This window comes from Cucumis melo, chromosome 1, assembly GCF_025177605.1.
Source record: "Cucumis melo cultivar AY chromosome 1, USDA_Cmelo_AY_1.0, whole genome shotgun sequence".
NCBI lineage: Eukaryota > Viridiplantae > Streptophyta > Magnoliopsida > Cucurbitales > Cucurbitaceae > Cucumis > Cucumis melo.
The window spans coordinates 7,432,103-7,504,191 of NC_066857.1; the positions used below are offsets into that span (position 1 = coordinate 7,432,103).

At 33.2% G+C, this 72,089-nt stretch overlaps 3 protein-coding genes across 11 annotated transcripts; 1 reads left to right on the forward strand and 2 right to left on the reverse strand.

The window, feature by feature from the left end:
• The first annotated feature begins 9,451 nt into the window (after positions 1-9,451).
• LOC103500065 (protein-tyrosine-phosphatase PTP1-like) lies at positions 9,452-22,668 on the forward strand. 6 transcript variants are annotated; one of them, XM_017047214.2, is made up of 9 exons: positions 9,452-9,870; positions 10,713-10,809; positions 10,943-11,025; positions 11,174-11,314; positions 13,110-13,244; positions 20,775-20,920; positions 20,995-21,136; positions 22,069-22,149; positions 22,262-22,668. In XM_017047214.2, the coding sequence occupies exons 1-8, from the start codon at positions 9,517-9,519 to the stop codon at positions 22,135-22,137; spliced, it is 1,167 nt and encodes a 388-aa protein (XP_016902703.2). In that variant the 5' UTR covers positions 9,452-9,516; the 3' UTR covers positions 22,138-22,149; positions 22,262-22,668. The 6 variants fall into 6 exon arrangements, 4 of the variants coding, with proteins under 4 accessions (XP_016902703.2, XP_016902705.2, XP_050945055.1 ...); XM_017047216.2 differs by having other exon boundaries at positions 22,270-22,668; XR_007823216.1 differs by lacking the exon at positions 22,262-22,668 and having other exon boundaries at positions 21,000-21,136.
• Positions 22,669-23,488: 820 nt separating this feature from the next.
• On the reverse strand, positions 23,489-30,034 carry LOC103500063 (probable ribonuclease P/MRP protein subunit POP5). Of its 4 annotated transcripts, none has more exons than XM_008463254.3 (6): positions 29,780-30,019; positions 29,555-29,634; positions 26,789-26,883; positions 24,772-24,985; positions 24,531-24,668; positions 23,489-23,773 (listed from the first exon to the last, which is right to left on the reverse strand). In XM_008463254.3, the coding sequence occupies exons 4-6, from the start codon at positions 24,947-24,949 to the stop codon at positions 23,625-23,627; spliced, it is 465 nt and encodes a 154-aa protein (XP_008461476.2). In that variant the 5' UTR covers positions 24,950-24,985; positions 26,789-26,883; positions 29,555-29,634; positions 29,780-30,019; the 3' UTR covers positions 23,489-23,624. The 4 variants fall into 4 exon arrangements, with proteins under 4 accessions (XP_008461476.2, XP_050945132.1, XP_008461474.2 ...); XM_051089175.1 differs by lacking the exon at positions 26,789-26,883 and adding an exon at positions 25,266-25,393 and having other exon boundaries at positions 29,780-30,018; XM_008463252.3 differs by lacking the exon at positions 26,789-26,883 and having other exon boundaries at positions 29,780-30,034.
• An 8,735-nt stretch (positions 30,035-38,769) lies between these two features.
• On the reverse strand, positions 38,770-50,464 carry LOC103500062 (protein PSK SIMULATOR 1). Its single transcript, XM_008463251.3, has 13 exons — positions 50,035-50,464; positions 49,138-49,753; positions 48,229-48,554; positions 48,025-48,117; positions 47,837-47,927; positions 46,030-46,123; positions 45,534-45,631; positions 45,204-45,273; positions 41,434-41,537; positions 40,322-40,438; positions 40,142-40,218; positions 39,713-39,757; positions 38,770-39,624 (listed from the first exon to the last, which is right to left on the reverse strand). The coding sequence occupies exons 2-13, from the start codon at positions 49,459-49,461 to the stop codon at positions 39,105-39,107; spliced, it is 1,959 nt and encodes a 652-aa protein (XP_008461473.1). The 5' UTR covers positions 49,462-49,753; positions 50,035-50,464; the 3' UTR covers positions 38,770-39,104.
• Between the last annotated feature and the right edge of the window lie 21,625 nt (positions 50,465-72,089).

A 72,089-nucleotide genomic window follows, 5' to 3' on the forward strand; every position in this document is an offset into this window, starting at 1 on the left:
CGAGGTTGTCAAGGGCGACCTACAGGTACATCCAATACACAATTCTGTTTTCATTTGAAACATATTTAAGTTAACTAAGCTAATGTGTTGTTTTCTTTAATTTGTAGCGCTTTTTCGTGCTTGATTTCAATGATCAAGCAATGAATAGATTCATTAAGCATCAAATGCTCACTAGTTTCAAAGAGTTCAGAGGCGACTGTCACAGGCACTTCAAAAAATACAGCGACTCTGAAGAGGCACGTGCCAACCCACCGCACATATTGGTAAGATGTATGAAAGATTGACATTTCCTCTGCGATCATTACATAAGTCGTGCATTCTAGGTGAGCAACGATCTATTTTGTAATGTTATTTCAATTCAATTTTTAATATGTATAAGAAATAAACAATATAATTATTTTCATGCATGAGCAATAATGGACAAACAAAACTGCTAGACAGAAGCAGTCTTACAATCATAGCAACAGGTTGAAGTCATTTCTACAACGACAGCACGAGCTCGTTGAGCAACGAGGTGAGTTGATCGATTGTGTGGAGTTATTCAGGCAAACACATGTTCGAACAGACACGTTTATATCGTAAGCCACAAAGGATGCACATGTAAGTTATTCAAGCAATATTTATGTCTTTATTTGTCCTTTTTATTTGTCGTACTAACTTAATTTTGAAATTTGTTGCAGAATCAAATATTGGAACTCCAGTTCCAACCTACTCCAGAAGGTTTTCAGCCATGAGTCAAGGCAACCATGGGGTCTGCAAACACATGGTGGTGAGAAGTTGACTAATGTGTTTGTGTTAACAACATGAGCAATGGAAAATTAATCAAAAAATTCTCCAGAGGATGCTAATAATGACGTGGTCATTATAGTAGTCTATGATGAGAATGGTTCATGTTCTTAATGAAATAAATAAGAAAGCCTAATGTGTGTTTTATGTCTTGAGTGAGGTATTGTGAGCCTTTTTATGAAAATAAATATATGTGATCGAATTGTATGTAAGCTCTCTTTCCATTCTCCTTTTAGTTACTTAATATTTTCCAAGTTTGAAAAACAAGTTTAAATCTAATTTCCAATTTTTTAAGGTTGAATCTTTGTGATAAGGAAAGGGAATAATTTTAATTTGGATCAAGACTTGGAATTAAGTGTTGAAATTATGGAAAATCTAAGAAATGACCAAAGTATAAGTTAAATGAGTAAGTAGGGCATTATGGTCATTTCTCAATATCATCTTCTTCTTCTTTCCTTTTAGTGGGTATTTTCTTAAAAAAAAAAAAAAGAAAGAAAAGAAAAGAAGTTTCTTCTTCTTCTCTTGAAGGTGGAACGATCTTCTCCTCTCCCTCTCTTGAAATCTCTCTCAATGCCAACCGTCTCTCCATCTCTTCCTCTCCTTCATGTTGACGCCACCACCAAAGTCAAAACCCTCCTCCTTTGACGCGGGTCGATGACTGTATGCCGATGTCTTCCTCTTCTTGCATCAGCCACAACGCCTTCAGTCACGACATGGCTCACCGATGCCAAATCAACCACCTTCACTCAACCTATTTGGCCGAACGACAACCACCCCATGTCGAACCCTTCACAGGTCACATAAATTTAAAGTCTTTGGGCTCAATCGAAGTCGTTCTATAAGTCGAACCGCTGTCAACTTCGTTCTTTTCCAACTCTTTATCATCAAAACTAAGTTTTGGCGTAGATCTTCTTTATTTTAGTTGGATTTCTTGATGAGTTTCAATTACCCATTATGTTTCGACTTGGTTTTCACATTACTCATTACTTTTCCTTGCTAGATTTGAGTTTGAGCCATTGTTTAGCCATTCGAAAGCTTGAAATTTGAGTTTTGGTACAACTTGGGTAAGTTTTTAAGCGTCTTTAAGTGGGGGTCTTGAATACCCATTTATTTATAGTGTTAAAATTGAATAACCCATGATGTTGAAAGCTAGGTTTCAAAGTTAGAAGGTAGAATTGGTGTTGTCCATTGAAGTTTAGGTTACTTGGTTGACTTCTTAATAAGTTTTAGAGTAATTTTGTTGAGTTTTTCTAGAATTCTTGAATTCTCATTAAGCTAAAACATTAAAATTGAATAACCAATGATGGTGGATGATTGTTTTCGAAGTAGAAAGTCGTTAGGGTGCTGTCCATTAGGATTAAGGCTACTTTGTGTTTGGTAAGATTTTGGGTATTTTGGTAAGTTTCATGAATACCCATTTAGTCTAGCATGAACTTGATATTACCCATATTGTTATGTATGAAGATTGAAGATTTGGAGGACTTAGAAACATTGATCAACACGTTTAAGGTCGTTTTAGACAAGTTCGGGTAAGTTCCTAAGTTTTGACTCGTTAGATGGATATTGAGTTGTTAATGGATGTAAACCTCTAAGGTCCATATTAAGTATAAGAATATATGGTTTTAAAAGACGACTTAAGCTTGTTTGCTTGTGGCGTTAGGAGTCTAAGTTGAGGTTTAAGGGTCTAAAAGTGAATTTTTTTTTAGCTTAAATTAAAGAATGCAATGAATGATACAAGTTAATAAGAAAAGTGGAGTTCGACCCATTGAACCATAAATAGTTTGAGTTGCCATTATGAAGTATTTTAGAGATAGTTGTGATACATTGATATGCGAAGATAACTGAGGGTCATTGGTCGTTGTTTCAGACCAAATTGAAGTGGGGAAAACATATAACCCCGAGGGATCGAGTTACTGACTGTGAGTGACTCATTTTTAAGCTTTCTTTATACTTATACATGTTATCTCATGATATTGCTTGAAAACTACCATGATTTACACTTTTTATGACCACGTTTTCGTTTATGTTTAAATAATGTGTTTACGCATCATGATTTTAAGAATATTTATGACTCAGATTTTATAAAAGCGAGTTTCAAGTTCTTGTTTTCATTTCAACTTAAACAATGTGTTTGTTGATCACAATTTTAAGAATGTGCATGACTTGAACTCTATAAATTTGTGTTTCAAGTTTTGATTATACTTGCTTTGAAATATGTTTAACCGATGTTTATGGTAAACAAGAAGGTGATTTTCCTAAGGCTACGTGAATGTGTTTTCGTAGCGCCACTTATGGTTGTCAGGGGGTTCCGAGGCTGAAAGAGTTTGTGACTGGAGATCCGAGAACCTAAGCCTAGGTGAAGATGTGAATGGAGGATTGTGATATGGCTTCAGGCTTAGCTTAACCCATGGTGGGTGGCTCTATGTGCACATAACTATGGTAGGTGCTAAGTAAGCGTGAGCTCTGTTTGGTCATATGTTTCCTTGTGGATATGGATCACATGTGAGTTAATTTCAGGTCATATATTTAGTATGCTATCATGGTTGGAGGTTGCTATCGTGGTGGGTACTAAATATGCGTGGGCTAGTTTTGGCCACATGATTCTTTGTCATGTGTGAGCTATCTTTAGTCATATATTTAGACGTTTTGCCATGATTGGATTGACTATAGGTTAGTTGGTTAACTAGTGGCTTTGAGTTAATGACATTTTTAACTAATATTTCATTACTAATGCATATTTACAAAATTTCTATTTAAGCATGTTTTACGAGTTTTACTTCTAAGAAACTTGCCACTCATTGAGTTTTCGACTTACTTTTTCAATGTTTTCTCCCTCCCCCCTCAGGTAGTGATCAAGGGACAAGCATTGGTTGAACTCCCGTCATCGATTGTAGATCTCCATTATTTTTTGTATGTATATAGTTATCTTTTATATTGCATCTTGGGGAGGTTAAATGTAGAAAGAAAGCGCTAAGGACTCGTGATTTGAGAAATCCTTCATTTGGTTGTAACCTTTTGTATGTGATATCTAGTTAAATCTTAATCCTGCCTGAAACTCTGAAATTGTCTAGATAAGTGTGTGGTGAGACACACTTGATGTGTTGTGGAATTCTGAAGTTACATATACATATATAGAAGTAAAAATTTTCTCCCATTTACAGGTTTGGCTAACCCATATTTTAAGGGAGGTGCTGTCGAAATTTTTATAAAATTTTGTAAAAGCATTTTATCAATCTTACGTTTGAAAAGGATTGTTTTAAGGAGTAGATTCACACCATGACCTAGGTTAGAGGGGAAAACCTAGAACGGGGTGTGATAGTATTCCCAAAAAGAGTTTCTAAAACCTCACTCACTAACTATTTGACTTATGTGTTAAGTTTTTATTCCTCAAATAACAAGGTGTTGAGGCCAAGTTAAAAAGGGTAATGTGAGCTGCTATGTGTTGAGGCGTTAGCCAGGCATTCCAAGTTTGGATTTGGAGGAGTTCTGCTAGGCATTAGAGGCCTTAAGTTTTGTAGTAAAGAAATCCTGTAATATGTATCTTTGGAACGCATGTTGTGAAGTTTATAAAGACGTTTGTTTATTCTAACCTGTATTATGATAGTTGTTTAATGCCTAGTAGTTTATTGGTGCAAAAGATAAGTTAAGACTAAAGATTTGAAGTTTAAATTCGAGCATTCTGGCGTTTCATTTTGAGGCATTAAGTGGTTATATGCATCTTTCAGGTGGGTTGGCAAAGGCTTAAGCTCTAATTCTAGTGGCTCTTCAACTGATGGTTGATTCTTCCCATCGCCTTTGATTTTCAAATTTAAAGGGTCGAACTTCCTCATGTCAGACATGACATTAACTTCTTAACCAGAATGCTTTTAGAGTCTTCTTCAATGAATTGACAGGGTTGAATAGCTCGGTGAATACTTCTTCTTTCCAATAAACCCACCTAAGGCGAATTCAATTGCATTGCAGTTTTTAGCATATGTGGGGAATTTCAACTTGTTAACAATGTTTAATTTTACTTCTTGGTCATTAACATGCATAGTTAACTCCCCTTGGTGAGCATCTATGAGGGTTTGACGTATTGACAGAAATGGCTGCCTCAAGATAATTGGTACCTTCCGATTAGCCTCGTAACCAAGAATAATGAAGTCTGCGAGGAATATGAATTTTCTCACCTTAACTAAAACATCTTCCATCTTACATGCCCTCAATACGCACAATGGATCTGTCCGCCAACTGGAGCACTATTTTGGTTTGTTGAGCCTTCCCTATCCCTAATTTCTTAAAGATAGAGAGAGACATCAAGTTGATACTTGCTCTAAGGTAGCATAATGGGTGACCAAGATCCATGCCCCCAATTGAGTAGGGGATTGTGAAGCTTTTAAGGTCTCTCATCTTCTCTATAACTCCGTTCTCGAAGACATCGCATGTTGCCTGCGTTAGAGCTACAGTCTCATACTCAGTCATCATTTATTTCTTTAGCAATATATTTTTCAAGAATTTCACGTACAAAGGCATCTGATAAGATGTTGAGCAACAAAGCAGAAAATGAGACTCAACAAGCTCACCCAACTCAAATGAAGCACATGCTGGAAATTCATGGTAGAACTTTCAAAGTCAAACCAATCAAGAGGCAATCATTATGGCTCAAGGCTCAATGACAAAAGTAGAGTTAAAAGACTTCAAGATGGATTAAATGCTTGTTTACAAGCTAGATTTTCGGTTTTTAATAAAGAGTTGGAACTTCAAGAGTCACTTAGACACCCAAGGGTCATAATGAATCTTGAAATTCAGATTCATTCACATCTTTAATGCATTTTTAGATTCATTCACATCTTTAATATGTACTTATTTAATGATATGTACTTTCATTTATTAGGGTAGTTGAAAGGGCATAAAATTAAATGTTGTGTCCTTTCACATAAATTTTTTTTAACTAGTATAAATAAGATTGTAGTTTCCACATTTTGAACACAACTTGAATTTGAATGAAATTTCTCATAGAGTGGTATCTCTCAAGCTCTATGCTTTCTTTTGTATTATTGTGTTAGAATGCATGCTTAGGACTTTCAATCTAGTTTGATCAATTAGATTGTGGAGAGTTTGAAATCTTGAAGTTAGGAATAAGTCCACCCTTCTTCTTTAGGCGACTAGGAAATGGAGGAGGCGACAATTGATCAAAAGAACACGTCTGTGTTGGACGCCTCTCTACATGCTTCATATCGCCTGGAAGTCTCCACTTCCTTGTTTTTATGTAAGTCATTATTCTGCAAGGAAGAAGTATTGTTAGTTAAAGGAATAACGAAGGGATAGAAAATATTACTTGAAGAGTCATTCATGGTGTTAGCACTAGTAGTAGAAGTTCTATGTTCAAAGCCTGTGATACGAACCAAGAAATCAAAATTGAATCAAATGAAGAAGTTAAAGAGATAATGCAATGCTTGGAAGTTGAAAAGTTATTTGAACAACAAAAAAGTCATAAAATTAAATGTTTAAGGAATTATGTATTTATTTAATGTTGTGTGTTTTCATTTATTATAGTAATTGAAATGGCATATAATTAAATGTTGTGACCTTTTATTTAATATTTTAATTAGTATAAATAGAGTTGTAACTTCCACATTTAAAATAAGAATTTGGATGAATGAAATTTGAAAATTCTAAGATGTAGAATTTTATTCTTGTGTGTTCTTGTGATAGAATGTATGAATATTTGGAGCATTCAAATGAGAATTAATCTACCTTATTTGTGGAGTGCTTTGAAGATCAAGGGTTGATGGGAGTTTCTAACTTTGTCCAATCCTTGGTTTATTAGATCACCTAAGTAACTTGGATCTAGCCTTTCTTAGAGGTTGAAATCAAATTGATTTTAGCGCCGTTGGGGTTGAGTTTTCTTTGAATCTTGTTATTTAAAATGGTACTTAGATCTGACGCCCATGGGTTTCTTATTAGATACGAATCAAAAATCAAAATTGAATCAAATGAAGAAGTTAAAGAGATGCAATGTTTTGAAGTTAAAAAGTTTTTCTGGACAACCCAAAAGTCATAAAATTAAATGTCTAAGGAATTATGTATTTATTTAAGGGTTCTTTTTAAAAAATATAACAAACCGAAAAAATATTTACACTGTATAGTACAATTTTGAAAACGAAAGGAGCCCACAAGCTCACAATAGGAAATAACAAAAATGTCACAGTCAACACGCAATTAATCAACTATACGCGCGTGTAATTCTTCTTCTAAACGATTATGATACGCGCTTGTGTAGGAAATGATACACGATAATGTAAGTAGTATCAAAACAATTGTGTAGTTCTTTTTAACGATGGAAAAAATGCTTCAAATTTAAATAATCGTGTTGACCACGCTAAACGAGAAAGTTGACTATGATATGCTATTGTTTACATCATATCTACACGATCGTATAGTTCTTTTTAAATGATGGAAAAATGGCTTTAAATTTAAATGATCGTGTTGACCATGCTAAACAATCGTGTTGACTAGATAAGTGATCGTTTATATCACATCCAAATGATTGTGTAGTTCTTTTTAAACGATGGGAAAATGACTTTAAATCTAAACAATAGTGTGGTAGAAATAATATACATATATATACATACATCTATATATATAGTGATAGAAAGAATAAAATAATAAAAAACATCTATCATAATGGTGATAGAAAGAAATAGATAAACATAGATATATATTTATCACGGAATGAAATAATGAAATGTACAAAACGATAATAATAAACACAATGCAAGAATAGATGATTGTGCAGTAAAATAATATACCTTAAATGATCGTTGGACCATGGTAAATGATCGTATTGAATGCAGTAAAAGGTCATGTTGACTTAGTTACACGATCGTTTGGCCATTATAATCATATTAAATATAGTAAATGATCGTGTTGATATTGGTAAACGATCGTGTTGATAGTGGTAAACAATCATGTTAATAGTTGTAAACGAACGTGTACTTCAACGTAAATGATCGTGAAAAACTTAAAACTAACGATCTTTGTAATGAAATATAGAATTCTTATAGTAATACTTAAATCTTCTAAACATTTGAAATAAAAACGAAATTTATAATTCTTACCACAAACAAAAACAAAAACGATCCTCATAATGAGATAAAAAAAATTCTTAGGTCAATGTAAATGATCTTGAAAAACTTTAAACTAACGATCTTCATAGTAAAATACAAAATTTTTACAATATTACTTAAATTTTCTAAACATTTGAAACGGAAACGAAATTTATAATTCTTACCACAAACAAAAGCAAGTGGTAATAGTGGTAGTGGGTGGAGAAAGTATTTGGTAGTGAATTTAAAGGTAGAGTACTTTGTGATCATATTGCTAGTCAATTAGATCCCAAAGTAACATTTGATCCTACAATTAGATTCCAAAGTAATAATTGATCCTACTCTTGTATCATTACTTCTAGGAGAACTAAATCTTCGTGTGTGTGGATTGGAAAACAAAAAGTCCATGACCTGAAAAAAACAATAGAAATATATGAAGGTAAAAAGCATGTGAATCATATTTACTCTATCGATGAAAACAAGAGAAATACCCAAAATGTAAACTTAAGGTTAATAAAACAATTTGTTTCTAACAAATGAACTTCATCGAAGTTTGTTTACCTTTCTTTTTGAATTTTTGTAGGATGTTAAAGTGACTTTGAAGCAAAATTCAAAGGACAAATATTCTTTTCAAAATAAACGCAACCCAAAATAGTATCGACCTTTAATATTTAATGACTACAAGGTTGCATTATAAACAAAGAGAAATCATCTACAAAAAGTGATAGGAAATTGACATCATTTTTTTCTCATGACTTCAAAACTATTATAGAAGACTTTAACTTAAATTTGAGGGTGAATCTTTCAAAAGAAAGAAATGATGATATTAACTTTCTAGACATCAATTATTAAGTAAATTTTATTTAAAAATTTTAATGTAATTTTAATATTTTTTTCTCCAAATTTTATCCTTTTTATGACATTTAGGTGGAAGGTAGAAAACAAATATTTTTATTGGATTAGTTTTTTATTAGGTTTTTTTTCAACAAGTGATAAAATATTTAATATAGAACAGTTCTAAAAATGAAAAAAATCTACATGCCTACAATGAAAAATATAAAAAAATGTCATAGTCAAAACACGATTGATCAGCCACCTATGTACACGAATGTATTACAATCACGATACACGGTTGTGTAGTTCTTTTTTAAACGATGGGAAAGAAGACTTCAAATTTAACAACCATGGCAAAGGATCGTGTTGATCATGCTAAACGATCATGTAGTCCAATGTAAATGATCAAATCCAATGATCGTGTTGATTATGTTAAACGATCGTATTGACTATGATAAGTAATCATTTAGATTATATCAACATGATCATTATGTAGTTTTTTTTAAAAGATGAAAAAAAATATTCAAATTTAAACGATTGTATTGATCGTGGTAAACTATTAAGTTCTTTTTAAACGATGGGAAACAGCTTTAAATTTTATCAATCATTTAGATCAAGTATTCTTTAATATAAAAAAGAGGAAATAGCTTCGGATAATGTTGGTGTAATGAAACAATAGATTTAAACATGAGAATAAATTTAAAATTTCCTTTTTATCATTTTATTTTAACTCAAAGAAAGAATTCCATTGGAGAAACAGAGAAAAAAGAGCATCAGATGCTCATGAAATGAGGAATGAGGAAATGAAATGATAAAGCAAGCGCACTCATCGATTCAAATTCCCAACGAAATCCAGTTTATCGGATTCGGAACCATTACCAAACTTACATTTTTTTCCTCCATCCTTCATCCCTCTTCCGCCTTACAAGTCAGACCGCTGGGGAACCTCACTTCCACACGTTCCCGGAGCCATCATCGCCGGCATCCCATGGCCGCCGCCACCTCTTCATCCTCCTCCAACACTTCTATTTTCTCCCCCGATTCTCCCCCCACACTTGCTCTCACACCCCATCAGATTAAGCTTTGTTCCCAAGCTCTTGAGGCCTTCACGGACAAGCTCCAGAAGCCTGATGTCATCAACCAGGAGTTCGCTCGATTGCAGGTTCGGCTTTTCTTTTTATGCTACATTTGTTTCTCTTCTCCCGAACACTTGACAAAAACAGGGAGATTGATCTGGATTTTGGTTATTTCTCTTTGATCTAAGTTATCTCTATAAGAAGTTGGAAAATGATGGATGTTTGTATTAAGATTTAGATAGTGATATTCCTGAGTCTCTTTATTCATTCTACTTTCTTGCTATTTGAATTTTTAAGCTTTGCTCGGGAAGTTTCTAATTGAGGTTCTAGTGTTGTGGAATAGATTAAATGAATTTTATGGATTGATCACTTTTGTGTATCGATGACTTGGATTTTGTCTACGAAGCACGTACGTTTTGTTTGAGTAACCTGTCCATGTCCAACACATGTTTCGGACACTTGACATTTCAACAATAGTATAGAAATATGTCGGGCCCTGGTTGTTCAAAGTGAATACAAGCATGACATTTGTTCGGTACATATGAAATACTTACGAGGCATGATCAATGGAAAAAATAGCAATATACAATGAAAGTAATAAGTCTTAAGAGCAAAATATATCACACTCGCTTTGTTAAGCATGCAGTATATAGACTTATTATCGATTTTGAATTTCATTCCTATGTAAAATTGGTATACATTTTAAAACGGTATATTTTAATTAAAATATCAATGTCATGTCTATGTCCTAGATAAAAAAAAAAAAAAAAAAGAATGTGTTGCCATGTTCATTTCTAGTCGTTTCAGTCTCTTGTGTTAGTAATTAGGATTTTATATTACCTTTTTAAGTTGATAAATGTCTTGAATGTTGACAGATCATTTTTCTATGTTCTAATTCTCATACACTGTTGTGTCATTGTTGATTCAGGCCAAGAGAATAACTGCATCTGATATGAGGAGAAGTTGCTCTGTGGCACTTGACAACGTCAACGTAAATAAAAATCGTTACATGGATGTATTACCCTGTATGTTTGGAGATAGCTTTCTAATCTCTATGCTAGAATTTTTGTTATACTGAATTCTCTATTTAAAAACTAAAAGTTTTGCTTTAGTCGTTAATCCAAATTGATTGTTGGAATATTGTATAAATAATTTCAGTTGATGAGACTAGAGTTGTACTTGACTCATGTAAGGATTACAGACCTTCTGTAAGGGGTTATATCAATGCTAGCTTTATTTCGGTAAGTACAACAATTTTTCTTTATTTTCTTTTTTTGGCCAAGTACAATAATTGATATGCTTCTACTTGGATAATATTTTGGTACAAGTATCCCTTTTGAGTTTCCTTCCCAGCCTATTTGAACGTTGGTAATGACTGTTAATATGCAGACTTCCTCCTCAAAAAGCCTTTCTAAGTTTATTGCCACACAAGGTCCGTTACCACACACTTATGAGGATTTCTGGGAGATGGTATTTCAGTATAAATGCCCTGCAATCTTGATGCTTACTCGTCTTGTTGATAATTACAAGGTACTATTCTGTATGGACCACATGGTGATTTTAATTTCCACAAGATTTCATTACGATTTTATACGTTTTCTAAAAGCTATTGCTAAATATTTCTTGTTTATTTGAATGTGAGAGTTGGATGTTGCGATTGAATTTTAAGTGTAGTGAAAGTTTTTAGACATAGCCACTCTGAGTTGTTTCCTTAACTCCTTATCTCAAATTTCAGTAATAAGAAAGTGTAGAAAACTTTAGAAGCATCACGAGTAGAGTGCAACGGTGAACATAGTGAGTAGTTTGATATCGTGCATATTTACTGTTTTCTACCCCTTGTGAACTTGTCATATGAGGACTATAGGTGATATAGGTTATATTAATGAATCAATTGGAGAAGGAAATCAAGTCAATTTCCAATATTGCCGGTATACAATGAGGTAAAATGTTAGAGAAATAAATCTTTTATCAAATAAATTGGGTATTTTATCAGATACGTCTTTGAGAATACAGAGAAGGTTGATGGTCAAGAGAGTGAGATGGTCTCAAAGAAGGAAGAATCATCTGAATGCTGAAGAGAGGAAAAAAGATAGAAAGAAAACGAAGTCATTAACAAAAAAAGAATAGACAAAGGGGAGGACTGATAAACTATCAATATTTGAGGACCTTTTGAGGGGGCTGAAAAAACGTTGAAGGTGGTGGAGTCGGAATTTCAACGGAAAAATTGTTGACAATTGCTGCTAGAAATGAAAATTTGAAGGACGCATGACACAAGTGTCTTGAAGAGGTGGTGAAGGGATTGGAAAGGGGCAGTCGTGAAAAAAATGGAAAGAAAAGGAAGGAAATCATCAACGGTGGCCATGACCCAGGATGAATGCATGTGGAACTGGAGAAGAAGCCCCAAGGGAGATGCTGATGCAAATCTCGTGCATTAGTGCATATCTGTAAGGAAAAAGGCAGAAAATCGATTGGGTGAGAAACTCTTTATCACGGGAATGGTAATGGCAGGACATTAATGTGGAGGAAGGGTATATTTGAAGTTGCGCTCTCATCAGCTGGGGACTTCCTGAAGTGTGCAATGCTCCTGGGTTCATGCGACCTTTTCGAGTACTTTCTCATATTGGGAAGTTGGCTAATCATTTGACAAAATCTGACTCTGATTCTATTTACCTTGTGTTTCACGTATCTCTACTCCAGATAGTTGTTGGACAAATGATGCTGTTGATTCTATTTCCTCCTAAAATTGACAACTTGATGGTACTTGTAAACCCCATTGAGCTACTAGAGATACTTGCTTAACTAATGAGAACATGTTGGAGGTCCTCATTTGATGAGAAGGCAGTCCATCTACTCCTACTTGGGAAGGCATCACAACCGTGGCTTCACAGTTTCTAAACTTTCACCTTGAGGAATAACTCCCAATCATGAAAGTTCACTCGAGGAAGGAAAAGGGAGAATATCAAGGACTGGGGAATAAGAAAAGTGAGGATCAAGAAATGGGGAATTGAATCAAGAGATAATGAATTGGGTAGGGGGAATGTGGAGAACATGAAAGGGTGGGTATAATTTATTATAAATATCAGTAGAAATTATGTTAAAGGCATGTTTTATTTTTTCTGGTATTGACGTATTGTAACCATAGTCTTATTGTAAGGAGATAAGGGACTCAAAGTTTCCTAATTTATTTCACATTATTGAATTCTACCACTATTTCGTTATTCCTGCTTAACGTTCTTGATTGTTTTATATTGTGATTTAGAACTTTTTTTCATGAGGAAATTGTGAGTTATAACTATAGGTGCCTAACTTCTAATAACTTTTGCAGATGGTAAAGTGTGGAGATTATTTTCAGGCAGAAGATGGTCCTAGAGATTTTGGTAATCTAATTGTTGTCTCTAAATGGATAAAATCTTCCAACTCCTCTCTTATATTGCGCCATTTGGAGGTGAACCATAAAGAGGTAATTTCTTACATGCTATATCCACATGTGTGTATAACTTCTATACGCCAATCAAAAGACAAATACTTATGATACATGCCCCCAATATGGTTAACTGTAAGTAGGGATCAGAAAATTAGGGGCAAGATGCCAATGTGAATGGACTATTTTAGTGTCATATAGTTAGGGGGTCAGCTGGGTATATCTCGAAGGTGGTGAGCTGAGTTAGAATTAGCATGTGTGTGTGTGAGAGAGAGAGACATACTGAGGACAAATAAAGAGCAGATAAAGTTGAGCATAGTCGCATAGAGAATAAAGTGTTAGGGTAAGGATTTAAATCATAGGAAAAATAACACTAACTATAATGCAATCTCAAAGAAAAATGACAATATCAATAATCTTTCGAGAGGGCTCTCTCTCACTGGAAATCCGGTCGATTCATCAAAACTGTGCATTTCCATCTCTTCCTCTATAGTACGAAGCTAGTGGTTTTTTTTTTTTTTTTTTTATAATTAATCAATCTGTTTTTACTCTTACACACAAATATAGAGGAATGGGTGCTAGTGCTAACAATTATTGAAAAGATCAATTAGACCTTTGGTACAAAACCGAAAGAAAACAATATCAAATTGAAATCAGCTTAAGGTGAGAGATGGATGTAACCACCTTATGGTCAAGTCCAAGAAAAAAGTTGTTCTTACCTCGAGGTTGAAACACTCTACATGGTTGGTTATTTCAATCATGTAAGACTGAAGCAAGGCTTACAAAATGACATGCTTGAACTCTCAATTTCTATTTGTTAGAATTAGTGGGCTTGGCCCATAGGGTATTTTTGGAAAGATTTACCCTAATTCCTAAATCGTTTTCTTTTCCATTCCATTGTGTATTCTATTTATTCTCCCTCATTGTACCTATTATTTATCGGAAAATAATAAAAGAACAACAATATTGTGGTTTTTCTCCCTGTACTCAGGTTTCCACGTAAGCGTTGGTTTCGTATTTATTGTTTTGAATATGGTATCTGAGCAAAACAACAACGAAACCCTAGAAATCAATTTAGGAGAAACCTAGACCAAACCAGAAGCTGCCAATGTCGCTGTTGCCGTTGTGAAAAAATTAGTCCACTAGATTTAGAAGCCACCAATCTACACAATGGGCCAACCTTCGCCATTGTTTGTGCAGCCCTCCAACTAGAATCAACCTCATGTGCAGCTCCTATTAGGTGCATGGGCCCAGTGCCGTCGCTTGCTCATCTTACCGCCCTGTCCAGCCTCCTTTACGCGTCGTCTGTCCAATCGTCCTACCCTTTCGGTCATCCACAGCCCCACGCACCACCCATGCGCTCCAGACCACAACCCTTCTGCAAATCTGTCAAATCTGTAAATCTATCAAATCTTACAAATATGTTAAATCTGTTCGTTCACGTGCCACTATTCGTCGACCCTTTACAACAACCTTTTTTCTGTGGTAACGAGACTAACCAACTCCATAATAGATTAGGGTTGAAGCGGATGAGTCTTTGGCACATTCCAAACCAATCGAGTTGTCAATTTTTCCAAGATCCCGGTAATTTAGCTCCCTAATTTGCCTTCGGATTATATAACTAACTTTGCTGCTGCCTTTAGTGCTCGATCCTCGACCCCATGATAATGAGAAAAATAGTGGGAAGCTAATCTCGGTATGTGAGCCCTAGAAGAAATAGTGGCACACCAAGGATCAGTATTGGAAACTCTACGGTCGTTTCCCAAGATGTAAGAAACATTCCTCCAGTGACAAATTAAACTCGGACGTGCCTATGTTAGTGAGACTGCTAGCACCTCTCATTTAATTGGTCCTACTGCAAGCTAGACTAGCCCCCCTACTCTGGGCGCCATTGCTTAGTCAGGTGTGCCTCAGTCCCTTGGCCTTATCAATGTTGACGGAAAAAATCCCTAGATTTTAGACTCGGGGGCTATAAATCACTTGATAGGTTCTTCGGAGCACTTTGTCTCTTATATCCCTTTTGCCGTTAATGAAAAAATCTCGATAGCCTATGGCTCTTTATTTGCTGGCAAAGGACAAATAGTTCTTTTTTACGGTCTCTCTCTCCAGAATGTTTTGCATGTGTCTAAGCTTTCTTACAACTTGTTATCTATTAGTAAGATCACCCGTGAGCTGCTTGTAAAGCTACTTTCTTACCCGAATTTGTTTATTTTCAGGACTTGGGCTCAGAGAGGACGATTCGCACTACTCGGGATGGTAGGAGACTTTACATCCTTGATGATGATACCTCCGCTAGTAGTATCTCTAGGACTAGTTTACTGTCTTCCTATTTTAGCACTTCTAAACATGACTTTATGTTGTGACATTTTCGGTTGGGTCACCCAAACTTTATTATATGAAATATTTGTTTCCCCATCTATTTTCTAAAATTGACGTCTCCTCTCTATCTTGTGATGTGTGTATTCGGGCAAAACAACATTGGGTTTCATTTCCATCACAACCATATAAATCCATACAACCGTTTACTCTTACCCACAGTGATGTTTGGGGTCCTTCCAAGGTCATCGAGGATCTGGGAAATGGTGGTTTATAACTTTCATTGATGATCATACCCGTCTTACCTGGGTCTACCTTATCGTTGATAAATATGAGGTTTCCTCTATTTTCTAAAACTTCTATCACACCATTGAAACACAATTCCACACAAAAGTTGCAATTCTTCAAAGTGATAATAGTCGAGAATTCCAAAATCATAACCTTAGTGAATCCCTAGCCTCCAAGGGGGATTGTTCACCAAAACTCGTGTGCCTACACTCCTTAACAAAATGGGTGGCCGAGCGAAAAAACTATCTTCTGGAAGTAGCCCATTCCCTTATGCTATCTACTTCCCATATTCTCCACCTTTAGACTCCCTTAGATTGTCTTAAGAAATCCTACCCTTCTACTTGTCTAATTTATGAGGTTCCTATTCGCGTGTCTGGGTGTATCGCTTATGTCCATAATTTCAACCCTAATTAGGCCAAATTTACCCCTCGAGCTCACACATGTGTGTTTGTTGGGTATCCCCTTCATCGGTGCGGTTATAAATGTTTTCATCCTCCGTCCAGGAAATACTTCATCACTATGGATGTTACTTTCTGCAAGGACCGACCATACTTTCTCGTTAGCCATCTTCATGGGGAGAGTGTGAGTGAATAGTCTAACTGTACCTTAGAGTTTATCGAACTTCTATTACTATGTTTGACTTCGATCTTCATCTCATTGTCCTACCCACAACTAAGTTCCTTGAAAAACGTATTATAGAAAGAATCTAAAAAAGGAAGTTGGGCCCCCTACTAGTCAGCTGTTGGCTCCAATCCAAGACTCAGAACCTCCTCGAGATCAAGGTATGGAAAATCCTACTGAACCTTGTATTAATAATAAGATGAGTGAGAATGATAGGTCTGATGTTGCTGTTCTTGTAAATGTGGAAGAAGAAAACAATGATAATGAGACTATGGTTAGAGCAGAAACTAGTAATAATGAAGTTGAACAAAGTCATACAGGGAAACTTGATGTGTATGATCCCTCTCTTGACATTCTCATTGCTATGAGAAAAGGTATCAGGTCCTATACTGAACATCCCATTTGCAAGCCTTGGCTCTACCATTATATTGAAAAATATCTACACTGCTTTAGAGTGTTCGGAAGAATGTTGTCATGGAAGAGATGAAGGCTCTTGAAAAGAATAAAACTTGGGAGATTTGTGCTCTACCCAAGGGACACAAAATTGTGGGATACAAATGAGTGTTCTCTCTCAAATACAAAATAGATGAAACACTTGACAGACACAAGGCAAGGTTAGTTGCAAAGAGATTTACTCAAACCTATGGTGTGGATTATTCAGAAACTTTTTCCTCAGTTGCTAAGTCAAATACTAGTTGGATGTTAAGAATGCTTTTCTGAATGGAGACCCAGTGGAGGAAGTCTACATGGCCCTCTGCCTGGATTTGAAGCCTAGTTTGTTTAGCAGGTATGTAACTCCATAAATCCTTACATGATCTGAAACAGTCACCTAGAGTATGGTTTAATAGGTTCACTACTTTTGTCAAGTCCCAAGAGTACAGTCAGGATCATACTTTATTTACAAAGGTTTTCAAGACGGGGAATGTTGCAGTTCTGATAGTTTATGTGGATGACATTGTTTTGTCTGCAGATGATCAGACATATATCATTCAACTAAAGCAAAGAATGAGTGATGAAAAGTCAAGGATTTGGGAAATTTGAAATGTTTCCTTAGAATGGAGATGACCAGATCTAAAGAAGACATCTTTATGTCTAAGAGAAAATACACCATTGATTTGCTAACCAAGATAGGTATGTTTGGATGTCGTCCTGCTGATACTCCTTTTTTAATTCAATTGTAAGCTAAGAAACTTCGATGATCAAGTTCCAGTTGATAAATAACAATATCAGTGCCTTGTGAGTAAATTGATTTACTTATCCCGTACTTGTCCTGATATTTCCTTTGCTGTGATATTTCCTTTCCTATGAGGAACACATGGAAGTTGTCAACAAAATTCTGAGATACTTGAAAACGATACCTGGTAAAGGGTTGATGTTTAGAAAGACAAACAAAAGGACTATTGAGGCATATACTGATTTGGTCTGGGCAGGATCTATTGTTGACAGAAAGTCTATCTTTGGTTATTGTATCTTCGTTTGGGGCAATCTTGTAACTTGGAGGAGTAAGAAGCAAAGTGTTGTGGCCAGGAGCAGCGTTGAGGCCGAATACCAAGCTATGAGTTTAGGGATATGTGAGCAAATTTGGCTTAAGAAAGTCCTGTCTGATCTTTATCAAGAGTGTGAGACACCATTGAAGCTTTTTTGTAATAATAAAATTGCTATTAGTATTGCTAACAACCCAGTTCAACATGATAGAACTAAATATGTTGAGATTGATCGGCATTTCATGAAAGAAAGACTTGACAGTGAGAGCATATGCATTTCTTACGTCCCTTCGAGCCAACAAGTCTCTAATGTTCACATCAAGGGGCTTCTCAGACCAAATTTCATCTTTTGTGTTAGTAAGTTGCGCCTCATTGATATTTTCGTACCAACTTGAGGGGAGTGTTAGAATTAGTGGGCTTGGCCTAGGGTATTTAGGAAAAGATTTACCCTAATTCCTAAATTTTTTCCTTTTTTATTCCATTGTGTATTCTATTTATTCTCCCTCATTGTACCTATTATTTATCAGAAAATAATAAAAGAATGACAATATCGTAGTTTTTCTTCTGGTACTCGAATTTCCACGTAAGCCTTGGTTTCGTGTTTATTGCTTTCAATAGTATTCATCAAACTGAACCAATGCTTGAAACAATTAAAGGAAATTATTGCCTTGAGACAAAATATGGAAAATAAGATCTTTAAAACAATTAAGAGATTAAAATTTTTTCCAAAGCTAAAAGCCAATAAAATTCCCTAACAAATGATAATCAACGATCTGACAGATCTCCTTAATGCTCAAGTATATTCCTAAAATGATAGAAGGAAAATAATCAAATACCACAACTTCTAAAAAGAGGAGGGTTGTTTAGGTTGGGAAATTGAAGTGTTTGCAGGTAGTTGGGTGACAAACCAGGTTAGAAGCACCGTGGCCAACAAATGATGTGCTCAAGGTTGGCATGCACATAGATCTGTTCACAGGGCTGGGGGGATAGGAACCCCCCAACCCACATTTTCGATCCCCATCCCAACAAAATTTCCCTGTCTAGTTTTGTGAGAATTGGGGTGGGGATTCCCCGGGGGTAATTTTCGGGGATCAAGGTTACCCACATGGGAAATTCCCCATTGTAAAGGGAGGAGAAATGCTGGCCACAACTGGATATCTTGAAATTAGTGACTAAAACAAAGAAGTGAAGGTCGAGGGTGTGAAATTGATGGGTGTGTATTCTCAAATTGGCGACAGCATGAGTGTTGAAGAACTTGTTGAAGGTCAAGATGGATATTGTTTTGAAATATTGAGGGTGAAGGAATGAAATTGAGAGAATTTGATATTGAAGAAGCTGAAATTTGGGTCTGTAATTATTATGAATGTGAAGCAATGAAGGGTGTTGGACTATGAGCATTTTATGGGTATTTCATGGGGTCATGATAGTGATTAAATTTATTTCATTTAATTTGTTGTTTAATGTCAAAAGTTTCAAAGCGATTGAAACATCAACATGGATGGATATTTCATTGGCAAATTTAACATATGGAAGTTAAATTTGTTGAATTTGTAGTTACTTTTATTTTTGGTTTAATTTTGCAAGTAACTACTCAATTGAGTTATGTTTGGCATTTGTTTCAATATGCTGTCTATTTTTATTTTATTTTATTTTATTTTTGGGGAGTAGCTATATTACTAGCCTATGAGAACAATTTTTTATTTTTTTGATATACGTGAGTGTCTGGGCTCGCTTGTGCGCACCTTGGCTAATCTTACGTGACAACCCGTCTAACCCTACAATATTTATGTGTCAAGAAAACTCGTACGAAATTAATTCTTAGGTAGGTGGTCATCATGGATTGAATCTATGAGCTCTTAGTTAGTTATGAGATCATGTCTCCTTCTTTTACCACTAGGCCAGCTCACAGTGATTCCTATGAATAACAATTTATCTCTTCATTTCCCATTTCATTTTGATGGTCTCTCTTCTCTTTCTTCTTTTGATCTTGAGTTGAGTTAAGAGTAAGTATCCAAGAGTTCTATTAGATTTAGGTAGTTTGAGATTGTTTTACTATAATTAGTTGTTTTATCTTGATGAGACAATCACTTCTGTGCTTACAACCTCTGCAAAGTAAAAATTGTCTTTAGGACCAGCTTCGTAAGCGGGCCTCATGTAATATGAACTTTTCTCAAGATCTTGATGGTTTGGTTATTGTAATTTATAAGCACTGTTTTTCCATTTAGTTTATTTCTTTTAGTTTGGAAATTATTGTTATATGGTTTGTAGATGTTAGGACTCTTCCTCTGCACTCAGAAAAATCCAACAACAATACGGAAACAGATACAGTACTCTGTGGATATTTATATATATATATCAACCAGAAAGTGTTCCCGATGAAAGATCAAAACAGAAATAAAAGACTATATAATAGCAAGATGAGTAATATGGAAATAGTAGTAATGAAACCCCAACAATTCGAGAAGCTGGCTCTCTCCCTAAAAGCCTTCACAGTAGCTTTTCATACAAAATAAAGACTGTCTCACCAATCCCTAAAAACATTCCTTAAATACCTCCATTCCCTTGGTGGGACCCACCCCCAAAATATTCTTTTCATTTATTTCTATGGGCCGAGCTGTCTTCTTGGGCGTTCCCTTTTTTTTTTTTTTTTCCTTGTGCTTGTAGGTATGTATGATAGGAGGTCTAATAGTAGATGTTTATTTACATTGTAATTGCTAGTAGTGTTAGTTGAGTTATACTTAGTTTGCTAGTGTTACTCTATATTTCGGATTTCACCAACACTATTTATTGATCCTTCTGTTGTCCTCTTCTGTGCTTTCACTGAGCTCTAATCACGTTTGTCTCTCCATCGACTTTGTAGTCGGAAGAATCTGTGGCTGTTCTACATATTCAGTACCCAGAATGGCCTGACCATGGAGTTCCTAATGACACACTTGCTGTTCGTGAAATGTTGAAGAGGCTGTATCATTTACCTCCCGATCTTGGTCCAATAGTGGTGCATTGCAGGTATATCCTATGCTCATCATGGTACATTCAAATAGTGCTCGTTCACTTTATCTGGGGTTATTTCACTTCTTCAGTGCAGGTATTGGAAGAACCGGAACATATTGCGCATTTCATAACACAATTCAGAGAATTCTTATTGGAGACATGTCTGCTTTAGATCTTGTCAGTACCATTTCTTCATTTAGGTCCCAGCGAATTGGAATGGTTCAAACCCTGGTAAACTAACTAACCTTTTATCCTTCTCTATATCTGAGTAGTACATGCATAATGCCACACTATTCTTGCGCTGGTATAACCATGAAGGCCATTCTCCTTTCCTTCTTTTTCTTCAGAAACAGAGAGAACAAACAAATAAGCAAGGCTTATGTGGAATGTAAAAATGTTAAATATTTTGAACTGGTTTTCCTCTTTAAACCACCACCTAATAAGCACGAATGAGCACTTTGGTTTAGCTACGTGTCAATGTTCTACACATGCTAGAGACTTGAACACTTTGATAGTTCTTTGACATGTTTGGAACATTTGTTAGTGTAATAGATGTAGACATGCAAAAAGTCAAAATAGAACCAGTATTAGTTAAACATGCACCAAAGACTGATTGCATATACTAAATAGACGCATATACGACCAAAATAATAAAATTTGATAGTGAGCGAAATACATCAAACTAATTTTTCAAGTATACAAATGCATAAACTCATTGACTTTAAATTTGGATCTTGTTTAAAATTAATAAACATTTTTGAACATGTATGTTTTAATGAATGTGTTTTTACCGTTTCCATGTCCTAAAATTTTAGGGAAAAAGGATGTATTATTGTGTCTGTAGTATTCATGCATGTGGTTCTTAGTCCGCCGTATTGAAGTTCAAAGGAATCCAAAATTCTCCTATAAAGTCACCTAGAATTGCAAACATTCAGATGTTGCTGACTTGCTTGGATCCCTCAAACTCGTTTTCTTGCAAGAATCACTTGGTTCTAAATCATGTTATTTTTCCTATTTCATACCTTTTTCTCGTACACTGATTATGTTTTTTCATCATACAAATAATTGTGAATTGTGATTAATTTTTTCTTTCTTTTACTTTTATCACGTTCACGGAGTTCCTTTTCCACTCCTAACAAACTTGCAAGTCCTGTGTCTATTAGGATCAATACTTTTTCTGCTATAGAACTATCGTTGATGAACTAGAAGACCTTATAGCTGTTTCACAGTAGAGGCTCGAAACGGTATGGTTAATTCTCAGATGCTATCTTCATAACTTGTTTTTTAATTTCTTTTTAATATTATGACATTAAGTTAAAGAATAAGTAATACAACGTTCCCCCTCCCTTTATAAAGTTCTGCAGGATATCGTTTCCAACCCAATTGCAACTGCTCGTTAATCTTTTGACTGACAGACTAACAATGGACTATATGTGGGGTCGGGGGTTTTAGATGTATAAAGAACTTGCTCGATTTTACCTCACAGCATTCATGAAATCAGCAGCTGTGCTTCCAGGAAGTTGATTTTCTTGAACAACCGTTACAGAGAATGTGCTAACCAACTAATTTTCTCTTATGGTGCTCACCATTGAGCATTTCAATAATTGCTTAAATTGAACAAAATTGAACCATTATGAATTCAGGCATTGAATTTTTTAGATTCAAATATTTTGTGCAAACATTTGCCACCCAAGTCATTGTTCTTGGGTTTATTGGAACTCCCTTGCATCGTTACAAATTTATTATTTCCTTCAGTTTGACAACGGCCTTTCTTGAGTATGCTTGATTTCAAAAATTCTGCTTTTAACATAAAAGCATATAGAATTAGAGGATTGGAGTTATAACAATGTCATTAGATATAAAATTAAATTTCAAATTATGTACCAAAATAAGCTTAGGTTGTAATTGTCGAAATTGAATCAATCGAAGATTTAATATTTCATTCTCATAATTGTACCAAAAACAATTTACAAACTTAGTCTATATTTGTGGACATGAGTACTAAAAGGTTGAAATGACATGGTTTAAAGTAGGATGATTTGGTTGGATGCTACTGGAGCATAAAATTATAATGTACTACGTCTATCACATCATGTTTAACGACATGTTGCAGGTTATTGACTTAGATTATTGTTGTTTGCATGTGCAGATCATGCTAAATTAATACCGATAGTTTAATTAATGTCACAAGTAATGATGTGAACACAAGATTACTCTGAATTAAAACTTCCACAACTTTTTAATGCTCAAATTCTAAATGTGTATTTCAATCTAGTTCTTCCTCTAATTGATAGATTAATCAAAGTCGTGGCAATTCTTTGACCAACTTGCTGTTTTATTTGCCAGTGTCCAAACCAATGATGATCTCTCTTTGGTAAGGTCAGAAAGAATTTACATTACTGATAAGAGATCCATCTATTTTTCCTGTTCTCTCAACTCAATATTTTTGCTTTATATAAAAGATGTCAAATGTCATGTAAAAACGAGGAAGAAAGGATTAAGTGAACAACAAATTATTCATCAAGCCCACCAATCATGTAACTGTCTCATTGAACTACTCTCGTACAACTAACAATCGAAAACTGCAAAAAGATCAAATGAAATAAAAATGCGAAGGGGCAGGGAGTGCAACCGGAACAAAAATGTGTGGGATTCAAGTGAATTATCTAATTAAAATTATCTTGAAACGGTGGATTTCATATAAATGGCAACAATACAATCAGTTTTCTAAATTTGCAATCTTCTCGAGACAGTTCTGCATTTGCATCTTTACATTATCTGGAAGACAATGTCCAACCATAAGTTTATATTGCTCAAACTTCAATCCATCGAGCCTCAAGGCGGTGTTCTTGCAGGCCCTTGTATTTCCTGTAAAAGATAAAAGCATTGGCGCCTTATACGAGTAAGAAATCATATTATCAAACCCCTCCCTTAAAGAGGGGAAAAAGTAAAATATGAACAGTTGGTCGTCCTTTTTTATATATGAGATGGACAATTTCATAATACGAAGATATCCAATAGGACATTAGGGTCCTATCATAATGTATACAAAACCAAAAAAGCTGGTTATTATTATTTTTTTTATTGAAAACAACGCCTTTCATTGGTTATTAGAATTCCATAGTGATCAAAATTGAAAATAGTATAGCAGAAGACAATTTACTTTTACAATTTCCATTACCTTTTACCATTTGCAACTTTCGTCACTATATAAAAGAATGCCGTGCAGATACACACCCAGAATTTTTAGTTAAATGTTTTCCCAAATATATATATGTATATTAGTGAGTTCTTGTGAGTAACTTGGGACATGTATTAGCCAACCATTAGACCGACAGGTACATTTGGTTGTTGATAATAATTCTCAGATCTGGTCATCATGATTTAAACCCATTTCTTCTTAACCCATTTCCTCTTAAACTTTTTACTGCACATTAGTGTTATTGATCTCATGTCCATACATGATCGGTTACTAGATTCTCTCTTTTCTAATCCAAAAGATTGCTGCTGCCATTGATAAGGGATGGTAACTCATAAGATATCAATTCTTAATTCTTAGATAGGTGATCAGACAATAATTTAAACCCATTTTCTCTAGAAGCCTTTAGATTGAATACAAACTTACCACTTAGGTCCAGTAGATTGAATACAACGGGACAATTGCTGATACTCCTCACCATAGTAATTGCAGCCCACACATTCTGGTAGTCCTCTCTGGAGGCTCTAATAATACATAACTTCGTGATTGGATTTACATACTTAACTAAACAAACACCAAGAAGGCAAGCCATATAAATATATCTGTGTATGATGTCAACACAAATGGAAGTTGAAGAAAGTATTAGCAAAGATGCAGCTTTATCTACCTTGAAAAGATCCAAGTGCGGAAGCAAAACCACATTCCCCGAAGTTGAGAAGAATACTATCCTTGATTGCTTTTGAAACATTATATTGGGTAATGATAATAGGATCATCTGTTTTAAGGTTTTTATTGGGATCCAAGAGAACTTCAAACACCATGTATCGGTTTTTAAACCTCACCATTGTTTTGTACCTTCTAACTTCAGTAACGACTTATGCCTAAAAGGAAAAGCAACATATCTAATCTCAAAAACTAATCTTCCACAATAAAAGCAGTGAGTCAAAGATAGATAACTAAAATAAGCAATCACTTTCATTGAGGAAAAATGAAAGAATACAAGAGTACGGAAATCCAACCTCCAAAAAGGGAACCCACTAAAGAAAAGGAATCCCAATCAAGAAAGATGGTACATATATAATAATTAAAAAAAAAAAAAAAAAAAAAAAACAATCATAGTTGAAGCCTAAAGAAAACACAAAACCTAACAAGGACACATACATCACTAGGTTCCTTGCTCAACCCTGCAACACTCAGTTATCCTTCTCTCCAACAATGCCACATTAGCACACGCCCCACCAACCACAAGAAACAATTCCCAAATTAAAATATGGCATATCCGGACAGCCCTATCAAATCAATCGAATTCTTTCATGAACATTTAAAACGAATAAAAATCTTATCTCTCGATGTGAGAGGAGATCTTTATTTATTGAGGAGAGCTTAATAAAAGTTAGTTATTTAGTAACTAACTAAGTAGTTCTAACAAACTAAAACAATAAGCCAAAACAGTAAACTAGTAAAGCAGTAGGTTTAAGCTATTTGAATTACAGTAAACTAGTAAAGCAGTAGGTTTTAGCTATTTGAATAACAAACTAAAACAGTAAGCCAAAACATATTTGTTTGTTTATACAATCTCGTGTTCACAATGCCACTGGTAGAAGAAAGTTTCTGGTTTTATACCAGTGGCTTTAAAAGATTTTGTGAACTGGTTTGTTTGTTATTCTTTCTAAGTTTTCTTGCTAAACATCATTCTTGGTTGATATCCATAGACCTTAGAATGAATGCTAACTAGGGGGTTTTGATCATAGTTGGATGCCTCATTCCTAACTACCTTTATATTTGTGGCTGCATCTTTCCACTTGGATCTCACAAGCACCTAATTTCAGGTAAATTTTCAATTCTTTAAATTAATAAATAGTTGGGTTTTTAATTCCAATTAGTTGCGTTTTCATATCACAAATATTAATAAATAGGTTAAGCAACGTAAAGAAAATCAACAATACAAGATCTCCAACATAAGCTTTCAACAGAAGCAGAACATTCTTGTCATTCCTCGTACCAGGAAAAGATAGAAACAAAAAAGCTAACTGCCCTCTTCAGCTTAAGCCATTCTTTTGCTTTTTTGGTAAGAAACCAAGACTTTGGCCTAAGCATTATTCACAACTCCCAAATATTTCTATCCTGCTAAATCCATAATACCTACAAAATAGCTGAAATTCAACATATCCTTAAAAAGAATGCGGTTTTCAGAACTCCTAGGTCAAAATCTAACAAAAAGAAGACTCGACTTTAGGGAAAGAAGATTCAACTAATTTCACAAGCACCTAATTCCTAACCACCTTTATATTCAACTCTTTCAATATGCTCATAGATTTATCATGGGAAAAATATGTTCAACCTATGCAGAAGATATAGTAAAGATAGTTTTTTAGCTTCTTACAGTCTACAGACCCTTTTGACCGTCATCTGTATGTAATAAGCTTTAATCAATCAACAAAATTGAAAATGGAAAGAGGTTTCAGAGTGAAACTTAATCCAAGTTGCAGTATAATGAATGAGGAAATAATAAATGTTCAAATATTGAATCTCTAATCTATAAATTTAAATGTGTTTCCTAGGTTCTACAGGAGATGCCTGTTCTATTTTAACTTCGTAGCTTGATACATGTAAAAAAGTTACATTCTTAAGACATATTAAACTAGACCCAGAGACTATTAAGTGGAGCATGCAATCAAACTTACATTGACAGTGGTAACCCTGCAGCAGCTAAATTGGCAATAGTACAATAATTTCATGTAGGGGTCATAAAGAAATGAAGGCTGAGTTGCAAGCGCTCCTACAAAGAAATTATAACTTAGAAGGAAAAAAAAAATTCCATGTGACTTGGTGCATCATTCATTCATTGATGTATAACCAATCATCAATGTCGATATGCTATGAATTTAAACAAGGATTGAAATGACAATCGATGGTGATTTGCTCGATTGCAATTTGAACACCGAGTCGAGTACTGAATAGTATGAAATACTCGCAATTGACTTCCACATTGCAAATATGTGGAGCAAATCAAAGGTGGATTGATATTTTCCATTACTCCCAAAAGGATTGACCATCAAAGGCAAAGTGAGGTGGATAAAAATCAGGGGATTCAACAGCACATCTTTCCTTTGCATTATAGTGTTAGGGCCTACTCCACCAGAGTGCAGAACTTGAAAATCACAAATGCTATATGTGCTTTCAATTCATTTTCGAAAATGGTAGGACATTGTCTTAGGAAAGTGTAGAAAGTCATTCATGAAAGAATCAACCTTGTCAAAGCAGTAAATCTAAGAATATTTTCTGCTTGTGATGGGGGTCGTTTGCAAGCATTCTCCACTCATCTATGGCGGCACAAACAGCTAGAACTTAGGATAACTTAGCAGCAAAATAGAATTGAATTAGACTCGTTAAAGGATCCCCAGAACCGTTGATTAAACAATACGTAAAAGGATGAGCAACTACTTAGGCAAGAATCAAAAGTTCATAACTAGCTGGCTCTTTCTATTCTCCTTAAGTAGACTTATTGAAGGATTCCAAGGGCTATTTGATTAAACAAAAGGCAAAAGTTGAAACTTCAAAACTAATGTCGTGGCAATAGTAAGAAAGGATGACAACATGCAGGATAAAGAATGAGATTCAGACCAAGGAGAAATAGTAAAGATGCATTTAGGAGTGCTGACATAAGCACTTAAATAAAAAGTATTCAGTTTTTTTAAAAAGAAAATGTATATAGGTATTTATTGGGTAAGTGTTTGGACCAAAAGCACCCCTAACGTGCTTTTTCCAAGTTCCACAATCAAGTTACTTCCAAATACGACTCGTTTGGGTGGGATCTGGGAAGTGATTGTGACTGTGGGTAAAGCACTCCCATAAACAGCCTCAAAGCGAATCCTTGTAAAAGTATAGGCTATCTATCTGTTAGCCAACATATAAGACTTGCCAATTTCCAAAACATAAGCTCCTAAAGAAACAAGTAGTCAATGTTTAGAATGATTTTCAAAGTGATTAAGAAGTCATTCTAAACAGTCCAGTATTCAAGTTAAGTTCAAACACATATGCCTGCGTCAAAACATGCAACCATAAGGAACACAATGACAAATAAAAATGTAATGCACAGTCCACAGAATATATACTAGATTCTTTAGCAAAGGCAACAAAAAAAAAGGTCAATAGGAGTAATCAATTTTCCACATATAAAAAATGGTCAATATGAGATTCCTTAGCCCCCCTTGCATCAGAAGTTCTGCTAAAGCTTAGAGATGTACATGTGTCTGTGCAAGTCATCATACAACATACAATTATAATTCTAGGATTTAAAATTCATTGTACGAAACATGATGATTCAAAATCTAACATACACTTTGTAAGCAGATTTCCAAGGAGAAAAACAACAATGAAAAGCAAGATATGGAAATTTTAAAATGTTTCCAAATATCAAAATGTGTCCTCTTCTAGTCAAATATAGTTGTTAAACTGGATGAAAGAGGGATTATTTAATAGTCATCCTTATACATTCCTCTGGTATTCTATTGATTATGGATTTGAAGAACCCTTTCGTAGTTAAATTTTAAAATCTATAATCACTTTGAACCCTTACTCTTGAAGTAAAGTCTATATACACACAGTACCAGCATAACAAGCTTCAATGCCTTTGTCAATGGATTGACAATGCACATTAGGTTAAGTAATAAGTTTGAAGTCGTTGAACCATAAAATTTTTTATAGGCTGTAAACTGTGTTTATCAAATTCTGTAATATAAAAGAGTCTATAATAGCTCTCCAACATTTGAAATTTGTTTGTGTAGTTTAATGTCAAATACCCTGCTGACACTATTATTCAATGAAAGAATGACACTGTTTCTTAAAAAAACTAACAGTAATAAACTAAAGATAAAAATTAAACTAAACCCAAAAAGAAATTTAAACAGAAGTTATTTATGACTATGGAACTAACTGAAATTCGGCATCTTGGGAGACTCCAATGTTAGGGAGAAAATTCATCAATAGGCACAGAACATACAAACTTGAACTGTTTCTCCTAACAGAGTAATTGTCTAAACAAAGATGGTCGACCAAATTCTTGTACTTCGACTCAACTCCAATCCAATGAAACCGGTGCATCCATAATTGTGGTTCAAGAGTACTATCCAATTGTCATTGGACAACGAGTTAAAGAAAATCCTCCAAGAATCAAGAAGGCTGTTACAGAAGCCAGAATCTATATCCCCAGTTAATTAATAGCTGTAGGTACAAGGTTCATCTAGTCACGCCCAAAGGACTCTGTAAGATATCGCCTTACTACTAGTAATATTTAATAACAAGAAGGAGCCCTAAGGCTTTCCAACTCCAGCCTATTGCAGACAGTTAGTTATCTCACACCAACTACGTTTCTATAGACAAAAGGCCTACCCCTAAATTAAGAGACAAAACCGAGGAAATTAAGAGCATAGAAGTTGGAGGGTATTTACCTTGTTGTTGATGCAGAGAGATAGTCAGCAGAGGTCGTCGGAAACAAACGAAGGTCAGAAGAGGATGTGGAACTTAAGATCTACAATGTGGTGGAGAAATCATTTGGGTCAACAGTTATATTTCAGAGTTTGAAATGATGAAAAGAGTTTATATACTGAAACTGATTTCCCACTCAATGCTCTCACCATAAAAACGCTGTAGAAGAAAGGAAGAAGAAGACTAACCTCGAATCATTAGCTTCCAAGTGTCTAATAGCAGTAAAGAGACGAGCCGGTAGACGAAGAACCCTAAGCGAAACCCATGTGGACGACGGGGAAGACGACGACGAACAGAGACGACGGACAGAGACGACGACGAGGGACAGAGATGAAAGTGTCGTCGTCGGTAGAACGGCAGTGGTGAGAGGGAGAGTATCGCAGCAAAAGACGTGAGAAATCGTGAAAGGCTCGCAGGAAAATATTTGGGCGGGATATAATTATTATTTTCTATTTCCTTTTTTTTTTTTTTTTTTAAACTTTTCAATAGCTTAATTTAAAATGACCTAAATCTTAGTGCCATTCAAAATCCATTTGTTGTAAGGAAAAAATTTCGACTCTTTCCAAATATATAACAAACCTTCAAAATATTTACACTGTACTGATAATTCTGAAAACAGAAAAAGCTAACTATCCATAATAGAAAATACAAAAAATGTTTTGTTAAGCATTTTGTCAACAACGCGCCTAATATATTTGGTAGATCATTTAATTTTTCAATTAAATTTGTTATTTAATTTGGTTACACGATCATAGATTGGACCATTTAAAAAAATTGGTAGGTTTAGATTTGGGTAAACAAATTTTTTCAAGATATTTTGTTACACGATCATTTATTTTTTCAGGATTATTTGTACACGATCGTTTACATTTTATACCCCAATCTAAATAATTTTTTTCAAGATTCTTTCTACACACGATCCTTTAGATTTGATTTTTTTTTCAGGATCGTTTATATTTGGTTACTCAAATCTAAACGACGTAACAAAAATTGCAGAGGAGGAAAAGAAAAAGACGATAGAAAGAAATCACAGAAGAGGAGAAGAAAGACGAAAGGGCAAACATTTTATTATTATAAAAAAATAAAATTAAAAATGAATTTGCCATAGAACTAAAGAGTGATTTGGAACATAGAACTAAACTCAAGACGACAATTGATAGAAAGAAGTTTCTCTACATCGAAATTTATATATATATAAAGCATAATCACAAATCAGTTTGCAAATAATTAATGACAGATTCCTATGATTCATCTATAGTTATATATATATATATACACACGCGTCGGACAAAATAAGTTTAAAATTTTAGGCTTAGAGCATATACTTATTTACTTTTTTGCAAAAGTAGCAACAAAAAAAAGCAAGTCAATTCACATGATACACCTAATATACACTCGATACATGCATGATATATTCAACACACTCAATATACTACTACCATACATTTGATACAATACTGATAATCACTTTAATACACCTGTGACATACAATTGATACACTTAATAGTCTTCTAATAAAGTAATAAGCACTTGATACATTTGATACACACTTGATATACCAAATCTTTGGATTTAATATAAAAGATTTTGAATTTTTGTTAAAAGATTAATATATATATATGCATATATATGTATATATATATATATATATATATATATATATATATATATATATATATATATATATATATATATATATATATATATATATATATATATATATACATATATATGCATATATATGTATATATACATATATATATATATATATTTATCGTAAAAAAAATAACCCACGAATACATATTATTATAACTCAAACTAAAATAATCTGCACTTCAAACGCATACTATTGATAAAAGATTTATAGCCTCAAATGCTCCCTAAAAGAGTGTTTCACATTTTTTTTAGCCTTAAAGTTGATATAGGTCGACTTATTTATAAAAACATCACATTGTTTTATTTACCTAATATCATTAGGCGTACTTACTTAATTGTCATAAAATTAAAAATCTTTAATATTTGGTCGTTTTCAACATTTATGTATATAAATATGTGTATCAGGTGTATCGAGTATATATCAAGTCTATCATGTATACTAAATATATATCTGATGTACCAGATGTATCACTTGGGTTGGATTTTTTTTTTTTTTTGCTATATATGAAAAATGTAAAATATGTGTGACAAGCTTGCAAAGCCCTAAACTCAAATTGATTTATGCATTGCTAGTAGCTTATTTTGGAAAATATGTGTGACAAGCTTGCAAATCCCTAAACCTCAAATTGTCACACACACAATTTTTCTATTAATAGTTTATAGATAATATACATAGAAATTGTTCATCAACGTACAGTATATAAGTAATACATATATGGCTGTTTGTTTGTTTATATGCAATGAATTTTGTGCTATCGTGGATATTGACTTAGGTTCTAATTATGCAACTAGGCTAGGCACCTAAGCTAGGGTCATGCGATAAAAGAGGCTAACGCCTACTTATGTGGTGTTTACTTCTAAAGACTTGTCAATTATTGCATGCAAGTTTTTCTCTCTCTTGCCTAAGTATAAGCAAAAATAAAGATCTCTTGAGTAAGCCAGGGTCGAACACAGGAAATCTATGTTGTCTAAGTGAACTTCATTCAATGACTGTATGTACAATATTGTTATATTCACAGTATGAACTATCCTAATATATTAGCTACACTATGTTTGAGGAGAACAAGACAAATGTGGATGTGGTGGTTATGCATAATCTAAACTTAGCTTTGACTAAGCGAGATAAAGGAAGGAATGTCTATGCATTCTGATGCGTTACAAGGAAATAGTTAATTGAGGTGACACAAATCATTTCTTCATTTAGAATTTAGGACAAGCATCCTCTCAGAGCCTTGTCCATACTTGCTCCCGGGATGAAAATACTCAAAATTACCATATGAATTATATCTAATCTATTTGATCACATTATAACATATCCTCTATTAAGGCGAGCAACCCTTTGATGCCTTATCGTCACTATTTTATTCCTTCTTTCGAATGGAATGATGTATTGAGTACAACACTTAACTAAACAAGATAGATAATACCACCATCCATATTCTCTACTAACTATTTATACTTTGTGCTTATCATCATGACTACAAAAAACTAACATGATGAAAAGGTAAAGATATGGATGAGGGAAAGTGATAATTTCTCGCGTTCATAAATAAAACTTTAAGTCTTTCGACCATGATGTTCAAATTATAAATATAAAATGATTAAAAATAACAAATGAAAGCTACAAGAAATGGGTCAAGCCTCTAAGAATAATTTTTTGTGCTCTTCGACTCCATTTTTGTCTATTACAACTGAGGAGGAATGAGATTTGGATTTCTTTGAACTCTCCTCTAAGTTCTCACCTAAAGTAGTGAAGACAGATAAGGGATGAAATTGAGCTTGTTCTTCCAACAATTTCACTCACTCGCAAGTGGAGAAAATGACCTTGCCTTTATAGGCGAGGGTCAATGGGACTTAATAGAGTCTGGACGTCACTAATTCTCTGATGCACCTGTGTGGCGCCGTAGACGTCTTTTCATCCTTTCCTGACATCCATGCCAACCACTCTTGTCTTCTAGCGATATAAATCGTCTAGCATCATTCTTCTTGTCGCTTGGTTGACGCATGCCCTATTCTCTTGGTGCTTGCCGCTTCACTACTCCTCTTTCTTTCGCTTAAAAACGTGCATTAAGATATGATAACTATGATAAACAGGCTTTTTAGTCTTTTGATACTTACAACACATAATTATACTATTTTGTTTATTTTGCAAATATCAGTAAAAGTACACATTTTGCTGCGAGCATTTGTTGCATGGCTGAAACTTTTAGCTACGCGGATACTGCGTGACAAATCTAGTGATGCATGTCACGACGATGCTTATAATACTTTTTGCGGCATTTTTTTCGTTTTAGTAACGCTTTTTGTGCGCCACTAAAAACTCAATTTCATGTAGTGGCATTTTTTCTCTTTATCTTGCGCTAATGCTTCATTGTTCTACCTAAAAGACTATAATAACTTGTATTTCTGCAAGTTATCAATGACAAACAAAAATTGCCTATCACTGATTAACAAAAAATATTAGATTAGTGATTGACAAAAAAGATTATATTGTTTGCTAGTGATAGACGTTCACTAGTAATAAATTGTTAAAATAATATTTCAATGATAGAAGTTAATCATCGATAAACCATATAAGTGGTATATATGTGAACTTATTTTTACCTAGCTCGAGAACTAACAAGATTTTAAATGGCAGTTTTTATGATAACTTCTAAAAAGTGTGTACTTAAGTTTAAATTTTTGTTGGTTTTTATGTGTCAACGAGTGCTTTGATGCTTCTTTTATCTAATTTTGTAGGAAGCGACCATTAAAATGAGATGAGCCAAATTTAAACTAAAGAGACCAAAATACCATTTGAAGAGGTCAAAACTTGGACCCACAACAAAAAAGATGTCAAAAGGGGGCTAATTTGTGCAAATGAATCGCAACACACCACGTTGATGTGTCGTGTATCACAATTGCAACCTTTCGAATATGAAACGAGCAATTGTGTGACACTTACTCTATTCCGGTGAGCAGGTCAGTCATACAAAAATTTGAAAGTCGTGGACAGTCTCGCCATATAATGTAGTTTTAACTCACGTTTCAAGAGAAAATGACTTTATAAAATGTGAGAGAAAAAAAACATTGAAAATATCATTAAAGAAAGAATTGAAGACAGACAATTACAAGAAAACTTGTTTTACAAAGAGCACATTCAGATTTAATCTGAGGTATAACTAATGGATTCACCCTATAGTACATTTTAAATCATTTTATATGTAACTAGCTAGCATATTCTATATGACAGAACCATAACTTGAAGGAAAAGCAACAAAGAAATGAAAACATGGGTACAAAAAAATAAACATAAGGTGGTTGAAGATGGTTTGGGGCTTGTAGCAATAGGTAAACTTACCCTGGACAAGCATGCTAAAGACAACGTGCTTGGTACAAATTTTCGAGAGGAAAAATCAAGGAAACGTTGTGGTGCCTAGACTGTCCAAGTCATTAACATCACGTTTTTACTGAAATTTAAGGAGGAGTTCGATCTTGGGATGGCTAGGCTTCACTACAGAGGTGAAAAACTGTCGTTCAAGGATATTTTCAGAGCTCGATTGTAAGATTGATTGGAGTTAGAAGAAGAAGAAGTTGTAGATGCAATATTAGCAACAAACTTATCTACAACTAATTTAAGCCTTATTCTTTTCTTTATGACTCTGAACAACATGTTTGCGACTTGTAATTTGAAAATAAGTGGCTAAACTTCTTTAATTTCAAGTGTTATAGGCTGAGAGGTGGATTTAGGGATATGTTTAGAGCTCGATTGTTATGAATGTTAGCTTTTTATTATGTTTGTATGCTTGATCACCATTTAATTGTCTAAGGCTTTTAGATCTACTTGAGAAAGAGATGTTCAAATTACCGGAATTAGCATGATATGCATGAGGATCATAGGAGAATGTTAGAAGCTAAAGATGAAGAGACTTAATGTTGTATCTAATATATTATAATTTCAATTGCATGAGAATAGAGTTGGATATATATTAGATATTAGAAAGCGTCAGGTTTGAGAGAAGAGACCTATATTTTAAATTTTCTAAGCCTAAGTCGATGAACTGAACTAATTGAAAGAACATCCCTTGATTCATAATAGTATTGAAAGAGATCAACACCTTAGGATATCCTAACCAAGAGATTTCCCTCAAGTTGCACAATTATTTATTTCTTTGTTTTTGTGTTTGATCAATTTAGAACAATGATCTCTTTGCATTTCCCCAAATAAAATAGTCGGCATATTTAAATAATAGCTAGCACATTCTCACAATATACCAATCGTTGATGACGACGATACTCTTTACGAGATTTATTGCTTTGATATGTAATGCTTGCATTACTCATACCAATATTTTATTATATTTTGCTTAAATGATATTTATGCAAGTGATCCTATTTTTCTATATATATATGTAAGAGACCTCTATTACATATAAACTTGAAACTATACAAATCAATGATTTAGAGTGTTATAGGTTAAACTTCTAATCTTTATATGCAAGTGTGTCCTTTAACTTGAAATTATGCTACATCACTAACCTACAAAATTACAAATAAATGATTTAAAATTAATGACTTGGTATACTTTTATGTTATACAAAAATTTTAATGATATAATGTCAACTTATTTGTCTTGTGCATCATATATTTTTTACAACTTTTTTGGTTAAATATTCCATGAAGAATTTCAATAGAATGAAAATTTAACATTTTAATATGAAATTAATGACTGGGCTGATTATTATAATAGTATGAATTATAACACTATGGAACTAAATGTAGGTTATTCTCTCATGTACAATATTTTTGTATTATTATCCTTTATTGTACAGATAATGAATTCTCATTTTTTTCCCCTTTTTAAATCGTTTTATTTATTATTACTATTGTTATGAAAAATAATCCATTTTTGCTTTACACCTCTGGTTAATTTGTTTAATAATTTGATATTTTGATTTTACTAGGCTTTGAAATAAAATTTCTTAGACTTTTGCCACTTTAACTAATTTGAAAAAAAAAAATCATGATTTTTTTTTTTTTATCAAAATATGCTAACTTCGAATTGAAACTAGTATTTTAATCTTGAATTCAATATTGGAAAATTATACTTTTTTTATCCATTATATTTAAGAAATTAAAAATTGGCATTTTCAAATATAGCGAAAAAAATGAAATATTTACAAAATATAATAAAATCTATCAAGTTCTTTATGGTATATTTAGTTTTTTTGCTATATTTTATAGATAATTTCAATTTGTTTGCTATCTATTAGAATTTCTCTAAGAAAATCATAAAGTTTGAATTTTACTTTTTATTTGACCAACCTTGTAACTTTTAGTATATAAAAAACAATTATAAATCTTCAAGCTAGTTAAAATGACAAAAAAAAAGGGTTATTAAACTAAATTAGAGATTTTTATACGTACAGCTGAAATCAATATACTTAATTACACGATTGCAATTGTGAGCTATTATTTTACACAAAGATGTGGCCTACTTTACTTTCTCAAGTCTCCCTAAATATATTTTAGTACAAATAGAAGTATGTATGTGAAGTTTATTTGACCTATGTTTAGTCCTATATATATATCCTCTATCTCCTAAAATGAGGAAACATTAACTTTAAACAAAAATGAAAGAGAGCTAGTTTTAAAAAGATAACCTAACAATAATAACATTTTAAAAAAAATACACTACGAAAGCAGGAAAAAAAAAAAAAAAAAAAAGAAGAAGAAGAATGAGAAAGTGTAATATATATTATTATTATTAAACTAAAAGTGTACTTGAAATGAATTAAAAAAAAAGTTTTTCAAGATTTCATTTTTATTTAAACACTTTTTACGAAAACTACTTAAAATAAAGGGATGTTTGCAAAAATAACAAAAAAATTTATGATAATAGAACTCATGTCACTAAATTTCTAAATTACAAAAGTAACAAATTTAAAAGCGAATAGCCCTCTCATAGTCTTTAGATAGTTATCTGATAATCGTATAATATATCTAATTACTTGTAGTTGTCATATTTGCAATATGAAAAAAAAAAGGTGTTATGGGTTTTTTTTTTTTTTTTTGTAATATGATGCAATTTCCCTAAAATAAAAACACAAATGTGTTAGTTGAAGACTTTTTTTAAAGGTATTTCTAAATACAAGTTTGTTTGGTTTGTTATACATATACTAAAAGTGTTTGTATTAATTCTTTACAAGGTTGACGAAGGCAATCAGAGGTTGGTAGCAGTGGTAGTTGGAATTGGTTGGTGGGAATTCGCTAGTGAAGTTAATGAAATTGGTTCAAGGAGATTGGTTGACAGTAGTCTAAGGTGGTGTTTGAAAGTTGGTCAACGAACTTCGTAACTCTTGAAATAAACACCCTTTTGGGGTTGAAGACTTGCAAGGGCGTGTAGATTGTTTGAAATCATAATCCTAGACCCCCACTAAAACTAAACCTAACCCCAAACGAAGGTTGGTGGTTGTGGTCGCCGGAGTTGGTAGTTGATAGTTTGTTGTTGGAGTCATTGGAAGTGGTGATCGGAGATTTACCAACAACAATCACCAAAGGTGGTGTTCGAAAGTTGGTCGACGAACTTTCCAACTCTTGAAACAAATACCCCCTTAGGAATGAAAGAACAATAAGGGCATGTGGATTATTTGAGATTCTAATCCTAATCTCCAATTAAAAGTAAATTTAACTCCACAACAAAAAGTGAGTTATTATAGCCCACTTCATCCCACTCCGCTCTTTGCCCCAAACATGCCCCAAAATGTTAAATTAAACACAAAATTCCATATAATCTCACAAAAAATATTTCACTATAAACATACAAATTCGTTGAAACATTTAAGTCCTAAAATTCCTTGATACTTCTATATTCTATTTATTCTTGTTATAGTTAATGTACAACGTGGAGTTTTACTTGTTTATTTATTTTTAATATTTCAGAGATATCTTTAAACAAATCCGAAACCTATTGTAAGGGTGTTTTTTTAACATTTCTTTTGAGTTTAAGAGCAACTTTTAAACTTCTAAAAGTTGAAAGGCACTACTATAAAATTTAGAAGCATTTTGATATATGTAAGGTTTGAATGTTACTTTTAGTTATACACGATTATACTTTCAAAATGTTCATTTTAATCATTTTAAACTTCACTTCATTTTAGCATTTGTATTATAATTTATTCATTTTGTATTTCAAAATATATATTTTAGTTCTGCCTACCAAAACTTTCCATCATAAAAAGTATACAATAAAACTGTTTAAGTACGAACATAGTCGATGAATCTACTACCTTAAAAACAAATAAAAACTTCATATTCATTTCTTAAAGTGTTTGATCTGAAACTTCAAAGTTTAAAACTGCAATTGAATCTTCATAAGGTTTAGCAAGGTTTAGCAAACTCGATAGCAATTCTAAAACTACAGTTGTAATTAACCAACAAAGAGTTCCAAAATTAGAGACTCCAAAGTATCACTGTATCTGTAGTAGAGGGAAGAACTTTCTTTGGAATAGAAAAACAATATTACATAGAAGAATAGAGAAAATAAAAGAATCCATAAATACCTTTCAATTATTATGAAATAATAAAAGTATTTCTATACACAGAACTGAAAATAAACTATTATCTGAAACCTCTCACAATTTCTACAACTATTTTAAAGCTGTCCTCTGACATTAACATGCTATTACCCTTATATATTTTCACATCCAAAAAGAACAAACCCTTAAAAATTTTCCTTCCATTCATCTCATAACAACAATCTTCTTCTCCTTCACCCATAAACACTACCAAGCACACGAATCAAATTGGAAAATGGCATGTTATACCTTATGCATACACTAGCAGTGATTGTTTTTCTTGAACTTCAATCCAGGATGATTATGAAAAGCTTCGGATATTGTCGACTCTATCGATGACATCCAAAGCTTTCATGCGGTCAATATCAAAATCAATAACTGGGACGGAGTTTGGCCTTCGAAGGGGGAAGGGATCCTTTTTGTTTTCATTGGTTGGGGAATGGTTGCTGCTTTTACTTAGCCTATGGTGCTTGCTTAACCTGGTTTTTGCTGAATCAAATTCCTGACTCTTGCTTATTCCTGGAGTAAGTTTCCTTTTACTCACATATCGAAGCATCTCCTGGTCTTCTACAGTCAACGTCGGAGATCGTGAACTTGGTTTCTGGTTCGATAACTGAATCGTCCGCTGATTTGGGGATCTAATTGGGGATTTGACAGGAGACCTTATTCCAGTATTACAAGCTCTAGCTTGGCTGATTAGATGGTGAAGCCATACCACCAACTCAAGAATGTAAGATTCGGTCTTTTCTTTATCTGCATGATAGAGTGTCTCGATCCTTAGTAACTCACTCTGGCCAGAAGGTTTTCGGTTGGCTTCAGCCCTGAAACAACAAAATATTTGGGTTAGTTAAAGAAAAAACATGCAGGATGTAGAAATTATGATACAAGAAAGCAGCATGTACAACTCACCCTGTATTTGCCCATTCACCAACCCAACCAAATCCATGATGAGCCCTGGAGAACAAGAAGAAAAAATGATATCAACCACAAAACCTTAGCCGACCACAACCCCACTTCCAACTGCTATAACCAAAGTCCAAGAGCATCAAGAAGTTCAGATTGTTTGTCAACAAAACTGGTAATGTATAATGTACATTTTGAGCATTTTTATGTAAATAAAGGTACATCCTACCGAGAAGAGACGTTTTACTTTTTTTTAAAAAAGAAACAAGCCTAATAAAGAGACTAAAGCTCAAAGAAAAAGTACGTCCTACCGAGAAGAGATGAGATAAATAATATAACTCGAGACCTTCACAAGAACATGTATGAAGTTCATGAATAGTAACAATAATAAAATATGAAGAATCGTTGCTCTAGATCAAGGGTAAGTGGTTATACTTGGTAGTGTTGTTGGCAATGGGAACAAGCCAATGTAAGGTTTTCTCCATCTCGGCTTTGATTTGAGGAATTGTAAGCTTCATAAGTAAATTCAGAAGATTAAGAATGGCACAAGGCAAAACCAATTAAGTACATTATTTTAACAAAATAGTAAGATGAACTTTCTCTTTAGTAAAATACCTCTTCCTTGGGCTGAAATAACTGTAGTTTTGAGCGTAATGCTGACTTTATACTGGGAGGTAGTCCTTGATATAAAGCATCCCTCGTATTAGGAGGTACAGAACTTGATCGAGATACCTGATTTGAAACATATGGTAATTCAGATTGCTTTTGTTTTTTTTTTTTCACATACACACACAAAAGAAAAAACTATTCGTAGCTCAATTCAAAACCAGACATCATGGCATATAGTTCCAATTAAGTAAATTAATTGTGTCCAAGTGTCCTAAGCCATGAAGGCACTCCACAAGGCATCAATTATTTTCTCTATGAGCCGGAGGATGACTTTGTTAAAGAGAAGGTATCCATCCCTCCGTTTGAATTATTGCATTCTGGGCATTTCATCAATCTAATATGCCTGGGTTTAAAACTTTAAACTGTATCCCAAATTTGAGACTGGATTAAATCTTTGAAAAATAAAAAACTAATAAAAGAGAGTACATCTGAAGACAACTAAAAAAAAAGGAAAAAAATACTTTTTTTTCTCGCTCACTCTGTTTTTTGTCTCTCTTCGAGCTTACAATGTTACAATATTTGATTTCATTTTACAACTATAGAAATAATAGGTATCTGTACTAACATTAGTCGATATTCATATTGATTCTCTATATCTGTGTTTTATAAATCCATTTAGTCACCCAACCAACTTGATGAGTAAAACTCCTATTGGTATGTGTTTCTATGCCTGATTGAATTTAATTGTTCTACAGGCAAACATATCAAAGACCGTTCCACTCGAAGCAAACTAACCAACCCAAACCTTTCAAAGAAAATGAACTCGATATGTTTTCTCTTAATAAGGACTTTTGGTACTCATTCTCCCTTTCGGACTACAACCAAGTAAAGTATATTTTGTAACATTCATTGGATTGGGAGGATGTCTCAAATTTCTTCCAGTAAAATTGGGTTTCCTAATCATTGAAGCTTATTTCAAACCAAGAAAAGACCAGCTCCAAAATCGCCTAGGCTTCTTGTGGATAACAAAATTTGCATCATGTGAAAACTGAAAAGCAGGCAAGAGGAACAACTGTCGAAAATTTAATTTTGGGAGCTGACGAATTATTATTACTCACAAGTGTATCAATTTGACTAATAATATTTGCATAATGCAAAGCGAGACCAGCAGTCCCCAACTTTTTGTGGTTGCTCTGAGAACCTTTGGCTGGTTTATCATCATCTACAAGATCCCATAAAAAATATAATAACAATGAGCAAAGAGCACAGCTAATTCAAAATTGAATGTATAGCAAATCAAATAATGAAACAGACAAATAATTCAACAATAGTTAATATTGAAAAATAAAGACGAAGGAAGAACATAAGATCTACGTAGAAACCCTAGTACAGAGAGAAAAACCACGATATATATGCTTCTTATTATTTTTTTTATAATCATAAAGGTACAAAAGGAGGGAAATCTATAAGCAACATGAGCCTAATTAAAAGAACAAAAAATTAGAGAAATCTCAACTACAGCCAGAACAGTGTTCGGAGGGCATAAAGCAAGAGAATAAGATTCCATTGCAGCCAAGACAAGCCACTACAAGTCCAGAATATATCTTTAGTAACAAGAAGCCTTTTTTCTTAAGGAACAAGGAGAAGTCTTATAATGCTATTTTAATGAAAATTAAAATAAATTCCCTTCATATACAATTAGAGCGTGAACCACCAGAATTGGTTGAAAATGATAAGACGTGTGGGACAGGGTTAGTCAAAATTTGGAGGATAGTTTTTTAATCTTGGGGTTGCAAACAATGTTATAAAAGCTATTAAGGCTTACATGTAGCCTCGAGAGTCATACTTACGTATTAGTTGAACCATAAGAGGTCTGCACCTCTCATAGAAGAGGCTTACATCTTCATAAAAATGCATCGAAGCTTCAAATCTCAGAGTTTCGTCTAATTATTAAAAGATTAGTAGTGATTAGCCTAGTTCTTAATAAATATTATGGTTTGAGGTGTGAGAATATGAACTAGGACTACCTTTACTGTTGTGACTTGACATTGATGGAAAATTTATAGTATAAGTCAATCCTGTAGTAGAGATGATATTAAGTGCAAATTGTGGGGTGAGTTTTCTTTTCACTTTTATAAGAATGATATAAGATCAGGAGTTAAATGGGTTTATTAGGTAATATTCTAGGTTAATTCCCTTTTTACCCCACTTATAATAAAACTCTAAATAGGAGCATTCCCCTCTAGCATGAAAAATAATATCATTCTAATAAAAGATTCACAATCATGATTCTTAGAGGCCTTGGGGCTACTGAAGCTACATCAAAGATCATATTTGGTTGTACTTGATCATAATAATTAAGGATTAGTAAAATGTTTTTAATTCACTATTTGAGGCATACGCTCACACTGCCTCTAAGTTTACGCCTCGATTCTTCAAGAGGAAAAGCTCAAAGGCGGCCTTTAGCCTTTTAAAACATTAGATTGAAATTTTTGTTACTCCTAACAAGTTCAATGTCGCCAACCAAGCATTCAAGAACACGCCTCTAAGTTTACGCCTCGATTTTTCAGGAGGAAAAGCTCAAAGGCGGCCTTTAGCCTTTTAAAACATTAGATGCAAATGTTGAATTTGTTACTCCTAACAAGTTCAATGTCGCCAACCAAGCATTCAAGAACTAAGTCCGTTTATTCACTACTAGCGCCGACAGCCGAATCCTTGCTTGGATCCGAACATTCCTACCATGATCTAAAGGATAAGCAAGGAGAAATTCCACGTGCCACCTTGCCAAGCAGCCTCAAGGACCCAAATAACCTCCAAGGAAGCCCCAATGAACACCATCCTGAGCCCAAGCGCACTCAACTCGTCCAACCTAAGCTACTCCCTTGACACCTCGTGTTTACTCTAAGGCTTGCTGGACCAAGCTCCATAAACCCTCAAACCTGTTTTCACTTGCTTTTTAGAACGTTTATTCATTATTGACTTGGCTTTTCATATTTGGGCTTTTATTTGGCTGGTAAAAGCATAAGCCCAAAGCTTTTGAAGATTTAACCCAAACTCTATTTATTAATTAATTTTACTTGGTTGCAAATGTACTTGGTGTTAGTAAAAAAGGCCTCTTAATTCTTAGACAAAATGGGTGTGTCTCTTCAAGGAGCCAAATGCTCGGCAATATAGGATTACAATTACTGTAAGTATGGACCACGCCTTTTTGAGTGGGTTTCAAGCGGTAGGTACGGTTCTGGCAAGCACCTCTTAGCAAGACTCATTTGTTCCATGTGTCAATTAATTGTTTGATAGGGAATGGTAAAAATACCTATTTTAGGAGGATTCTTGGGTGGGTGATAAGCCCCTTTTGTTCTTTGCTTCAACAACCATTTGACAAATAAGAGGATACATTCAATAGCCTCTAAGAATTCCTTGTCATTTCTGACAAGGTGATCTGTTATGCGAGAAGATTCTTCTGGTTTTGGGTCCACAATCCAGTTTGAAAGTTTCTCGTGTAGTTCATTTATTCCATATCCTTTACTCCCCTCCCAAGGTGTCACAGCATTTGCCTCAGAAGGTAGCCCATAAGAAAGTGAAATTATTTCCCTAGTAAGTTTTAAATGGGAGAGTGAACATTCGAAACCAGCTTCAGAAACATTATTCTCTTGTGCTGCACCCACAATGATGCATCGCAGACAGCTCAGAAAGTATCTTGATTGTTTCATTGTGATTCCCCATTTGCATTTTTCTTTTGAAGTTGGTTTTGCAGGATTTCAAGATTGTTTTAACTCATAATAGAGGTTGATTTCCTAGTCCAAGGAGGTAGAAAAGGGGCCAAGAAAGCTCTGAAGCAGCTTTCGGAGTCGGTTAAGTTTAATTGTTTTTTATGGACTCTATTAGATATTTTGTAATTACCAGCTTGATCTCATTATTTTGGATCATCACTCTTGTAGCTGGTGTTAGAGTTCCTTTAGGTGGGTATGTTTTATTTTTCTTCTGGCCTTGTACATTCTTTCATTTTTCTTCTGGCCTTGTACATTCTTTCATTTTTCTTGATGATAGCTTAGTTCCTAATTAAAATAAATAAAATAAAATTTGATTTGTTATAGGTTTCAAAGAGAATTTTTAATGTGTCATTTTTCCACCTCCAATACAAACAAACAACTAAAAGTGAAATTATAGGACGCTCATGATGAAAATTCAATAATATACATGCATTTGAGCATCTACGATATCCTCAAAACATACTGGAATATGTACCCTCCGTACCTATGGACAATCTTGATTGTTCTTAAAAAATTTTAAGTTCATAACCATGAGTATCAAAGAACTTGTGGGAATCTCTACCCTCGGACAATTCAAGTGAACAACCACCACCCTAGCCCTATTAACATTTGAGGTTGAGAAACTTGTAGGACATAAACTTCACAGTTTGAACTCTGATCTCAAAAGACGAACACTTAGAAAAATTATGGTGTTTTCCTTTTTATTGTTTAAATTCTTGAAGACCAATTTTAACTTATACAATATGATAGAAACCAAAGGGATTATAAATAAAAATAAACAAAATCAAGGTACTTGGACCCTCGTCGCCTAATATTACTCAAGCCTAAACCAAGTAAATGAATTTCTTAGCTGCATTCTTTCCCAGTCACTCTTTTTAACACATTCTTCAAACACCTTACTTAATTACTAATATACCCTAATATTCCTCTGTTCTCCATTGACATTCATGTCAGAATAAACGTAGCCTCCCTTCCAACCTTCACTTATTAGGAGAAAACACAGAGTAGCATTTGCTAAATTACCAACAAGTTATTCACCATATGTCAACAAAAGAAGAAGAAGAAGAATGGAAGAAAGAAAGAAAGCAAGATAAGCGGTCATCTTTTTAAATGTGTACCAGCACTACCAAAGGCTTCACGAATCTCCAAGTGTAAGTAATGCACTATGTCCACAAGTTGTTCCATCACCTGCGAATACATGATATTCTCTTACTGTTCCCATCACACTGGAATAAAGGCACCTTAACGTTTGTAAATACATGTTCTGGTAATTTTCCAACGAATGATCTTTCATAGCAACATCTACTTAAAAAAACAAATGTTGATTTTATTTTCTTACTATTATTATTTCAGGATAGGAAACATTTGATGGATTATACGAACTTATACAAAAAGGGACGGTGACTTGATCCCATAGACAGTTTTATAGAGTTATAACCATTTGCTACCTCTTCCAGTATCTTGGCCCAGAGGGATCTCTTCTTCAAACTCCGGACATGCTTCTTTTGGTTCTTTAACTCGGCCTTCAAGATTGAAATGCTATCTCCTGTATGCCAAAGTAATATTCAACAAAGTGAGCAAACTAGGAGAAATGCAAGTCCATTATTTCACAAAACTGCAATTAACTACAGGTTATTTTACCTCAAACACACACAAACACTTCGAGAGATAAAATACTGAAAAAGATTATACAACAGGCCAGCCGCTGGAACATTTTATACATCCAACCCAATAGAAATTAAGATTCAGAAGACTATAGCATCAAATCCTTTTTATTTTTCTGGATAAGTAACTATATAAACACGAGAAGTATCAACCCAGTACCCAAAGTTTTTCTGAAGTTTGACAAGCATGGCCTTCTGAAATTTGTTATGGTGCTAGAGGCCATGCAAGAAATGATCTACAAAAATCAGAGAGCCCAACATAATTGAAGTCACTGGTTACCTCTCTGAGCGGTGTTGGAGTTATCCTCTTCTTGAAGCTTCCGCCGGTAATCTTGTTCAAATCTGTCTAAGGCTTGTAACTCATGATAAAGTTCCTACAAATAAAGAAATTTTTAACAAATTTTTAAGTAACATAAAAAGGATAGCAAATACCATTGACCTTGGAAATGAAACATTCAAAAATGTTCAAATACGTTGTAAAAGACCAGAGTTAAGGCTACAAGTTGATTTAATAAGCTTTGGAATCAGGGATACAGAAACAACTTTATGAAGGTATAGTACATAAATATTTTTTCCTGTAATCGGGTTAGTGATCCACCGAGGTGAGTAGCCTTAACCATAGGTTACAAAGAACCTTGAAGGTTGTTCTTCACTCGGCCGGGGGAGACACTTAACCATCTCTCCTTTAATGAAACATATCTTTTTTGCTATAAAAGGAACTCCACAAGGTGATTTTGTCATGGAAGTCACTATGTAAGCAGAAAATGCAACACTGGATGTATACTGACATGAGACATTTTTTCTGCATTGGCCAACGTAAGGACCACTGTATTTATGCATTCGAGCCAATTGAACAAGGAAATAATTTTACTAAAGAAAGAAGATTTTGAAAGTTAAAGTGCAAATTAATCACAAACAACATTCAGAATGAAATTAAAAGAATTTATTAAATATTACAGAAAATGTGAGTTTTACAGCTTAAAATCAAATCTTTTTTTTTTTTTTATATATATAAGATCTTAATATCAAATCTTTGGATACAAAGAAAGACCCAAACCCGTTCTTTTACACCAAAACTACTCAAGCCAACCCTCAAACAACATTGATCACTAATTTTACACCACCATAACGAAGAAAACTTCTATAGTAAAGGTTTAAAACAGAAAATTCAATTCCTTACAATAACTAAATTATGCTAACAGATGTAAGCTATTGTTTCTAAAACCAAAGTTGATAGCGTCACATGACATTTAGTAATGTATAATAAAAGACCACCTCAAACAATAATAATAATATGATGGTAATGCCTTAAAAAAATGAGACCAGGAATGTTTTTAACTCATTTGAAAACAATGAACAGGCAAATCTGTTTTGCACAGGAAAAGGTTAGTCTTAAATATGTGCAAAAGCTTGATAATAATTAGAACTAAAGATACTCATTAGGAAAGGATCATAAAACAAAATTTCACAGTTAATGGCTTTCCAAAGTGTAGGAACATCGCCCTTACCCTGTTACATATTGCAACAATCCCATAAAAGGATGTCTAATAAGGATTAGGGCTATAAACACTGAGAATACACAAAGAAACGTCATATTGACCGGTCAAACTGTTGCACATTCAACCATGGACAAAACAACAAGCAACCTAATGCAATTTCTATGAGAAACACTAGATAGATTAGTACAAAGATGGCAAAATGCTATCAACAACCTACTTGAACTTTTAATACAAAGAATGAGGTGGAGTAGGCTAATTGGCTTGGAATCAAATAGGAAAAAAATCTGAACCAAATAAGGATTGGATCTGAAATGCAATAAATAGACAAGCACACATGGATATCTCAATATCAGCTGTTATGCACGTCTGTAATAGTGACCTCTCCCACCAGTGGAAAACTGTTCAGTTGCAGATGAAGAATATATCACAAGATATTAAGTCCTAAATGATATTTAAATAACTTGATACACCTATCTGTCGTAACCCATAAAGAAATTGATGATTTAGTAACTATTGACACATAACTGTAACAAGTACAAGAGAGAAAAGAGAGTATATATTTACAACAGGAAACCTATATATACTCACTGCTGTGTAGTGTACATATGTCATCATCTGCTGCATTACTGCATTAGCATCATCCTTCAATTGCTTTTGTTGTGTAACTTCTGAACCAAACCTAAAGACAACATAAAACAATTACAATTTACAATTCTAAAAATATCATAATTTGGCGATCAGGAAAAATGGGAGGCTAGTGTTCCATCAGACATTACTTTTCGAAATAGCGGTGCAATTGGTGCCACTGAGGATCTTTGCATCGATTGCCAAAGCGAATCACTTCACAAGTGAAAACTTTCAGTTCTTCTCTGCCAGAATTCATAGAAGAGAATTACTCTTTTCACAGCTTTGACTTCAAACAATTATCCAGACAATAACAATAGTACACTAAACTAACAAAATTTTACTAAACTATCCACCTCTTGTCTGCTGCAGCAATTCTCAAGAGTTCATCCATGTCTCTTGATATTAAATTTTGGACCCCTTCTGATGGAAGCACTTCCTCCTTTAAAACTCTGATGTTACGTTTTGAAAGGGATTGCATTAGACTAGACCCTTTCACAATGGTGTTGGCAACTTCAAAAGCTAAGATTGAAATTTTGTTCCCCTTTGTTGCCACCCCCGAGGTGAAACCACCACCAAGGTTTAAGCTAGTCACACTACTACCAAGTGTATCCAAAACATCGACAGCCTTTCCAAGCCCAACAGTACCTGCTCTGCCTATAAGAGAGCTCATTTCTGAAACCTATATTACAAAGTGATTTCTTTTTTTTTAGTTGACAGAAAAAATAATGTGATAATGCTAAATTTTTATACTACCAAAATATGGTTCCCTGGAAGACCAAAACCATAGGTAAAAATATAGAACTTACATGAAAAAAAAATCTCAGTAAACTATTTCTACTGGTAATTTGAAAATAACGAAGGTCGTGTGCATGCAATGTTTCAGAAGAGAAAAATACACTAGGTAGGGTAAGTGGGTGTCAGCACAATTAACCAATTCCTATGATACTTGACTCATCATTGCATTGCACTTTTGCAGAATGCGATACCCAAAGGATAAGTTGCTTTATCTTTCTTAATAAGATGTTTGGTTCAATTTCATGGGAAAATTTTAATGAAAAATATCTTATAAAAAGATGAAACTATACGGAAATGCGACATTCTATGTAGTCATTTCCTGAACAAAGATGGAAGAAACAGTCCTTGTAAATATTTTTGCTCATCTGTAAATAGAATTTCATAGAAATTAAAAGCATTTGTTTAAACTGTTCCACTACTTGCAAGAAGAGGTTAAATAGTTCCAAGTAAAACCTAGGTGCTTTTACCTTCGCAACAGCCTGTCTGGACTTGGTTGATCTAGATTTCTGAGATAATGTTCTAGATAAGCGAGGAATTCCATCATTGATATCATCCAGTCCATATGGAACCACATTAACCTCTGGGAACGAAAATGGTTCTCGCAACGACTTATTATCATCAACAGCAGGTAGCGTGGAGTCAGTAATTTTCGAGGGCAGTCCACGAGACTGATAAACCATCCCCGACTCATTGTTAGAATGACCATTAGCATTGGTGAGACCCCCTTCACCAGAATGGCCACCAATATCATCTGAAGTGGTTCTTCTTGTTCTCGAACAAACTCCACCCATTGTATACGAAAACAAATTTATATTTCTCCTGCGTCCACAATTTCCATACAAAGGCGAATATTTGCCTCTTTATCTTAAGAGATGTGGCAAGTCCTTACTGAAGCAGAAAACTAAATATCCACACAGAAATCCTGCCTCGATTAATTTTTATGAAGTTGACCTTTTCCAAACTGAACTTCTGCAAACATTGACAATCTAAACCGCAAAACGGAAAACCCCTGATGGACCCAATTACCACAAAACATATCTCGACCAATTTTAAAGCTCCAACCCATCCACTATAGCCATTCAACTGTGAATCCAAACGCAAACAACAGAGTACAAAGATCAAGAATCCAAATAAATATACGGAGAAGCAAAATTAGGAAGTCATCACCAAAACCTATATTTCAAAAAGCCGATATATATCCTCAAAACAACATAAAAAAGCAAGAAACACAATGATTAAAATGAAAATCACTAAAGCAAGTCAAGTACAGTCATACTAAAGATCTACACCTCAGCTCATAGGAAAAAAGCGTAAAATCAGTAAATTTAGCATGTTTTAGAAGCAATAAAGGTAAAAGAGCATACAATTGGCAGGCGTAGACGGATCTAAAAGAAACCAAGATTAAAAATCCGCCGGTAAGTGAAACAAACACCGATGAAAACAAAAGGGCATGAAGAGAGGATGATCTTAAAGCGATATAGAGTGATGAATCGGGTGAATGAGAAGATTGGGAGAGAGAGAAAGAGAAGGGGGGAAAGTCCAAAGAGAAAGAAAATGAGAGAGTAGAAATGGAAATGGAAGAAAACCCAGTTGAGAGAGAAAGTCAGGGAAGGCAGCTTTCAAAAATGAAAAGGGAAGAAGTCTGAAAATGTATAAATGGGGTGAGAGGGGTAGAAGGAGCCATGGTTGAAGAGAAGCGGGTCTGGTCAAAGCCCCAAGAAGCTCACCCAGCCTCCATTGCTTACTAATTCCAAAAAATTAAAGAAACAAAAAATCGTCTCTTACTCTCTTTCTTCTTTAAAACTCTTCAATCCGTCATTTTGGTGGACTTCTCTCGCTTATTCCATCAAACACTAACCATCCTCCCCCAGGGCGCGTGTTCTACACGTGGCTTTCCTTCTTATTCCCATCTTCCCACCTACTTTCTTTTTCAAAAAAATATTTATCTAAGTTTTGATTTGTATTACCTCGATTGAGGTCCAAATCAAATTCTAATGAGTAATTTGTCTTATAATAACAACTTATGTCCATAAATTTACCAAAATAACTTCATCTGCAAGCGAGGCTAGTCCGCTTTGATTATTTTCTCATTTCTCATCCTCGTCTCTCGTTACTCATTCTCTTTTTAGTCAATTTTATCCATTTGAAAAGTTTGAGTTAAAACAAATGAGTCGACCGTTTCTCTTTCGTCAAATTTCACTCACATACATATTTCTCTCTCATTCATTCCTCATGAACACCATACTGCCCATTCCTCTCAATCTCTCTTGTTTAATTCTCCACATTGTTCGAGTGCATGTCGCTTGTCTCCCAAGCATCTCTTCAAGCTTTCAGTGAAGGTAACATGATTTTCATTTTATATTTCTAATTTTTTGTGCATGTATATTATTTAGGTTGTTGCATTAGAGCTTGCATGTGACATTATACAGACATCAGAAATTTTAACTCATCAGAACACAAACACAGAACGGTAAAAAATCTGAAGTACTCACTGTTACACCCCTTCCCAGATCCTCTACTGTAGCCCAAGAGAAAGTGTAAAGCTAGCAAGTATCATCCTACTCTCACAACACTTACTGACACCTTACTAACTTACTAACTCAAAACTCTAAAGGATCGTTTAGGGAAGAATTGGATTATGGAGGAAAAGGATTATGATAATCCTTGAGTTATGAAAAGGTTGGGTTATGATAAGATTTGTTTAGGGGAAGGATTATGTGGGAAGGATTATGAGAGGTTATGATTAAGGAACTATATAAAGCATGCATCATAGCTTATATATACATAACTAGAACATCTAGAAAAATACATACAATACACCTAACTATATGACCTCTAAGACTTATACAAACCAAACCCTTTTCCAGTAAACATGACCAGGATGAACTTAAATTGCATGGTTTATCTATACAAACAACAAAAGGAACCTAAATGATAAGGAACTAAACTAGCAGCAATAAGTCCAGCTTAGGGATCTTGATACTATCTGAAAATAGAAAACATTTTGAAATGATGAACTGGAAGCTCGGTGAGTGACTAATTTTAAATAATGAAAGCATACTTGTAAAAGTACTTAAAGGAAACTTTACCATAGTAAAACATATTTCGTAAAATTATTCATATTTTTCTTTACTACCCATTCGACCATGTTGTAGCAGAGCACGTCCAATACTCTCAACATCTTTGTTATTGTAGAGAAAACTTAAACACCAGTAACATGTAATCTCTACATGTGCACTTAGTAACTATCTCAAAGGGCTAAGTACTCCATCATACGACCAAAGCTTATTGCATTCTGTAATGGGTCCCAAAGACCTAAAATTTCTAAGTACCATATCTCTCGTTATCAGGTCTAAGTTAATATCTCAGGTATAAAGTAATGGAATAAATCATGCACATGCAACATAAACTTGATATCTTTACTTAAAAGCTAAAAATTCTAAAAACTTGATAACTTACTAAGAGTAAACTCATATTGGTCTTTAGTAAATCATGCTTGTATGGAGTGTTAAACATTTATGCTTAACTCAAACACTTGTGTAAACTTACTATTTGAAATCTTAGAAAACCACAAAAATCATGTTTTGCTAAATTCATGTTTAAGTATCAGAAAAATTAATAAAACACGCTTATTTCATAAACTTAGAAATCATGCTTTTAAATCTTTTAAGAAGGAAAAACTTTTCAAGCTCATTCTGTCACTCACAGCTTTAAGCTACTCCGTCTTAGTTGGTAAGCTTATCTTACTTCTTCTTGACCTGAAATAAGAGAATTTAATTCTCAACTAATCCCTTTGAACTTAAGAAATATCTAAATTTAACTTGGAATTTCCAAAAATTTTAAAAACAACTTATTGACTCAATAGGCATAGACAGCGCACAAATGGCATGGCTGGTGAGCTGGCAGGCGCGCAAACCCTTTAGTGGCCTAGCCAGCATGCATGCTAACCTCCTAAGTCACGTCACACACCTCACGAACCTTGTTGCATGTCTCGCAACTCGTTTAATGTCATGGTCAGTACTTTTCAATTTTATGGCACCATGACATTACACTTGATCATGGTTAGCCTTAATGAAAAACTCTAGTCCTAATCTACTTTTTGCTTGGCTCTTTTAAGCTTCGTCAAACTTTAGGCGAGGTTCTTTCATTATAAACCATCATGACTAACCTATAGCCAACTTCCACTCTCAAGACTCCTAGACATCCATCCATCTAAGCGTATCGAGGTATAATATTTGTTGAGTCTATACTGAAGCAAAGGGAATATCAGGTATGAAGGGATTAAACCCTTTACGTGACGGAAGATTTTTTACAAAACCTTAACCTCAATTTAATTGAGAAATTAGAAATACTCAATACATTGGAAGTTATTGAGAAATAAACATGCTAGAAAAATAATGGCTAAGCTAAACATGCTATAAAAATAATGGCTAAGCTAAACATGCTTTTGAACTAAAAAAAATTACATAGAAGAAACTTTACTCTCGTTGTGGACACTTATTTCTACAAAATACCAATTGAGAAGTGTCACTCGAAATATCTCATATTCTCTGAGTAATTGAGATTTTTGGCTTGTAAGATTAAAAAAAAAACAAAAAATGGAAAACAAAGAGGAATTTTCTTCTCTCTCTCTTTTTTTTTTTTTTTGTTAGAAGACAATATTCTATGATTTTCTTTTATAGAAGAACGGTGATGTGCTGACTACTATTCTGCTTTGAGGTAGTTAAACACACGAAAGGGAGAAAGTGTAGAACATGGAATTCATTTTTACATAGTAGTTACTTCTATTATTTAAAAAAATTAATTATTATTATTAATTTAATTAATTAACTAATTTAATAATTAATAATTAATTAGATTCATAATTGGGGTCTTTTAAAAAATATAACAAATGGACAAAATATTTACACTATATAGACCAATTCCGAAAACGGAAAAAACTCACAGGTCCACGGTGGAAAATACCAAAAATGACCTGTCAACCATGCCATAAAAAATGTGCACGTAATATATTTGGTACACGATCGTTTAGATTTAACTATTGTTTGGTACACAATCATTTAGATTTAGTCGTTTAGATTTTGCTATATTTTATTTTTTCAATTCTATTGTTTAATTTTGTTACACGATCGTTTAGATTTGGGATCGTTTAGATTTGGACCCAAATCTAAACAATTTTTTTTCAAAATTTGGTACACGATCGTTTAGATTTGTTTACATGATTATTTATTTTTTTTATATGATCGTTTACATTTAGCTACTCTAGTCTAAATGGTTTTTTTCAAGATTACTTATACACGATCTTTTTAGATTTTACTATTTTTTGTACACGATCATTTAGATTTAGTTACTCAAATTTAAACGACCTAAAAAGAGAAGAGGAAAAGAAGATTCTTTATACGTGATCTTTTAAATTTTGCTATTTTTTGTACATGATTGTTTAGATTGGTTACCCAAATTTAAATGACTTCAAAAAAGAAGAAGAAAAGAAGAAAAACTAGGAAAGAAATCGCAGCAGAAGAAAAAAAAAGAAGGAAGACATGGAAAGAAATCGCAGCGAAAAAAAAAGGAAGAGGATGAAAGAAATCACAGCGAGGAGGAGAAGAAAGATGGAGAGACAAATCTGTAATATTTAGAAAATGGATAACTTCATGGACTTTGTTAACAAGCCCGTAAATAGTTTGGTGTTTTGTTACATTTATGAAAATTTCCCTTAATAATGAATTAAATCAATTTTAACCAACATTTTATTTAAATCATATTTAACTGAACATCTCCCACTTAACCTATAGTTTTAAGGGGCTTTTGCATATTTAGCAAAATTAGTTTGATAAATTAGGCCCATAACACACCACTTTTAAATTTACAAAAATGGCAAAATTCAAGCCCAGCCTACATTTGAAAATTAAAAATTACAAACCTACCCACTAGAATTATCAACATTTTCATGCATCACTTGATGTGTTGTTGATACACTCGATGTGTTGTTGATATACTCGATGTGTTGTTGATCACTCGATGTGTGGTTGATACACTTGATGTGTTGTTGGTACATTTATTATGCTTTGCTGATACACTCGATGAATTAAATAACACTTGATATACATCATTGGTTTGATACACTTGATATGTTGTTGATACATTTGTTAAACTTTGAAAATACACTTAATCAATTAAGGACACTTGATGCACTAAGCATGATATATTACATTATCGATACACTTGATTAGGTTTAATACACTTAATAAGTTTGATACTTTAATACACTACTGATAAACATTTTATACTTTCACCGATACACTCGACAAATTTAATACACTTGATGTAGTTCATATGTTTGATACCTTTGATGTACTGTTGGTATATTTTCTATATCTACCGATACGCTCGATTGATTAAAATACACTTGATACACTTGAGATTTTGATGATACACTTAATATACTTCACTAGTACATTTTGATACATATTATATGTTTGCTACACTAAGTTACATCATTAATATACTTAATAATACTACATTGAATTGCATAAAATTTGAAAAAAATGGAAATCATGTAGTAAGTATATCAACCAACTAATAAATATAATATAAGTACATCACAACACTAATATACAAAACTGATACAAAGTGGGAGAAAAAATAATGATTGGGGCCTTAAAAAGTGGGAGAAGAAATATGAGATGGTTAGGATATTAAAAACGGGAGAAGAAATAAGTTATTGAATGGTAGTTTGAGAATAATAAAATATTTAAGATGGAATGTATTTTAAAAAGTGAGAATGTTATCGTATTTGAAAGCAACCATTTGAAAAAAGTTTGAAGAAAGAACTTAGATTTAACAAAAAATGATGAAAAAAAAGAAGGAGATAAAAGATGCCAGAAACGGAGATTGAACGAACGATAGTTTTTCTTTATTTTTTAGAGAATCTACAAAAAAATAGTGTTCGAGAAAAACAAACATTTTTTATGAGTAGATTAATTTTTTATTATTGATACAAATATGATATAGAGGTTTACAAAAAAGAAAAGGAGAAAGTGGAAGATGAAGCATCAAAGGGAGATGATTAATAAATAGAGAAGAATGTATGAGGGCAGTTTGGGAATAATAAAAATTTTAAAGTAGAATTTTAATGAGATTAAAAAGTATGTGCCATAATTGCTATACATATTCTCACAGTGCTACCCAATACAATTTTTCTAGTTTTAATTCAACTAATTAAACTAAATTAGATTAATTAATCAATTAATTAGCAAGTTAAACATCACATATTTAACTTAATTTACAATTTGAATCATATTCAATTGTATCTCTCTCATGTGTATCATATACCATTAAACTTTAAACTAGAATTTTAATGAGTTTAATTCACATTAAATTAATATTTGAACTCATTCAAATATTTCATTTTCTCATAAATTAATTTTGATTTTGAATCATATCTAAAATTAAATTTATATAATAAAATTTAATTAAAATATAAACTTTATATTAGAACGTATCACCATATATTATATTAATTCCCTAAGAAAATTTGAATATTTCAAATTACATTCAATATATAATAACTTCAATATCATTTACGAGTTAGGGAAAGGACTAGAAAGAAGACCTAATGGACCTACAAATCAGAAGCTACAACAATATTAGTTAATTAGCTAAACTCATCAACCACATTAATCAGTATTCGTTAGTTGTGTGTACACTCCACTATATACTCATAGTTGAACTCTTCTCACTATAAATATAATTGTGTGTTCACGAATATAGATTAATAATAATAAGCTAGTCATTCATAGCTGTACGTAATACCAGTTGGATCAAATTACCGTTTTACTCTTAGGTTACCTCTTAGTCCTTAAATACCAGTGCTTCTCTAATGAACAACTTGCTTATGACCCAACCAATAAACAAAAACCCCTCTTAAGAGAGGGTAAGACCCTTTGTTTAAGTCCCTAAGACACCATTTAAGGGAACACTCATATGTTTACCCTAAAGTCGAAAAAAAGTGAATTCCATCTTGTGTGATTATGCTCACAGCTCTCCACTCGGTTTTGTCCCCAAATTGGTAGGCTTATTGAGTCAAAAATCTGGCCACTCTTACTCGTACAAATCAAAGGACAATTTTTCGTAAACAGGAATTCATAATACACTCAGGATTAAAACTAAGTTACCTAGATCATCCTAATGAAATAGAAACCTAACTAGTTAACGAATTTATATTTAGAGGTTACTATATTATGATTTAGTTTTATGCAAACTCATTGTATAAGATACCTGTCACATCCTCTCTCAGACCTCCTTCTTTAACTCCTAACCTGACCCTTAAAGAGGGTAAATGAGTTTACAAGCATTATCATACTTTCATAACACTCACCAACCAATTACCTACCTGACTCAACCAGCAGTCACAAACACTAACAATGCATGCTTATAAGAAAAAATACAAGCTAAATGCTTTACTAACAACTCAGATTACTAGCTGTAACCTTTGCCAGAAACTTAGCGAAAACATAAACTTGATAACAACTTACTATCTTGGCCCACAAATTGAAACTCATGCTCAAAACATAAGCATACTAACTACAAAGATAAAATAACCTCAGCTCACAAATAGCGGATAACAGCGGTAGGGTAGGCTCGACACGATGATCAATACCTGAAAAGTGAGAAAACATTTAAAATAATAAGTCGAAATACTTAGTGAATGGTGGTTTTATTAAACATGTTTTTCTAAATAGTTATGCATAAATCTTTGGCTTTTAGAAACATTCAAGCAGTTAAACAACATTTCATAAACAAGTATCTTAAAACTTACAAACTTTTGAAATACATATCATAAACTTTACTTGTTCATTAATCTATAACCCGTTCATAACATAAAACATGGGTATTGGTACACCTTACTGTCAATGACATACTTTTCTCAACATAGGCAAAGTTCTATCTGTAACCTTCTCCAAATAGGCACAATGAATTGCACCTTCACAGATGTACAAGAAACATAAGCTCGTTAGCCTCTTTCACATCAGTAACGAAAAACCATTATGTGCACATAAACTAGTCATAAAGATTAACATAGAACATATTAGCATAGATTCATGAAAACATACTTGAAATCTTAGCTTTAAACACATGGTTGCTTTAAATCTCTTTCATATCTCATATTCATCAGTCATGCTTGGAAATAGTTAATAAATCATGCTTACATAAACTCATGCTTTTTAAACATTCACTTTCAAAACATATACTTAAACTCATGCTTTGCAAATTGTTTACTAAATCAGTAAAGAAAATCATTCAGAATTCTCAACACATACTTAGAAACATTTAGCTTTAAACTCATGTTTATAAATAAACATTGAAAATCATTTTGTCACTCACGAACCAGTAACTCAACTTCTTAGCTTAGAATTCCATATTAACTTCATCATACTTGAAAAATATCAAGAAATCAACCCAAAATCTCAAAAACTTCAAAAAACCACATTTAACTCAAGGCCATTACATATGTCATGACACTGTTATAGGCATAAGCGCACATTGGAAGGCCATGGCATGGCTTTGAGCAGCAGTGGCTAACCTTACAACCGTGCAGCCCCAAGCGTTTGTCTTGCACCCAATGCCTACCTTGTCTTACCACAATGCCCAACACACTTAACGCTCAAATTTGTGCATATTAACCTTACAGATGACTGTACGCAAGATAGCTCGCCTAGCCTTGCAGCCCAATCTCAATGCTTAACCTTGATAGTCTTGCCTGAAGCTTCTGATTCACTTTTGAAAATCCAAATTTTACTTAGAAAAATCATAATTAAAAATCTAGAACTTTAATAAAGAAATTTCCTTCTACAAACTTTTTCCTCATCCTCTTAACTACATTACTTAAAAATTTTAGCTCATAATTCGAAGAATAAGCTATATAGCCTCTAGAGATTCAACATTGCTTAACTTCACCCGAGAAATGACCTTCAAGGCTTTTCTTCAATGGTTGAAGATCCTCTTAGTGTCCTCTTTACCCCGTTAGCCTAACCTCTTAAACTAGACTCATATGAGAATCATTTTCAATTGGAATTATCAAGGCATGAGTGAATTGAGAGAACTTCCTTCTTCAAAGTTCTCCTAAATACTTGCTCTTACATGACAGTCTTAAGACACCTCCTACTTGTAGTGTTTTAAACTCTTGCATGCCTAGACACTTGGATTCTACCTCAAAGAGCATTACTAAAATGCCTAAGCATCACTTGGTCGCATGACATCCAAATTCACTTGCAAAGCCCTCAACCTAAACCATGTCGCCTAACCCTTGATACACACACCTTACCACCTTGCCATGGGTGCATGTCTTGTCTTGCTGCTCACCTCCTTGCTTGGCCCTTGCTCAAGTTTTGCCTTGATCGAGTGCTGCAGCTTGTCTAGCACACCTTTCTCACTTAGCCATGCTTGCCAACTTAAACGTCTAGAATGGCTCTCCTTGCCTGGCATACTTTGCTTGGCCACATGTTCTTGTCCTTAGAGGTTCTTTTGATCCATCTTGGCTACATCTCACAAAGCTCTTCGTCTGTAGCATACTTTCCTCACCTAAGGTGTGTTTTGCCACCCAACCCTTAGTCCTTGAAGGTTTTCTTGACATGGTTGGTCGTCCAACCATGATCAATGACTAGCAACATGTCTAAAACGCCTAACACCAATACTTGGTCAAAATTCCTTTCTCCAAGGCCACTTTGGCTACGATGACACTTAAACCTTGACACTTGGGTAACAACCAACCTTTACTAAAATTTTCTTTCATCTTTTCTACTAATTTAACACAACTTCAACTTTAACTTTTTCACTAAAGCTCTTGAAAGATTTAGAGGTCCTTAGGTCTAAGGGTTACAATACCTCATTTGCATGTCACCTACAAGAACGCGTTGGATCATTGCATTTGTATCAAATACAAAGTGGATTGTATCCATAGTGTTACCAAGATAAGGTACTCCAACCTTATCCCTATACTATAGATTCTTTAAGTTGTATCTTAAACACCGATCCTTGTATGTTTTTACATATACTTCTAGACTCACAATATCTCTTTAAAGATCCTTATTCTTTTAAATCTACCATCACAAGGTCAGCTTTGGCTTGAGGGAGACTACTTGAAAGAATTAGAGGAAAGGGATAAATGAAGAATGAAAACCCTTTCTTTTCACTTTATGAAGTCATTTCAATATTTTTTTCTAAAAACTCCTTAAAATAAAAACACACATGTGTTTGGCAATTTTTTTTCAAAAGTGTTTTTTAGAATTTGTTTAACTTGTTATATACTAAAAGTGTTATTATATAATTCAAATTAAAATAAAAAAATTTGTTCGTGGAGGTTTTGATAGGAGTTGACTAACAATAACCAAGGATGGTGGTTAGAGGTGGCCGACAATGGTCATTGTAAAATAGTAACAAAGGTTGGTGACATTGTCGTCTAAAATCAGTTGAGTATAGTCACTGAAAAATAGTTATTTGCAATTTACAGGTAACGGTCACTAGAAAAGGTCTACGAAAGTTGGCCGACAACAGTCTCTAAAAAATGGTTGACAAAACTGTTGGAATTTATGTCCTAAAACTCGTAGTTTGTAATCATATTCTATTCAATAAAGTCGTTATTGAGAAATTGAATACTATAATCTTAAATCCAATAAACTAAGATCCCAAGGCTATTTTGAGTAAACTTGAACTTTATGTAGATACATAAATATGGATTAAGTTCCAGTAAATAGCCTAAATAGTCTATAGTATATAAATAAAGGTTGGGCTCCTTATTCAGAGATACTATGGATGCGGCCCGCTTTGTAGTTAATACAAACGATGTAATCCTGAATCGTTCATGTAGAGACATGAAAGTGGAGGCATCCTATGTAAAAGGTTTACATAAAACAGAACCATGAAATAGTCGTCGGTTATAGCTTTAAGCAAGAGCTTGATGCTTAAATGTGATTTAAATATTTAAAATGTGAATAGATATTCATATTTGGAAGCTCAGAATTAATGAAAGTGGTTAAAGTTGTAAAAAGTCAAAATGTTGACTTTTAACCTTGAAAAGTCAAACTTTGACCAGTTTAATATTCAAATGTGATTTGAATTTTAGAAAAATAAATGCGAATTCATGCTCGGGAGATTGAAATTAGTCAAGACGGACAAAATGGTAAAAAGTCAAAATGTTGACTTTTAACTTAAAAAAGCAAAATTGGACTTTGACTAGAATGGTCAAATGACCATTTTACCCCTTGACCAAAGTTAGTGGAAAAATCCAACATTTGTTGGATAATCCCACTAGCTCTTAGTGGGCTATGTGGAAGCTCATGGTGATGACACCAAGCCTACTAAGAGAAATTGGAATGGTGAGTAATTCCACTAAATGTTAGTGGAAAAATAAGTGTTGAAATTTTATGAAGAAATTACATGTAAAATTGCATGTAATTTGCTTATAAATAGTTTATTTTTTAAATTAAGAAAGATTTTTGGTTTTTTTTTCTAATTTGAGAAATATATTTTTTTAAATCTCAACCCTCCAAATTCCAGCTCCTTTCTCTTTCCTTTTCCTTCATTGAACGGGTCCCACAACCCGATTCTAAATCCAAAGTTTAGCGGGTCAACTATAGTGGAGGTTCGAGATTGTGTTCGTAAGGAGTTTTTGAAGTATCAGGAAGCTACAAAGGCAAGTTTTTCCTCATCCCTATTTTAATATAATTAGGGTTCTTATAAAGCATGTTAATTACTAAAATTAGTTTAGTTGTAATTAGGGTAATTATCCGATCTTGTTTCACCTGCTTTTATATGCTTTCCATAAAAAACATGGTTGACAATGGTCACCGAACAACAATTGACAAAAGTTGATCGGCAACACTCACTAAAAAAAATACTAGTTGACAGTTGGCCAACAACTATTTTCGTAAAATGACTGGTAAAAGTTGGTGACAAAGATCATTGAAAATGGTCGACAAAACTTGGTCGAAAATGACCATTAAACAAATTCAACAAAAGTTGGTCAACAACATTCACCAAAAAATACTCGTCCGTAATTGCCAACAGTTGTTATCACAAAATGATCAATAAAAGTTAGTGACAAAGATCACTGAAAATGATTGACGAAAGTTGGTTGACAATGGTCACCGAGCAATGATCGATGATAGTTGGCCAACAATGGCCACTGAAAAACGTTCAATGAAAGTTAGCCTACAACGTTCACCGAAAAACAGCAGATGAAAGTTGGCTAACAAAGATCATCAAAATGTGGGCAACCAAAGTTGCTCGATAACAATCATCGAAAAACTATCGACAAAAGTTGATTGATGAAAGTCATAAAAAAAACGATCAGCGAAAGTTGGTCGACCATGATTGTCAAAAATCAATCAAGGAGGTTGGCTGATGGAAATGCTAGGAAACGATGACCGGAGGTTGACAACAGCAACTGTCGACGATTGATTAACAATGGTCATCAAGAAACGATTGTCAAAAGTTGGCCAATAAAAGTTGGTCGACAATGGTCACTTAAAAGTAGTTGTTGGAGGTTGGTCGACAATGGTTGTAGGGAAAACAATACATGAAAGTTGACTGTTAGTGGTCGACAAAAAACTATTGCTAACAAAACATTTTTGGAAGTTGGTCAGCGATGATTGTTAGAAAGAAATTGTCAAAGATTGACTGACAATGATCAACAAAAAACAGTAACCAGAAAAACTGTGATTGGAGGTCAGCTTGTGACGGTCAACAATGGTCAGTAGTTATCCTGCAATGGTCACCAAAAAACGATCACCCAAAGTTTGACTAGCAATGATGGTTGAAAAGCGATCGTTGAAGGTTAACAGCATGTAGTTGTGGGAAAAATGATAGGCAAAAATAAGCTATCAACAATCACGTGAAAATTATGTCCGAAAGTTCACTGGTGACAATCGTTAGAGACAGTGTGGTTGGATATTGGTCAAGGCAATTGGTGGAAGCGGTTGTCAAAAGTTGGCTAGCGAGAATTGTTGGAAATGATGGCCACAATTTTTCATACAAATCAAAGAGAATAATCATATTTTTCTAAAAAAAGGGTTTTAAGTTTTTATTCCAAACAACGTTATTTTATATTCATTTTTTTGAAAATCTATTTTAAATGATTGTCAAATACATAGATTTTTTTCAAATAAACTTATATACTAATTTTATTATTTAAAAATACAATCCAAACCACCTTTAATTACAATTATTCATTTTTATATCTCATATTAAATGATTAAGTATGCGGATCATATGTTTAAATACATTAATTCTCCCATCTTAACATGAATACCATTTAAAACAACTTTATCCTAATGTATCTTAATACATCAATACTCATTTTATATATAATATAATAAATGTATTTTCTTTCCTTAAAAAAACTAACACCTACATTTAAACTTTTCAAATTATACTTTCAGGATCTCTAATCCTTGTTGGTTGGTTGTGAGCCGGCAATAGGATGTTATGAACGTATGAACTATCCACTCCAATCATATCAGATGCATTAACTAAACTCTTTAATTAATTAATCTTCATTCATTAACGGTAGAGAATACCAAACTTGTAGTTACGAGTTTATGAACTACAGAACGTCTAATTGGTCATTCACAAATTGTTTGTAATTACAATTGAACTAGAAGCGATCATTTTACCTTTGTAATTATGGTTATCATACCTCCTTTTCCTTTAAAGTATTATTTATTCTCTGATGATCAACTTATTTATGATTCAATCATAAATCCAAATTTTTCTTGGACTAGTGAGAGAGCCCAAGATATAAATAAATGAATGTTTTTATACTAAACATTAATTTAATTCTTAAAAATAAAAAAAATATAAACCAATTAGAATATTAGTTAATTTTCATAAATATAACAAACTACTAAAATATTTACGATCAGTGAAACAAAGTCTTAAAGTTAGTCATTTTTAAATATTTTAGGTTTGCCCTTTCGTCTTTCCTCCTTCTTTGCTGCGATTTTATTCTATTGGTTTTCTTCATTTCATCTTTTTTCGCTGCGATTTCTTTTCGTTGTCTTTCTTTTTTTTTTCTTCTTTTTTTATGTCGTTTAGATTTGGATAACCAAATATGATTTCTTTCTATCGTCTTTATTCTTTTTCTCTTCCTTTTTTCGTTGCGATTTCTTTCTATCGTCTTTCTCCTTTTGCTCCTCTTCTTTTACGTCATTTAGACTAGGGTAACCAAATCTAAAATATCATGTATAAAGAATCTTTAAAAAAATCGTTTAGATTGAAGTAGTCAATTCTAAACGATTGTGTAAAAAAAAATAAACAATCATATACCAAAATAATTTTAAAAAAATCGCTTAGCCAAATCTAAACAATCGTGTACTAGAGAATCTGGAAAAAATAAACAATCGTGTAAACAAATCTAAACGATTGGGTACTAAATTTTGAAAAAAAAAACCGTTTAAATTTGGGGTAGCCAAATCTTTAGGGTTTAAGGTTTAGGGTTTAGGGTTTAGGGTCTAGGGTGTCTAAATGATCATATAGCCAAATTTAAACGACTAAATCTAAACGATCATATAACCAAATTAAATGATTGTGTAACCAAATCAAACAATCGTGTAATCAAATTAAACGATAGAATTGAAAAACTAAATCAATTAGATTTGGCTATCCAAATCTAAACGATCGTGTACCAAACAATAGCAAAATCTAAACAATCGTGTACCAAATATATTACGTATGTTGTTGACAGCGTAGTTGATCGGACATTTTTGGTACTTTTCATTGTGGGTCTATGGGTTTTTTTCGTTTTCGAAATTGTTCTATACGGTATAAGTATTTTGCCGCTTTGTTATATTTTTTAAAAAGACCCCTAGATTATTTCTAATAAATAATAAAATTTTATATTAAATAAACATAATTACCATTATAGTTGTCATTGTATTAATCGAAATTTATTAAGTGTGAATACTAAATTTATATTTAACAATTAATTAAAATTAATTGTAAGGATTAATTGATATTTATATATTAACTGATTAGACTATATTTTAAGTGTTCATTTCTCAAGTATAAAAATTAAGGATAATAAGGATTTGTTTGATTGATAATTTAGATTCTATTTTCTATTTTTAGGTTGATTGAGTTCCTATCTAGATTGTATTTTGACTGCTCTTTTCAAATTTTGTAATTAGAATTTTAAAACTTAAAAACATAAATAAAATTTTGAAACTTAAAAGCAAAAATACGTTAAATAAATATAATGACAATATGTCATGTTATTATAAATTATATTAAATATTGAGTTGAGAGTTAATCAAAGAAATGGAGTGAAAGACCTTTCTATTTGGCAAAGAGATCTATCCCACGATCGAAGAAGACCTCTGCTTCAACGGCTATAGCATCTACTTAAGCAACCGTGGAAAGAACTAATTCACGGGTATGAAGAATGCCTCTTGAGGTTACCTTGATTCCCTATCGGTGGTCTAGTGACTGAGATTTCATTTTTGGACTTCTTGTCTCCACTTCGCGATTTGGGGTCTATCCTTCAACTATTCATTCTTAGTTCTTTCCTTCCACAGCTACTTGTCAGCTACTTCTGCAACTTCCCTACCAGAGTGAATTGTTGGTGGATATAAATATAAAATGTTGAGTTTGAGTTTACATCTAAACTCATAGCAACTCATATGTTCACCCCATAATGTTTTTTAATGTTTTCAAAATTATTTTCCGGTGGTTGTCAAATATCTCATTTTAAAAGATAATTAATTTTAAGTAGTTAACACATACCATTAATCATTCTAAATCAGACAAAAACATACCCTTTTACCCTTAGTAGAAGTTTTTAAAAATTTAAAAATTTGGCTCGATAGACAGGCTAGAGAATTTGCTCAAATACTACTGTCTCAGGAATAAAATCTTACTTTAAGTGGAATTTTCCTTCTCATTTAATTTAGAAAATGATCTCTTTGAGATGAAAAAAAAAGACCAAATATTATAGACAAACAAATTCAAACTTCTAATTTTCTGGCCGATGGCATATGTATTTTATGGAGTGAAACCCTATTCATATCACTAAATAAAATGTATATAAATTTAAGGTGTGTATATTAAATATGATATTGAGATTTAAACGGAGATCGTACCAATATTTTAGCTAAAAGAATTGAAATTATTCAAATCCATTTTTGAAGAGGACTAAAGTGAGCATAGTTGAATGTAATTGACAAGTACAACATTTCTTTGAGTTTGAAGTTTAAATTCTCATATCCTATTTAATGTACAAAAAAAGTTTTAAGAAAATTATCTTTTTTTGGTTCTTAAGTTTTTATAATTTAGTTTCTAGCTTTCGAGGTGTTAAGGAGAATGTTTGGTAAGCAATTCATATTTTGTTTTATGATTTTAAATTCATAAGTTAAGGAAATATGCATTTGGTTCGCAATTTGAATTCTACTTTTGGAAGTTGTTTCTAAGTTTCAAGTAGTTCAAATTCTAACAATATTAATTTTTTTTTATATGTTTTCTAGCCATATTTGGAATTCAAAATTTTAAAATGCAAAATTGTATTTAAAGAATACAATAGTAAACATAGTATTTTAGGTTAAAAACTCAACTACTTTTGTTAAAATAAAATAGCTAATAAATAATATATCATATACCAAATTAATAATTATACCAAAATTTCAACGTAAAAAAGTTTACAAATAAAATATTTTATATTCAACTTGATATTTCGTGACTAGTGAGGAAGATTTAAAGATTGTTTATACTAAAAATTTAATTTCTAAATCTGCTAAGAAATGCATATTTGAAAATAAGAATATAGAAACATAAAATATAACTATGTTTTTTTTCCAATTTCTTATTTTCAAAATTTTGTTTCAGATTGTCTGTCAAACATATCATAAGGTTTTGAGTTTAACTTTTATTTGGTTCTAAGCTTCAAAATATTACAAATTTATCTTTAAAATTTCAAGTTTTGTTTAAATTTGGTGTATGAGGCTGCGATGCTATTAATTTTGATTTTTTAAAAAACTCACTTTCCACAATTGATATCAAATGTCTAATTTAGAAAATTTAAAATTAACATCAAATACTTTCAAATACCAAAGTTATTTTTAATTAGTTAATTATAAGTTAACACCAAATATACCAAATAAGCGTCTCAAGGTAAAAATGCAAAATATTGAAACCTAGAAACAAAATGACTAACAAAATCCATAACTCGAGTCTTAAATACATAACATTATGAAAACCTAGGAATCATATAGAAAATAGATTCATTATTTAGAAGTACAAGATATTGAATTTAAATTAAATAAAACTAAACTCAAAATTCAAGCACTAGAAGAAATATGCCCTTTAATGTCGGTTGGAAAAAATGAAAATGGAGCTTTAATGTCGCTTTTTGAAATGCGGATGTTTAATGTCGGTTTAAAACCGACATTAAAGAGAGAGCTTTAATGTCGGTTTAAAACCGACATTAAAGGTATAGTTAATTTTTTTTTTATTTTTAAAAAACTTAAATACCTTCTCTCTTACTTTACTCTTTTATTTCTCACGATCCCTCGCCACACGATTTCTTCCCTCTCCTTATCAATTTCTTCCATCTCTTCTCAATCTCATTTTCAACCTCTTCTCCGACGAATAGTCACCGCGCACACAATCGTCGTCCCTCGTGTCCAGCCATCGCCGCGTCTGTTACTATTGTGCTCGTTCGTTGTCTGTTCACAGTCCTCATTCCTCACGTTTGCGCGTTCGTGCCCAGCCCTCGCTACCACCGTTCCTAGCCCTTTCGTCGACCACTAGCTGCTAAAAAGCTTTTCCCACTCTTTCACGACTTCATCGATGTTCTTTCTTCTCGTTCTTGCTGTGAAATCTCATTTTCAATGCTTCAATCCTTTTTTTTTCTTCCGTACAAAATTGGAGAACATAGTTTCATCCGAGGTTAGGGATTTTCTTTTATGTTAAAGCACTTGAGTGTGGTTTTATCCTTTTAGGTTTAATATATACATATGTTCCCTTAACTCTGGAAATTGCTGAGCTTTCTTTTAGGTTTATTCTTTTATGGAACTGAACGCAACTGCTGAGCTTTCCTATTGGAGACGTTCGTATGGATTGTTTTACGAACGTTTTTCCAACGTTTTACGATTGTTTTTCCAACTTTCCTATTGGAAAAAGCATCATCGGCACATGAATTGTTTTACATGAGGAACAGAATGTTGAAGGAAGGAGATAGGAGACGTTCGTACCTTCCATACCGGCAAGACCTCGTCGGATTCTGGGCAAATCTCAACACCGTGAGCAAAGCATTACCTCCATTCTAAGCCGCTCAATAGGTTCTACTACTAAATTCAATATTTAGATTAATTATTTTTTATTAATTTTCATAATCATAATTCTCCGAACATATCCATGAGTTTTTGATCATCTTCAAACACAAAAACGGTTGGATTATTTGACTGTATATATATGAATAGTTGTTTGATCTATGAACTCCATGATTTCTTAGGTGTTTAGCTTAAGAAATGTAGTCGATATAGATAGGAGTTCTAAACTATACTCTTTGATTTACGACTAAATTTGTTTTCTAAAATTTTACTTCATTCCTTTGTAAGTGTTTGAATAATTTTCATTGATCGAATTCAGTTCTTTTTTTTTTTCACCAAGTGGGTATCTCTTGACTTTCTTTCTTCTAAAGTGTAAGAAAATATTATATGTGGTATGTACAAAAGACACTAGAAAACTAGAAAACAATTGAATGATGGATGAGTTGACAAAAAAAATAATGATTTGTTACTTAAATTAAACAGTTCTAGAACTTCAAATTTTTTTTATTAGATTCCAATTGTTGGTTGGGGGGTACAGTAAGAAATAAGTAGGATTCTTGATGGATAGTTTTGATGGTTATGGTTAAACGATAAACCAAAAGAAAACTCCTATATTATAATTCTCTTATCAACCCTAATTACTAAACAACACTCCTAAACATTTTCTATCATTTCAATACATCTTTTTTTTTTAAAGGAACTAAAAGACTAATTTACCACTAGATTACCTAAAGACAATGATCCATATGTGTTAGCTGTCTATACAAAGAACATAGAGTTTAGGGACTCAAGATCCATGAATTTTTTCTAAATTCATCGATAATTACGGTTCATTGACTTCTTTTGAACCATTTGGATGTAAGACATGAAAATAGAATAAATTGAAATGTTATATATAACAGTTCAACATGGATTTCTTATTTCATTTCTTATTTCATTTCTTAATACTCTAACTAAACAAGTGGATAGTTGCTTGTGAACATAGAACTTTGAGTATGCTTTTTATGACTTTGGGACACGTTTGACTAGGGTCATTTTCTTTTGTATTTTGTTTTTGAAAATTGAATATGTTTGTTTGCATCGATGATCTGATTCGGAATTTTGTTTATTGTTGCTAGTGGAATTTAGATTTCACCTTGCGCTATGTGAAAAGATGAGGAAGATGCATTCTTGAGTTATTAGTTTATGCTCATAAGATGTTTGATGAAATGTCTCGTAAAAGTCTCTTTTTCTTATGCATTGAGTGAGCATTTTGTTTGGTTTTTTAGTATTATTTTTGTGAATGTAGGTTGTTCAAAAGATGCAAACTCCTAAGGAATGTTGGTTTTAACATAGGAAACATATTGTATCATTGTATTATTTATTTCTTTTGTCATTAAACTAAAAGGTTTTGGTTAATATTTATATTCTTCATCTAAGACTTGCTACTATTCTGGTATATAGGTGATTAAGGGGGTTTCCCATGTACAAAGTAGAAGAATGGGCAGTAAACTGAAGTTTGAACTTGAGAGATTTCTCAGTTTTGATTTGTGTTCTTCTCCCTATACTCAAACAAATAAACACAAAGAAGGACGCTAAGCTAGAAACAGAGGCCATGGTAAAAGATAGTATTAGATTCATCAACTTTTGGTGTTATATTATTAATTCTGATTTAAATCTAAATTTGTTATTTGTTTGCAATTGGTATATGTTGCTAAAAAAATCAACATCTTTTAGTCCTTTTTGCTTACTTCTCTTACGCTGTTTGGTACTATCCTGCTTGGACAATATCACAGGGATACTTGCTGTAGCTTACTATAGAATGAGTCATTTTATATGTAGCAGTTGAACATAAAGTTCCTTTACAGTAAACATTGCTTACTCCTCTTGGACTTATATGTGCATTGTTTCCTGCTGCAAGAAGTTGAATCCGTTTCGTTATTTTGTGTGTGTTTTTTTTTTTGTTGGTTTGTTCTATCTTTCTTGTTTTCAATGCTTAGAGAAGTAGGTTTTAGCTCATCTGGTTAGAGGAGAGGTTAGTTTAATATGTTAGGGGAAGTTGTCACTGCAAAAGTTGTATTTGAAAGATGGGTTTTTGTGTGTGTGTGTGTGTGTGTGTGTGTGTGTGTGTGTGTATTTGCTATATGAGGGGAAGTTCATTCTGAAGTGCTTAGTTCACTAGGTTGGCTGCAAATGCACTGGCATTTGTGGTGTTACATTATGTAATAGGACCTGAAAGTAAAAATATATGAATACCCTTAGCGTGCACACAACTAAGTATATCTTTTTGATTGCTATTTTCATGAGACACCTCTGATGAAATTTGTTTCTTGTTAAAAATAGATAGCTTTTTTTCCTTCATTTTACTCTGTGGCAATGATAAGTTTTCTAGTTTCTAAGTTTCTGACCAAATTTTTTTACACCCAAGAAGATATTTGATATTTGTTGGCATAAATGGTGCTCAAGACCTCACTTCCTCGGAAAATGCATATTGTAACAAGGTTCCTAAGTTTGTTTGTTTTTTGTTTTGTTTTTTTGTTTTTTTTTTTTTCAGTTTCTAAGTTTATCATTGTTGTACATATAATAGTAATAGTCTTGAGAGGTTTAGTTTATCATTGGGGAAGAAAGCTCTCTTGGTTCGGGGTAAGACAGAGCTAGGAAATGAGAGAGTGGCAGGTCAATATTTTACTCAATCAAATGAGGGCTGCAGTGAGTGGGAGCACATTTGTGCATTTTCTTTGATTGTGATAATTAAGATGTTTAATTGTTTACCTTTTTGTTCCTTACGTTTATGCTCTATCACATTAGTGATTTTTTCTTCCCTCTTATATGCTTCCTAAATTTGTGACATGGTTACAATTACAAGGTACTTGAATGGGACACTTATCTTACTACCATAATTAGGTCAGTTTTGTCTCTCCCACCTGCTCCTGAATGTGTTATTCACTTTCACTGAATCTGTTATTCACTTTCACTGGGTCAGGGATATATTTGTTTACCTATTTGGTGCAATTAGTGCTTCTGGTCTTGGTATGCATTTTTCTTCCAATTATTTTGTTCTTACTTGGCAGGTTCAAGTAGTTTTAATGAAAAATTGTTAATATACCGCAGCTTCATCTCAACTGAAGGTTGAACATATTACATTACACTATTGTAGATAAATTAAAGTTTTCTGTTGTGCTTCGGCTATGTATCGTTTTTCTTCTTCTTCTTTTTTTCCATTTAAATTGGTATCTTAGTTTTATCTTGCATCCTTTGTGGGTTTTCGTTATTGTATGTGATTGCCTCCATCTTTTCTTGATGAAAGTTTGGTTATTCATAAGAGGAAAATTTTCCATTATTGCAACTCACCTTGTGAACTTGTGAACTTGGCAGTGGTAGTGGAAATGGTAGTCTTGCTGGCGAAACAGCAGGTGGTGGGATTATTGGTAAGTTGTGATTCTTCCTCTCTTTCTCTGGTTTTGTTTATTATTTATTATTTTAGTTAATTTTTAATGATGTTTATGTTTACTTGGAATGAAATTCCATTGGTGACGTAAGGGACATTTTTTCTTTGCGCTACTTATGCTTACGTTGGACTACAATAAGCTTTACTTTTCAGCTTATTGTGTTGATGTTGCTTATTTCTTTATAGATTGATATTGGTTTTCATAATAATGTTATGTAAAAAAATGTTGATTATTCATTTGGTGGGCAATATTAAGAACTTTTCATCCTTTTCTGCAATTTCAGTACTTCAAACAACTTTGTTATTCATATAAATGGTTTATTTGGATATTGTTTGTAGATAATTGAAGTGATATCGGGTTGAAAGCTAAGCGATTGTGTAGAAATGGTCAAGCGACCGTTGAAAATTGAAGACTGAGAAGGCATTTAGGATTTTTAATTATTTAATTCTTGTATTAGAATTTTTTTTCATGTACTATTGTAGAATGTATATATAAACATAATATTAATATTTTATTTTGTGTATTCAAATGTAAAAGACAAATGTTATAGTTTCTAACATAATATGAATTTCATTGATTTGTTGGCGTGTGAAAAACATATTTATCTACATTGACCCAATGTCGGTCTATAGGACAATAATGTAACAATTAAATAAAAATAAATTTGTAAAA

Bases quoted from the DNA above. Each gene is read 5' to 3' on its own strand.
- LOC103500062 (XM_008463251.3), bottom strand. From the start codon at position 49,461: ATGGGTGGAGTTTGTTCGAGAACAAGAAGAACCACTTCAGATGATATT. The intron at 47,928-48,024 runs GTAATGTCTGAT...TGTTGTCTTTAG, and splicing joins TTGCACCGCTATTTCGAAAA to GTTTGGTTCAGAAGTTACAC. The intron at 46,124-47,836 runs GTGAGTATATAT...CTTTATTTGTAG, and splicing joins CATATGTACACTACACAGCA to GAACTTTATCATGAGTTACA.
- LOC103500065 (XM_017047214.2), top strand. From the start codon at position 9,517: ATGATAAAGCAAGCGCACTCATCGATTCAAATTCCCAACGAAATCCAG. The intron at 10,810-10,942 runs GTATGTTTGGAG...AAATAATTTCAG, and splicing joins TTACATGGATGTATTACCCT to TTGATGAGACTAGAGTTGTA. The intron at 21,137-22,068 runs GTAAACTAACTA...TGTGTCTATTAG, and splicing joins TTGGAATGGTTCAAACCCTG to GATCAATACTTTTTCTGCTA.
- LOC103500063 (XM_008463252.3), bottom strand. From the start codon at position 24,949: ATGGTGAGGTTTAAAAACCGATACATGGTGTTTGAAGTTCTCTTGGAT. The intron at 24,669-24,771 runs GTAGATAAAGCT...GTGTTTGTTTAG, and splicing joins CGCACTTGGATCTTTTCAAG to TTAAGTATGTAAATCCAATC. The intron at 23,774-24,530 runs GTAAGTTTGTAT...TATCTTTTACAG, and splicing joins CAATCTACTGGACCTAAGTG to GAAATACAAGGGCCTGCAAG.